Genomic DNA, 72,089 nt, shown 5'->3' with positions numbered 1-72,089 from the left:
TAGGTTTCAAGATAAGGTCAGTCCATACCCAGATTGCCATTGTCTGTGGACTGCAAACAATGGTCAATCAGCATAATAATACAGCATCACAACTGACTAACTGATTCCACATAAGTAATCTCCATTGAAGGAGGAAAGCTCTTACCCTCAGGGGAACCTCTCAGTTCCTGTACTGTGTCTCCAACAGCTTCAAAGTTGGTCAATGAGTTCAATTATTATACCAATCCCTCTTCATTTCTAAGTACACAGTAAAAGTCAGAAAGTTCAACAGACACTCATTAACTGCTCTATTTTTCTTTCTAACTGACTAGTGAAGGACAAACCTGGAAGGAGTTGCAGGACTCTCGTCCCAGAACTGGGCAGCAGAGGCAGAATTAGGTGTTCAAAATAATTCTCAATTTTTTTTTTTCGAGACAGGGTTTTTCTGTAGATTTGGTGACTGTCCTGGAACTAGCTCTTGTAGACCAGGCTGGCCTCGAAGTACCAGAGATCCACCTGCCTCTGCCTCCCGAGGGCTGGGATTAAAGGTTTGCGCCACCACAGCCCGGCAAAATAATTCTCAATTACACAGCATGAGGCAGGCCTAAAGTATAGGAGACATTGATCTACATAGAAATCAACTTAACTTGAAAGGAATGAAATGAAACTATTAATTACTTAGAAACATTGCATAGGGGTTGGAGAGATGGCTCAGTGGTTAAGAGCATTGCCTTCTCTTCCAAAGGTCCTGAGTTCAATTCCTAGCAACCACATGGTGTCTCACAACCATCTGTAATAAGGCCTGCAGACATACACAGACAGAATATTGTATACATAATAAATAAATATTTAAAAAAGAAAGAAAGAAACATTGGATAACAGAAAACAATAGAGATAAGAGCAGCAATACACTTAAAGAAAGTATTTGAACCAGCGGTGGTGGCCTTTAATCCCAGCATTCAGGAGGCAGAGGCAGGCGGATGTCTGTGAGTCTAAGGCTAGCCTGGTCTACAAGAGCTAGTACCAGGACAGGAACCAAAAGTTACGGAGATCCCGAATTTCCTGAGAAACCGAAACACTGACTGATGAAGAAAGTATGGAATATATACACACTAGAGTACTACGCTCGGCAAAAAACAATGACTTCTCGAATTTTGCATGCAAATGGATGGAAATAGAAAACACTATCCTGAGCGAAGTATCCCAGACCCAAAAAGATGAACATGGGATGTACTCACTCATAAATGGTTTCTAGCCATAAATAGGGATCACGGAGTCTACAATAGGTGAACCTAATGAAGCTAAGTAAGAAGAACCTTCATCTGGTGATGGATGGAGATAGAGACAAGGACCCAAACTGGAGCACTGGACTGAGCTCCCAAGGTCCCAATGAGGAGCAGAAGGAGGGAGAACATGAGCAAAGAAGTCGGGACCACGAGGGGTGCACCCACCCACTGATACAGTGGAGCTGATCTACTGGGAGCTCACCAAGGCCAGCTGGACTGTGACCGAAGAAGCATGGGATAAAACTGGACTCTCTGAACATGGCGAACAATGAGGGCTGATGAGACCCCAAGGACAATGGCACACGGTTTTGAACCTATGCAATGTGCTGGCTTGGTGGGAGCCTAGCCAGTTTGGATGTTCACCTTCCTAGATATGGACAGAGGGGGGGGGGAGGACCTAGGACTTACCACAGGGCAGGGAACCCTGACTGCTCTTTGGACTGGAGAGGGAGGGGGAGAGGAGTGGGGAGAAGGGGAGAGGGGTGGGAGGAGGGGGAGAGGAGTGGGAGGAGGGGGAGGGAAATGGGAGGCTGTGGAAATTTGTTTTTTTTTTTATTCTCCTTTTACCAATAAAAAAAAATTTACGGAGAAACCCTGTCTCGAAAATCCAAAAGAAAAAAAAAGAAAAAAAGAAAAAGAAAAACAAAAAAAGAAAAAAGAAAGTATTTGAAACTGATACAAAAAAGTGATTTTTAAAGTGATGATAATAATGCACTTTTAAATGGGCAGTGTGACTCAGGCCTCTAATCCCAGCACTCAGGAGGCAGAAGCAGGCAGATCATTGTTAGTTTGAGGCCAACCTGGTCTACAAGAGCTAGATCTAGGACAGGCTCCAAAACTACAAGGAAAACCTTTCTCAAAAGACCAAAAAAAGGTGCACTTTTAAGATTAAATAAAATTTTCTATATTGACTTTAAAAAAGAGTACTCCCTTCCCGCGGAGAGGGGATGTCATTAACAAGAGATAGGTTGATGGTGCCAATATACATATGTTGACTTCTGAGATCTGTAACCTGACACATAGAGTTAGGAAATGGCCTGTTTCTCAAATCTCCAAGTCGACATAACTCTGTCAAGCAAGATTGATCATATATCTAACCAAATTGAATTTCTTACCAAATTACAGATTGAATACAATGCTCATCAAAATCCCAGAAAAATTCTTCAAAGACTTCAAAAGAATGGTATTCAAATTCATATAAAAAAAAACAAAAAAAAACAGGAAAGCCAAAACAATCCTATACAATAAAAGAACTTCTGGAAGCATCACAATCCCTGACTTCAATCATTACTATAGAGCTACAATACTGAAAACAGCCTGGTATTGGCGTAAGAACAAACAGGAGGAACAATGGAATTGAATAGAAGACACGGATATCAATCCACACATCTTCGAACACCTGTTTTTTGTCAGGGAACCAAAAAAATATCAAATGGAAAAAAAAAGAAAGCATATTTAACAAGTGGTGCTGGCATAACTCAATATCAACATGTAGAAAAATGAAAATAGACCCATATCTATTACCATGCACAAAACTCAAGTCCAAATGGATCAAAGAACTCAACATGAAGCCAGCCATACTGAAACTTATAGAAGAGAAAGTGGGAAGTACACTTGAAGGCATTGGCACAGGCAACCACTTCCTAAATATAACCCCAGCAGCACAGACACTGAGAGAAACAATTAAATGGGACCTCTTGAAACTGAAAAGCTTCTGTAAAGCAAAGGACATGGTCAACAAGACAAAATGACAGCCTACAGAATAGGAAAAGATCATCACTAACCCCACATCAGACAGAGGTCTAATCTTTAAAATATACAAGGAACTCAAGAAATTGGACATCAAAAGAACACATCATTCAATAAAAATGGAGTAAAGACCTAAACAGAGAACTCAACAGAGGAATCTAAAATGGCTGAAAGACACTTAAGGAAATATTCAATATCCTTAGTCATCAGATAAATGCAAATCAAAACAACTCTGAGATTATAACTGACACCTGAATATATGGCCAAGATCAAAAATACTGATGACAACTTATGCTGGAGAGGTTGTGGGGAAAAGGGAACATTTCTGCATTGCTGGTATGAATGCAAGCTGATAAAGCCCCTTTACATGTCAGTGTGGCAATTTCTCAGAAAATTAGGAAACTACCTTTCTCAAAACCCAGTAATACCATTTTGGGGTATATATCCAAAGGATGCTCAATCGTGCCACAAGGACATGTGCTCAACTATGTTCATAGCAGCTTTGTTTGTCCTAGCCACAACCTGGAAACAACCTAAATGCTGCTCAACTGAAGAATGGATAAGAAAAATGTGGTACATTTACACCATGGAGTGCTACACAGCAGAAAAAATGATGACATCTTGAATTTTGCAGGGAAATTGATAGAACTTGCAAACATTATTTTGCATGAGGTAACCCAAACCCAAAAAGACAATTATCTCATGTACTCACTCATAAGTGGTTTTAAAGCACAAAGCAAAGAAAGCCAGCCTACAGACCACAAATCCTAGATCTTAGACAAAAATGAGGATGCTAAGAGAGACTTACAGAGCTCTAATCTACATGGGAAGTATAAAGTATAAAAAGACAAGATATCCTGAGTAATATGGGTGCATGCAGACCATGGGAGAGGGTTGAATAGGGGAGTGGAAGGCAGGGAGTGAAGAAAAGAAAATTGTAGAGCTCAATAAATACCAATAAACAAAGATCGATCATATCTGCAGAGGATAGTTGTCTAATTGCAAATTCAATGTTCCTTCAGTCAAGATAACCTTCCTAATCTGGACACCCACACAATCTGCTCTGTGTTCATTCACATGACATTAATTTACACATGCTGGGCAATTACAAACCACTCCTGCTACCACAGTCAGGCCCTTTTTCATAGTGGTGGCTGCAACAGCTGATTGCCTATGCTGTGCCCCCTGCAGTGCACACAATAATCTATTCTTCCTATTGTGGTCTGAGGACAGAAGAAATGCTCCATATGCAAATCCTTTTCCTGGGACTGCATTGGGCAGTCAACTACATGCCTCAAATGTATTATTGTATTTTATTTTATTGGTTTTTCTTTGAGACAAGGTATCTCTGTAGCTTTGGTGACTGTCCTGGAACTGGCTCTTGTAGACCAGCCTGGCTTCAAACTCACAGAGATCTGCATGCATCTGCCTCCCGAGTGCTTGGATTAAAGTCATGCATCATCACTGCCCAGCAAATACATAATTTTAATACTGTGAAATGATACAGTCACTTAAGAACTTTGAGGGTGTAATATAGAGGACACTCAGGGATGCCTAGGAAAGCAACAAACAGGGACCAAGGCCACCTGAGTCAACATAACAGAAGTTGTCTCAGAAGCAATATTTCTATCAGGACAGAAATGCAGCTCTTCTAGAATTAATATGCCTTCCCTCTGAGAAATCACATCACACACTTAGGAGATTAATAAAGAAAAGTATGTTTAATGATGTTATGCATTGATCTCTATCCAATGCTCAAGGGACCAAGGTTAGATAGATTTTTGCATTCATTATATGCTGTTAGTCATAAGTATCCCTTAGGATAATGGTACAGGCAACTTGCCAGTCTAAATATATAGGCAAAAATATTCTCAGGATATTTTCTTAAGTATGCCCGTGACCTTTTACAGCAGGTCATTCTTCACTGACAGGATTCTAAGGTGAAGATCAGAACGGAAGAGAAAGACTGGACTGGACAAGTCAAAGATAAAAACGATAGGGTGGAGAGGTGTTGCGGAAGATATGTCCAGCCTAGTAAGCTTCCTAAGAAAAATAGCATCTTAGCTGAGCAATGGTGGGACGTGCCTTTAATCCCAGCCAGCAGATCTCTGTGAGTTCAAGGCCAGCCTAGTCTATAAAAGCTTATTCCAGTACTGGCTTAAAAGCTACAGGGAAATTTGAAAAACCAAAAAAAAAAAAAAAGAGAAAAGAAAAATAGCATCTTGCCAGGTGGTGGTGGTTTATACCTTTAAACCCAAGACACAGGGAGAAGAACCCTGTGCCTCTCCGTGAGTTCAAAGCCAGCCTGGTCTGTTACTTCCTAGGGGGAAATGAAATAATTACATGAAGTCAGCAGAAACTATGATGCAATGAGACAAATTTAGGGAGAGGCTAGTCCAACAATTCTACACAAAGGGTATACAGGGTATTTTGAAATCTTTGCTACGTCCAGAATGGCCTTGGTACTGAGAACCATAGCTCCATATGGTGGGAAAGGTGGAGTTGTCAAGAACTGAATCAACCCCTCCAAAAAGGCCTGGGCACCAGACCATTATGGGCTCTCCAATGCACAGTGCTGGTTTTAGAAAGAGCTCTCTTTTAGCATCAATACTTCAGGTCCTTACGGAAACTCACAGGCTTATGTCCCAGGCTGTTACTAGGTCAGCAAGAATGTCCCTCCTCCCTGCCTGAGGTCCTAAAGGAAAGCCTTGATTGATCAGGCGAGTCATTCACACAACAGTGTTTTACATTTCAAATATACGTAACCGGTAATATTGCTCTTCTGACAGAACTATGCCTCTCTCAAAAAGAAAACTGGAACTTTATGGCATGCCAGGTCTTAAGGTTGGTTGTGACGTGTAATGTCTCCTTGAGCAGCTTGTTAACAGGTCTATTCTTTGATATTTGGGTGGGTCTAGTGATATTTTTTTTTTATTTTTCAAGACAGGGTTAATCTGACTTTGGAGCCTGTTCTGGAACTAGCTCTTATAGATCAGGCTGGCCTTGAGCTCACAGAAAGCCACTGGCCTCTGCCTCAAGAGTATTGGAATTAAAGGTGTGCACCACAACCACCCAGCAGTGACTTTTTATTTTTAACTCAGTGGTGGCTTCTTTGAAATGGTTTGGAGTCAAATATCTGGACAATCCTGATAAACAATGTATACCTGGGCATTCTAATCTCTACCAGCCCTCATTAGCATAGACTCACAGTTTGGCTGTTTAGACGCATTTCTCCCTCTGATAAATTCTACTTTGTGAGACTTAATTATTTTTTAAGCGTTGGTCAATCTATTGTATCACCAATTCTACTCTTCTACATTATGACAAGTAGTGGAGAGCTACACGACATGTGAGATGCCTTTGATAACGTCCACAAATTTAAATATAAATTCCGATTATATTTAAAGCTTAAATGCAAAGTGCTCGATATTGAGAAGATACTGGAGAAACGAGGGTTCTCTGAGTTTGGCAACTTGTTTCCGTGAATGCAGGAACCCTGTTGAAGGTGACTAGGAAAGTGTTTGTACACGCAGCTTCCTGCTCCCAATACTCTAAGCAGATGAAGCCACAGAGCAAAGTTATTCAGAGGCCTGCCCCTAGGTCCAGGAGTTAGCAGGGACCATGAGGGACTTCACAATACAGGGAATATGGCGGCGGGTTCCCACCCAGACCCATGGAGGTAACAACACAGTGTTTTCCGCACCTCGCCCTCTGCTCCTCCCCATCAGGAGACAGCGTTCCCTCACTCACCATGTTGTGCTTCTTCATTTTCCCAAAGTTTTCAGCTCATCATCTCCTTGCAACAGCAACTGCACCCTAGAACAGGAATCCACTAGCGCCAGCTCCTCTTCAAAGCCAAGACTGAAGGTGGCTGGCCGGAAGAGACCTGCACTGCTTCTGACTGGCAGGTCATCTGGAGTGCTGATTGGCTAGTGAGTCCTGAGTCACTAGACCACCACCCATAGGGGTACAGTGTGCTTAAAGAGACAGAATACTGGCTCCTGTCCATTCCACTCACCCCAACAGAGAACTTCTCCAGATCTGAGAATACATGTATTTTAATAGCACTGGCCCCTGGCTACTAAAGCAATCAATGTCATCTTCTTGCACTCCTAGGAACTTCCCTTTTTTTTCCAGCACACTGCGTGACTTGTAGGGTGCACTGCGCTAGGCGGATGGAGGAATTTCCTGTCCCACAGATATAAGGATGCCTAGAATACTAACAACTAAACAGTGTTTTAAAGTTACAAAATGAAATATTTGTTCTGTGCCTCATGCTGAGGTCAGATGAACTGAATGTACTTTTTACATGGCTTTCACAGGGATTTTACACAACAGGAAACTGCCTGGTGTATGCACACAGGGGTTGACATGGCTCCATCATATGCAGATGATGGGGCTCATGGAAGCGGGCAAGGGTTTAGCTGACTCACACGTGGATCATGCAGGAGAGCACCTTTAACATCCTCAGGTGACTGAGGGCTTGTCCGCCCCTGCATGACCGTTAGAACCTAGAAATACCAACCATATGTGGCTTTAATCATTACATTCACCACCTTACCAGGTGATGTGAAATGCCCATCATGAGCTGGGTATTTCTGGATCTATCAAGTTATAAAGTAGGACATTTACACCTGCAACCTGTTATCAAATGGAAGTGGTATATTAGAGATCAGGACCACGTAGGTCCTGAAGACACAAGGAAGATACATGAAGAAATGGCCAACTTCCAATAGTTTCTACTCCTGTTACTATGCCTACTGCTGTCAAGCATACACCTATAGTCTATTCCCTATGGTTGGTTGAATGAGGAAGAGATGACTAGGCCCTGGCTGATGGTTCAATACATCATGCACAAACCACCCAGAATTAGGCAGCTGCAGGATTACAATCCCTGGCTGGGACAACCCTGAAAGATGCTTGTGAAAGGCAATGTTCACAGTGGGCAGAAAAATCAAACAATACACATTTGAATGTGGTTTATTTGGAAGGAGAAATAATCTAATTAACAACTAACAATGCACTGATTGATAAACTTTATCCAGCAGTTTGACTGGATGCTGAGGGATTAGTAAAGAGCATGATTAGAAAATTGGTGAGAGAAGACATCTGAAAAAGGAGGTGTGAATAATCTCTGTAAATGGGAAAGGGGGATAAAGATCCATGTATTCCATGTAAATGCTGATCAAAAGGTGAATGCAGCTGAGGAGGAGTTCCATCCTCAAGTAGACAGGATGACTCTTCCGTGTACAGTCAGCCTCTTTTTCCAGATAGTCATGTCAGTGTCCAATGGGCCCATGACCAAAGTGGCCATATTGACAAAATGGGAGACAGGCATGGGCTCAACAACATGGACTTGCACTCATCATGGCTGACTTGGCTACAGCTTTTGCTGAGTTGCCATATCACACATCAGCAGACACCAAAACTTAGCCCCATTTATGACACCATTACTAGAGTGACCAGTCACCAACCTGCTGGCAGGTTGACTACACTGAGAAACTTCCTCTGTGAAGAGGACATTTGGGGTTCAAATGCTCTTGAACCAACAGAATAAAGAAAGAATAACAACTTTAGGCAGGGTGATATATCCAGATTATCATGGGGAAATTGGATTGTCTCTTCACAGTAGAGATAAGAAGGATAATATGTCCAGAATGCAGGAGATCTTGTAGGGCATCTCCTTGTGATACCAGGACTTGTCATTAAGATAAATCAGAAACAAAAACAGTGTAATCTAATAAGTATGACAAACGTCACATATCCATCAGGAATGAAGGCATCGGTCACTTCTCTAGGAAAAGACCCAAGACCTTGTGAAGTGCTTGCAGAGGTTGGGAGAAATACAGAATGGGCAGCAGAGTATGGCAGTTCTAAATACATCTAAAGTCACGTGACTATTCCAGCAATGAGAACTTTAACTGATATGAGTGTTTCTGTTGTATTTTGCTGATAATGAATTTGTAAAGTTATTTCTGTCCTTTAAATTTCCTTATCATATGTTACAACATCAATTAAGAGAATATTTGTGGTTATCAGAAGTTTGAGATACTAGAAAGATATTCTCCAAGAGACATTGCCACTATTCTAAATATATAATTATTTGTATTTGAAATAATTATGTTATGTTTAGTCATAATTACAACCGAGTTATTGATTTTCATTTGAAAATTAATGAGGTGATATGATTGTATGTCATGTTGACAATGGATTGATTATGAAAATTTTTCTTGGTTTTCAACATTATTATATCAGGAATGAACTACAATTCAAAACTGGAGGGCACAGTTGTGATCTGTACCTTAAGGGAGGAGGACAACAGACCAATGATCCAAATAGTAAGGATGAATGACAGTCAACTTTGATCTGGACCTTGAAGCTAGAAGGCACACCTTCAATTTGTGTCCCACCTTCTGCTGGAAGGCCAGTGGAAGAAGAAAGATGGGGTATTATTTCTCTCTACCAGGGAGCCTTGAGTGCCAGCCTCAGTAACCCCAGAGTGCTTAGAATTGGATGTGTACAACAGGCAAGGATCTGAGTGTAAAAGTTAAACTGAAGTACATTACCACTGCATCTTCTTTAGTTTTCATGCAAGGGGAAAGAAATAAAGTGAAGAAGAAGGGGAAAGAAAAGAAGGAGAAGGGGAAGGGACTGAGAGGAAGGAAAAGAAGAAGAAAGGAGAGTAAGGGGAAGAAGTAGAAGTAGTGAGGAGAAGAAGTGTAAGATTAACGGTTGATCTCCATGAGGTTTCTAGTCTTTACAGACATAGTTGGAATATTTCCCAAGCAAGAACAATGACAATAGGCATGTCAGAATGACAAAAACAGGCAGGTAGATCCTGACACAGCAGTACTCCTGAACGCATGACCTGACCCAGGAAAGATCCAGCATTCAAGGGGAAGTGCCAATATTCCAAATCGTTAGATAAGGTTAATAAACAAGCCTGAATCCTGAATCCACCCATTCTCCTTATCTAATCTCTTTGTGATAACCAGTTTTGGGAATGCCCAGATTTGTTTTTTAGCAAAGGTGGGGCATGCTGTCTTACTGCTCAAGGCCTGCCTTCTATAGAAATTTCTATGTGGTCTGTTAGAGGGTAAATTTGTGGGACTGACAAATGTCAATTTGACTGTTGGAAAAAGGAATGAATGTTATCACTCTAAATCCCACTGTAGTGGGGAGGCAAGTTCCCACCATTGCCCAGAGAACTCACACTGCTGAGGTGTTTTTTTGGAACAAATCCCATTTCAAAGGGAAGAATCATGGCTCCACAAATTAACACAGGTACGACAGTGACTTTTCCAAAAGAGAAGTATTCCGACAGCACAGAAAAATGTGTTGCTCCATGTTTGGGTGGATGTATACAATTCCTGTGGATCTGCCTAGTGCTCTGTCACATGTGCATTCCCTGTACAGTCCTGTGGACTCTGACATCGCTGCATTTCCTCACCTTGTCAGCACATGTATTCCTTCATTGTCAGTGAAGTCTACTTTGGGATTCCAGCATATACACAAAACAGCTGAGACACCCAGTCTGGTGGGTCTGAGCTAGATTCTTGAACCTTCCATTCACTGACAGCCATTTTTGGACCACACTCTGAAAGTTATTCCATAAAAATCCCCATATGAACACAGATAGATAGATAGATAGATAGATAGATGGATAGATAGATAGATAGATAGATAGATAGATGGATGGATGGATGGATGGATGGATGGATGGATGGATGGATGGGTGAGTGGGTTGGTGGGTGGGTGGGTGGGTGGGTGGATGGATGGATGGATTGACAGACAGATAGATATGATAGATGAATGGAGAGAGATTTAGTCCATAAGTTCCATGACTCGAGAGAACCCTGACTAATATACTGTGAGTTCCAGTCAATTAAATTTTTAAACTTTTAGTTTCTAATTTTTCTATTTATACTCTAACTACACATCAGAAACATTTTAGCAAAAAGTTTAGTATCACATTATAAACATTTTAAGACAATAACCCTTTATACTGTAATTGTAGAAGTTTAAGACAATTCTGAAGCCATTTCTGACAACTCTCAGTACTTCCCCACCTCCCCTCAGAACCAACATAACAGCTAAGCATTATGAGATGTTACAAGCATGTACTGAGAGGTGTTGGGAACTTTCCATCTCCCTGAATAGGGAGGGGCAAGATAACCCTTAGGTGTTGACTCAGTTACTGACATTTTGACTTTGTCCCTGGGAAGGGGCAAAGTGACCCTCAGAAGTTTCCCTTTAGCTCACCTGATCTGGCAACCACTCTCCAGCCAATTATTGCTATTTGCCCTTTTGAATAAGCCAATCATAATAGTTAAAGAACAACCCCCAGACACCCCTTCCTTCTATGGTTTTCCCCTTTTAAAATAGCCTGTTCCAGACTTTCAGGGTCTTCTGGCCTCCTGACTGCTGGAAGACCCTGTCATAATTGAATTAATAAAATCCTCATGCTTTTACATCAGCTGTCATGAGAGATGGTCTCTTGGGGTAACTTCTCCTTCTCCTCCTCGTCCTCCTCCTCGTCCTCCTCCTCCTCCTACTCAGTGATTGGACACTAGGGTCCAACATAATAAGGTAAAAAAGTCAAAAGTGAAGCAAAGGATTGAGTGCTATTTCTAAGAAAAAAAAAAGTATAAAACAGTATGAGGCATTAGATCCATGCAAGATTTGGTTATTTGTTTTAATCAAGTTGAGAGGTACTTGTTAGTGGAAAGTGATTTACCTATTAGTTTATTTTTACATTCATGTGTCTATTAAAATAGAAAAGTCAAGTAAATTGACACTTACAAGGAAAATCAAAGCTTGTACCACCAAAGCATGGGAAAGTAAACTCTGTCTCCTGTTCTAAAGCCACATTTAGAATTGTACTTGAATGATGGCAATGGAGAGATGGTACTGTGGTTAAGAGCACTCACTGCCTGCTCTACTAGAGGAACTCGGCTCAGTTCTCAGCAACCACATGGAAGCTCACAACTGTCTATAGTCCCCGTTCTAGAGGACATGACACTACCGCACAGACATCCATGAATGCAAAGCATGATGCACATAACATAAAATAAATACATTTAACATACAGAATGAAATTCACCATTACTTTCTAAATGGAGGTCTCATCTAGTGTCATCTATACTTAATGGATTTTCAGAGGTGTGTGTGCATGCTTCAGTAGCTAAACCTGAAGGGATAAAATTGGAATAAAACACTCTAAAACTAAGTGTTAATAATGAGGTCGACTCTAAAAAACAATATACCTAAGAAACTTTTGTGGGATTTTTGAAAGTAAATGGTTTGATGAAATTTATTTTACATATCACTCTAGTACAACATTTAATTGTTCTTTATTATAAAAAGACAGAGTCAGATATTGGAATAAATTCTGAAAGATCAGAGAAGGTGTCAAAGATCTTTTATGTCTACTGAATCCTCAGACCAAAGTGGGCAAGATTGTGTCTCCATGAATACTCAGATTGAATGCTGTGGGCTCCTGTCCCCTCCCACAACATATTCCTCACTCTACCAAGTCAATTTGAGCAGTATAGGTGTTAACTCTTCTTTGAAGTTCTGGTAGAATTTTTCTCTGAACTCATCCAGCCCTGGGGTTTCTTTTGGGGTGGCTGGGAATGAGACTCTGATCTTCTTTTGTCCTTTTCCTTTTTCAAGACATAGTTTCTCTGTATTGCATTGCTGCCTGTCCTGGAACTAGATTTTGTAGACGAGGCTGGCCTTGAACTCACAGAGATCTGCCTGCCTTTGCCCCCAAGTGTTGGAATTAAAGACATGTGCCACTACCGCCCAGCTGGAGAATCTGATTTTCTTTCTTTTTTTCTTTTTTTTTTTTTTTTTTTTGGTTTTTTGAGACAGGGTTTCCCTGTGGCTTTGGAGCCTGTCCTAGAACTAGCTCTGTAGAACAGGCTGGTCTCGAACTCACCTGCCTCTGCCTCCCGAGTCCTGGGATTAAAGGCGTGCGCCATCATCGCCTGGCGAGAATCTGATTTTCAAGTCACAATAAGACATGTGTATCTTTAGTAGGTAGAGCCCAGTTACTATAAATTTTACATAAATCACAGATCTTGCTTAGAGTATGTGTTGAATTAATTCATGTAATGGAATATGATTTTAAGATGTGTCAAATGCATTTATGCTGTGGAATATTTGTTTAATGATGCAAAGATGTATTGCATTCATTTTTTTCATTTGTTTAACTCTATAAAGCTGTGTTAATGTGCCTGCCTAAAACACCTGATTAATCAAATATAGACCTTAATAGCCAATGGCTAGACAAGAGAGAGAAATATGTAGGGCTTGTGGGAAGAGACAATAAAGAGGAAGAGATATCTAAAAATGCAAAAATATGAGAAATGAAGAAGAGTAAGAGTCCATGAGCAAGCTACCCAGTCACCTGGTCAGCTACAGAGTCAGAAGGAAAGAGATATATAAAAAGCAAAAGAAAAAAAATCTCAGAGGTAAAATGTAGTTAAGGAGAAATGGGATAATTTCTTGGTGATAGCGCATTGTATCACGTGGGCTCTGTTTGCTAGAGGCAGAGTAAGGTTTCCATTAAGAGAGGGTTCCTGATATAGCATTAAAGAACCTTGTAGTTCTTTTAGGAAGATCTACCATGAAATATTTAAATTGTATTTATAAGCAGTCGGCTGCAGGCTTCTTGGTGTCTTCATGGACCTAGAAACTCCAGAGTTGTGATAATAAACCTGTCTCTCTTCAGTACCTCCTCAGTGAAGCTAGACTCTCAGCAATCTATGGAATGCAGTGCAGCCAGCCAACAAAGATGCAGCTTTAATCCTAGCCACGCTGCTAAACAGATTAAAAACTCATTTGCAGACCTCAGAAGAACTTTAAAGCACAGGCTGAGAGGACACACAGCGGAACAAGAGGTGTGTGAGCACACACCCCACTAGGCACCCACTCTCCAGGCCCTTGGCTCCACGCAAAACCCTGGGCCCTCCCCCACCTGCATCAGTTTCTCTAGTCAGCCAGGTGATAAGATTCCTATAGTAACTTGCAAGCACAGGCTGCTACTGCACACAGCAGACAAAGAGGTGAGTGAACACCCACCCAGCTTGATACCCCACCCTCTAAGCCCTCAGTACAGTAAGGTTCTGGTCATCCAGCCGGTCAGCAGACAAGCTTCCAGCAGTTTGGCTGCTCCAAATCTCTCAGAGTAGGAGGCTTCAAGCTACAAGTCCTCCTCTGGCCCCAAAACCTCTATCCTGCATGGCCTCAGAGGAACTCTGAAACAGAGACTGTTACTGCACAGAGAATACCAAGAGAGCAGACCAAGACAGGAACTATCAATCACTGGTTATTAATATCTCCATATATTATTGGACTCAATTCACCTATAAAAAGACACACACAGGCTAAGAGAATGGATATGAAAGCAGAATATATCCTCCTGCTGTATATAAGAAACACACCTCAACCTCAAGGACAGACAATGCCTCAGAGTAAAAGGTCGGGAAAAGATTTTAAGCCTGGCAGTGGTGGCACACTCCTTTAATCCCAGCACTCCGGAGGCAGAGGCAGGCGGATCTCTGTGAGTTCGAGACCAGCCTGGTCTACAAGAGCTAGTTCCAGGACAGGCTCCAAAACCACAGAAAAACCCTGTCTAGAAAAACCAAAAAAAGCCGGGTGGTGGTGGCGCACACCTTTAATCCCAGCACTGGGGAGGCAGAGGCGGATCTCTGTGAGTTCGAGACCAGCCTGGTCTAGAAGAGCTAGTTCCAGGACAGGCTCCAAAATCACAGAGAAACCCTGTCTCAAAAAAAAAGTACAAACATATCCATTTTATGATGTTACAGTTACCCTGATACTAATCCCACACAAAGTATCAAAAAGGAGAATTACATATCAGTCTCCATCATGATCATTAATGCAAAAATATCCAGTGAAATACTGACAAACTGAATCTATGAATACACCAAAAATATAGTCACCATGATGAAATTGGCTTCATCCTAGAGATGCAGAATGCTTTAATATATGAAAGTCTGGCAATGTAACACCATATAAATAAATTGAAAGAAAAAATATAATCATCTCATTAGATGCTGAGAAGCATTTGACAAAACCCAACACCCCTTCATGATAAAGGTCTTAGAGAGATCAGGAATAAAAGGAAGGTATCTTTTTTTTTTTGAATTTTCAAGACAGGGTTTCTCCGTAGCTTTTTGGTTCCTGTCCTGGAACTAGCTCTTGTAGATCAGGCTGGCCTCGAACTCACAGAGATCCACCTGCCTCTGCCTCCCGAGTGCTGGGATTAAAAGCGTGCACCACCGCCGCCCGGCCAAGGAAGGTATCTTAACATAATGAAAGGAATGGACAGAAAGCCTACAGCAAACATCAAAAAATGGGGAGAAACTCAAAATGATCCCACTAAGCTCAGGAACAATACAACACTGTCCTCTCTCACCATACCTAGTAAACTTAGTCTTGAAGCTCTAGCTAGTCAAAGAGAAAACACAAGAAGATCATGGGAATCCAAATTGAAAAGGAATAAGTCAAGCTTTTGCTATTTGCAGATGATATGATAGTATAAATAAGTGACCCCAAGAACTTATCAAGAAACTCCTACAACCCATAAACACCTTCAGTAAGGTATCAGGATACAAGATCAGCTCAAAAAATCAGTGGCCCTCCTATATACAAATAATAATAAAGCTGAGAAAGAAATCAGAGGAGCATTGCCATTTACAATAACCACAAATAATTTAAAACATCCCAACATGATTCTTCACAGACCTTGAAAGCACACTACTCAAATTAATATCAGAAAAAAACAGTAGAGGGGTTGGAGAGATGGCTCAGTGGTTAAGAGCATTGCCTGCTCTTCCAAAGGTCCTGAGTTCAATTTCCAGCAACCACATGGTGGCTCAAAACCATCTGTAATGAGGTCCAGTGTCCTCTTCTGGCCTGCAAGCATACACACAGAAAGAATATTGTATACAAAATAAATAATAAATAAATATTTTTTTTTTGGTTTTTTGAGGCAGGGTTTCTATGTGGTTTTGGAGCCTGTCCTGGAACTAGCTCTTGTTGTTCTGGCCTCGAACTCACAGAGATCCGCGTGCCTCTGCCTCCCAAGTGCTGGGATTAAAGGCGTGTGCCACCACTGCCCGGCTAAATAAATATTTTTAAAAAAGAAAAAAAAAACAGTGAAAAACAAAACACCCAGGATAGCCAAAGTATCCTGTACAGTAATGGAACTTCTGGAGGTATCCCCATGCCTAACATAAACCTGGATTATAGAGCTACAGTAATGAAAATAGATTGGTATTGGCATAAATGTAGACAGGTTGACCAAAGAATCAAAACAAAAACTCAGATATGAATCCATAGACCTATCAACACCTAATTTTTGACAAAGAAGCTAAAATTATACAATGGAAAAATGAACGCATCTTGAGCAAATTGTGCTGGCATAACTGGAAATCAAAATGAAGAGAAATGCAAGTAGATCCATATCTATCACCATGCACAAACCCAAGTCCAAATGGATTAAATACCTCAATACAAATCTGGCCACATTGAACATAGTAGAGGCAAAGTGGAAAGTAGCCTTCAGTGCATGGGCATAGGAAACTGCTCCCTAAATATAACTTCAGTAGCACAGATACTGAGAGCACTGATAAATAAATGAGACCTTCTGAAACTGAGAAGATTCTGTAAAGCAAAGGACTCAGTCAATGAGATAAAAAGGCATCCCACTGAATGGGTAAAGATCTTCATAACCCCAGATCAGACAAAGGACTGATCTCCAAAATACATAAACTACTCAAGATAATAGACATCAAATTCCAAATATTCCAAATAAAAGTGGGATACAGATCTCGATAGAGAAATTTGAACAGAATCTAAAATGTCTAAGGTCACTTAAGGAAATGTTCAACATTCTTAGTAATCATGAAAATGTAAATCAAAGTGACTCTGAGACAGCATCTTACAATAGTCAGAATGGCTAAGATTAAAAGCACCAATGAAGCCGGGCGGTGGTGGCGCACGCCTTTAATCCCAGCACTCGGGAGGCAGAGGCAGGCGGATCTCTGTGAGTTCGAGACCAGCCTGGTCTACAAGAGCTAGTTCCAGGACAGGCTCCAAAGCCACAGAGAAACCCTGTCTTGAAAAACCAAAAAAAAAAAAAAAAAAAAAAAAAAAAAAAAAAAAAATTAAAAGCACCAATGATAACTTATGTTCCTACACGACTTTGAGGTAAAAATGCCCCTAAATATCTCTGTTTTTACCTTGTGATATTGTTTCAGAAGTGGATTTGTTAACTGAGCATGCTTTAAAAAGTAGAAGATACATGAGCATGTTCAGATTCCCTAATAAAATCCCCATGCTTCCTTTGTTGAGGAGAAACACTGTTTTGAAAATAACTCCCATGCACTTTGTGCCTCCTGCAGGCAAGTATTTCTTATTTCTTCTCTCTTGACTGTTGAGATGTTGATTTTGGGTAGTCATACTACCTCTGGGATTACCTAAAAATTGATTATGCCTGAGAGAGATTTTACTTAAAGGGTTTTAAATGGGAAAAAACCTCCATTAATCTATAATTTGAGATGATAGGACCACCTTTAACTGCTTGGTGGCAGTGCACACTTTTAACACCATGACAATCATCTTTTTTTGTTACCTTAATATTCTCTTTAGCTGTTAATATTCTGGACATCTTTTTCCCTCTGGGACAGGAAATCACTGCACCCACCTAGATAAGCACAGTGCACAGTACAAGCCAGCTAGCCACAGAGTGTCCTGGAAGAAAAAGCGGAAGTTCCTGTGGAGTACGAGATCTTGACTGTGTCTGCTTTTGTTGCCAAGGGCAAGTGCTATTAAAATGCTCACCTTGGCCTATCTAGAAAAGATCTTTGAATGGGGTGGGAGAAATGGTCGGGAACCACGCTGCTGAGTATTTAAGCACATTACAGCCCTGTGGACAGTGTGCTTGTCACTCAGACTGCCCGAGCCAATCAGGCCCTCCAGGTGACCTGCCAGTCATAAGGAGTGCAGGGCTCTTCCGGGCAGCCTCCTTCAGATTTGGCTTTGCTGAGACGCAGTTTTCAGTTGTTTCCTCTGCTGTGGTGAAGTTGCTGCTGCAGGAAGTTGATGAACTGAGAGCTTTGGCGAGCTGAGAAACCACAACATGGTGAGCGGGGCAATGCTGTCTCCAGATGGGGAGGAGCCGAGGGTGAAGTGCGGGAGACAGCATGGTGCGTCCTCCCGGGATCCGTGTGGGAACCTGCCGCCAGATTCCCTGTGCTGTGAAGTCCCACGTGGTCCTGTTAATTCCTAGACCTAGGGACAGACCTCTGAATAAATTTGTGCAGTGGCCTTAATCTGCTTAGAGGATTGGGAGCAGGGTGCTGTGTGTACAAACATTTTTCTTGTCAACTTTAATATGCCATACTCAGAGAGGCCTAGTTTCTCCAGTATCTTCTTGAAATTGAGCACTTTGCATGTAAGCTTTGCACACAGTCTCCATTTGTGTTTAACTAGGTGGACGGTATCAAGGCATCTCACCTGTTGGGTAGCGCTGCACTTCTAAGCCGCAATGTAGAAGAGGAGAATTGCTGATATAAATGATTTTCCAATGCCTTGGAAATAGTTCAGTCAAACAAAGTAGAATTAGCTGAGGGAGGGCTGCCTCTAAATCACCCAGAAGATAAATGTGTTTTAATCAGGGCTGTTAGAATTTAGGATGTTGGGGCACACTTGTTCAATTGCATTGTCCAGATATTTATTTCCAAACTACTACAGAGAAGTCACCACTGATTTAAAACCAGACACCAGGCACATCCCCATACCAAAAAAAACAACAAGCTTTTAAAGGAGGCTTTCCAGGTTTCTAACCTACTTTAAGGCCTGGTGTGGTTTAAAGTTCCAGTTTCCTTTTGAGAAAATCACAGTTCTTCCAGATGGGCAATAGGACACCAGGTGATACTTAATTGAAATGCAAAACAGTGTTGTGTGGAGGAGTTACCCGATCAATCAATGCTTTTGTTTTTTTATTAAAATTTATTTATTATGTATACATATTCTGTTTGTGTGTATGCCTGCAGGCCAGAAGAGGGCACCAGACCTCATTGTAGATGGTTGTGAGCCACCCTGTGGTTGCTGGGAATTGAACTCAGGACCTTTGGAAGAGCAGGCAATGCTCTTAACCACTGAGTCACCTCTCCAGCGCAATCAATGCTTTTCTTTTATGCCCTCTTCAGGAAGAAGGAACAATCATGAGAGACCTAGTAACAGCCTAGGGCTTAAGCCTTGTGAGTTTCCCTAAGGACCTGATGTATTGATAATAAAACAGAGCTCCTTCTCTAAAACCAGGAATATGCTTTGGGGAGCTGCTAATGGTCTGGTGCCAAGGCCTTTCTGGAGGGGTTGCTTCATATTCTAAGAATCCAATTCTTCCCAAAATATGGGGCTATAGTTATCAGTCCCATGGCCACTCTGCTCTTAGTAAAGTTCTTGAGATACCCTGTGTTCTCCTTGTATAGAATTGTTTGAGTAGCCTCCTCCTAAATTCATGTGATAGTTTGTACTGACTTCTTATAATTCTCCCATTTCTCTCCATTTCTCCTCTGGAAGATGCTATTCTTCTCCTTTTTTGTTTTTTTGAGACAGGGTTTCTCTGTAGCTTTGGTGCCTGTCCCGGAACTAGCTCTTGTAGACCAGGCTGGCCTCAAACTCCCAGAGATCCGCCAGCCTCTTCCTCCCAAGTGCTGGGATTAAAGGCAAGCACCACCACCACCCGGCCTAAACTGTACTCTTTTTTTTTAATATTTATTTTTATTTATTATGCCTGCGTGTATGCCTACAGACCAGAAGAGGGCACCAGACCTCATTACAGATGGTGTGAGCCATCATGTGGTTGCTTGGGACCTTTGGAAGATGAGACAATTTTCTTAACACCTGAGCCATCTCTCTAGCTTCTCTTCTCCTTTTTTAAAAATTTTTTTTGAGAAAAAGTTTCTCCATAGGAGTGTCCTGACAATTCTGGAACTCGCTGGATAGATCAGGCTGTCCTTGAACTCACAGAGATCACTTGGCTCAGCAAGGGTGTGTGCCACCAATGCCCAGCAAGATGCTTACTAGAAATCTGTAAGACCTTCCCACCCTAGCTTTTTATCTTTTTTTGTTTTTGTTTTTTTGTTTTTAAAGACAGGGTTTCTCTGTGGTTTTGGAGACTGTCCTGGAACCAGCTCTTGTAGATCAGGCTGGTCTCGAACTCACATATATTTGCCAGCCTCTGCCTCCCAAATGCTGGGATTAAAGGCCTGTGCCACCGCCGCCCAGCTTTTTTTTTTTTTTTTTTTTTTTTTTTTGATTTTCGAGACAGCGTTTTTCCACAGCTTTTTGGTTCCTGTCCTGGAACTAGCTCTTGTAGACCAGGCTGGCCTCAAACTTGCAGAGATCTGCCTGTCTCTGCCCCCCTAGTGCTGGGATTAAAGGCGTGCGCCACCACTGCCCCGCAATTTTTATCTTTTTTACATTTTAGTTTTCCTATCTTTCTCATCCCCTGTGACCTTCACCTCAGGACCCTGTCACTGAAGCATGACCTGCTGATTCCTGTTACCAGTGTAATGAAGAAATTACCCTGGGAATACCTTTGCTCTGTAACTCCGCTATCTGCCTAAATGTCTAGCCTGGCAAGGTGCCTGTTTCTATTTCAATTGTTCAAAGTGTAACCTAGAGCCTAAACCTAAAGGAGGCTTAAGGACAACAGCAAATGTGGAATCTGTCTAGCTGGCTCCTCTTTGAGCTCTAGCCAGAGATTGATGTCTACCATCTTTAAAGAGGTTTTTCTTTATTAATCTCTTAGGTGTGTGAATTGATTTCTCAATGGAAAGGCATATTAATTCTAGAACAGCTCCATCTCTATCCTGTTAGAAAAATAGTTTCTGAGACAAGTGCTCTTATTTTGACCCAGGTGGCCTTGGTCTTCTGCTGTCCAGGGCAATGGCCTTGCTGTCCTGGACATTAGACTTTCAAAATTCCTAAAAAAAATACTGTACCACCTCACAGTTTTAAAATTATGCATTTGATGGCCGGGCGGTGGTGCATGCCTTTAATCCCAGCACTTGGGAGGCAGAGGCAGGCGGATCTCTGTGAGTTCGAGACTAGCCTGGTCTACAGGGCTAGTTCCAGTACAGGCTCCAAAGCCACAGAGAAACCCTGTCTCTAAAAACCAAAAAGAAAATAATAATAATAATAAATAAAATAAAATTATGCATTTGAGTCATGTAGTTGACTATGCATTGCAGTTGCAGGGAAAGGATTTGTATATTGAGCATTCCTTCTGTCTTCAGACCACAGCAGGAGGAATAGTTTATTGTGTACACTGCAGGGGCAAGAGTGGAGGCAATCAACTATTAGAGCCACCATTATGAAAAAGTTCCTGGCTGGCAGAGGTGGCACAGGCCTTTAATCCCAGCACTAGGGAGGCAAAGGCTGGCTATTCGTTCAAGGCCAGCCTGGTCCACAAAAGCTAGTTAAGGATAGGCAATTAGGCAATAATTCTATGCAAATATGGTTGATCTTGCCAGGTGATGGTGGCACACGCCTTTAATCCCAGCACTGTGGAGGCAGAGGCAGGCGGATCTCTGTGAGTTCGAGGCCAGCCTGGTCTACAAGAGCTAGTTCCAGGACAGGAACCAAAAAGCTATGGAGAAAACCTGTCTCGAAAAAAATCCAAATATATGTATATATGTATATATAGTTGATCTTGCTTGACACAGTTATGTCTGCTTAGAGATTTGAGAAACAGACCATTGACTAACTTTATGTGTCAGGTTACTGACCTCAGTAGCCAACATATGTATATGGAAACCATTAATCTATCTCTTATTAATGACATCCCCTCTTTTATAGAAAGGCCTACTCTGTTTCAAAGTCAATATAGAAAATTTTATTTAATCTCAAGAGTGCAGTATGTTTATCATTTGAAAGTCACTTATTGGTGTCATTTTCAGATATTTTTGTGTATCTGCTCTTATTTCTGTTTTTGTTCTCCAATGTCTCAAAGTTATTAATAGTGGCATTTTATTTCTCTCAGGTGATGTTGATTTTGACTTCTGTGTAGAACATTGTCTCCTAATGTTTAGGCTTGCCTCATGCTATATAATTGAGAATCATTTTGAACACCTAATCTTGCCTCTGCTGCCCAGTGCTGAGAAAACAGTTCTGCAACTTCTCACAGGTTTGGCCTTGACTTGTCAATGAAGAAGAAATGTAGAGTAGTTGTGGCCCTGCTTAACAGGAGGACTGTTACATTTCTTCATTAAGATGTTCATCTTTAGAGAAAATATATGAGAAATCTTTAACATGCTCTAATACAAAACCCTAGTCTCTGGAGCACATGGCCATAAAGTCTATTTCAAGTTTTCAAAATAATTTTTGAGATGATATCCACATTATATTTACATTCTCCAAACCCAAATATGCCCGGATTGTTTTCTAATTCATGGTGTGTTTTTCTTTAACAACAGTTACAAAGTAACCACAGTTACACAGTAACAGGAGTTACTTTATGAATGTGACTGTTGTATGTCTGTAGGATTTCCCATCTCTGATGCAATGGGATGGATGCACTGGAAAGTGAGTGTGCAATGGAATGTGCACACAAAGGATCCTCTACTTTGGATGAGGAAGAGGATGTACTGTAGGGGAATGGAATAATGTGTGCTAAATACAACCTTTGTAAACTGGGGCCCTGTCTGCTGGGCTGAAAGAACGGACATGGAAGAACTATGCTGTCTGAGTAATTTGATCTCTGATCCTCCAGTAGAGGATCTGCTAATATTGTGAGTCCCAGCTGGGTGGCCCTGGCCACTGAGGGATTCTGGGAAACCTTAGCAATCAAGAGTACTAGTGGGAGAAAAGCGTTAACGTGGCTTATATTGTCATATTTTTGTTCAGTATTAAAGGATGTCAGCAAAGGAACTTAAAGAGGGCAGGATTCTTTTTTTTTGTTTTTTTGTTGTTGTTTTTGATTTTCTTTTTTTTTTTTTTTTTTTGGTTTTTCGAGACAGGGTTTCTCTGTGGCTTTGGAGCCTGTCCTGGAACTAGCTCTGTAGACTAGGCTGGTCTTGAACTCACAGAGATCCGCCTGCCTCTGCCTCCTGAATGCTGGGATTAAAGGCGTTCGCCACCATCGCCTGGCTTGTGCCACCATCGCCTGGCTGAGGGCAGGATTCTTAATGGATTTTTGTATTTTGAACAATTTTTGCATCTCTGAGATGAAGCTGACTTCATCATGGTAGAGGATTTTTTGCTGTGTTCTTGGGTTTTATTTGCTAGTATTTTTTCTTAAAAATTTATTTATTTATTATGTATACAACATTCTGTCTGTGTGTATGCCTGAAGGCCAGAAGAGGGCACCAGACCTCTTTACAGATGGTTGTGAACCACCATGTGGTTGCTGGGAATTGAACTCAGGACCTTTGGAAGAGCAGGCAATGCTCTTAACCACTGAGCCATCTCTCCAGCCCTATTTGCTAGTATTTTATTGAGTATTTTTGCATCTATATTCATCAGTGAGATGGGTCTGTAATTCTCATTCTTGGTTGTATCTTTGCATGATTTTGGTATTGGGGTAACTGTATCATCATAAAAGGGGTTTGGCATTGTTCCTTCTGTTTTTATTATGTGGACCCCCTTGAGGAGTATTGTTATTAGGTCTTAGTTCTGATGGAATTCTACACTGACACTCTCTGGCCCTGGGCTTTTTTTTGGTTGAATGGCTTCTCTTTCCTTGCAGGTTATAGGTTGATTTAAATTATTCACCTGGTCTTGATTTAATTTTGGTATGTGATACCTATTCAGAATATTGTTCATTTCTTTTTTTGAAAATCATTGATTTACTATAATACGCATGAGGAAACCTTAACATTGAAACACAAAGATAACAATATTGACCAAAGAATTTCTTCTTTACTACACAAAACATGACCCAGCAGTAAAAACAAGCCATTTTCCTTTTTTTCCAATAAAACAAATGATATGGTTTTGGTAATAAAATAATTTTGAATATAGCCCAACTATATTTACCTATTATCCAGTCAGAAAGTTTTATCATAATTTAGTGTATTGGTTGTATCTCCACTAACAAAATATTTAACCCCTAAAGCTGTAGTCATTTATAGCAACTGTGGTACCAACATCAAAGGGGAAAACTGGTTTTAAAAATGGTGCAAAAGCCATTCTGGACTGTAGAACAACATATCACAGAAGAGAATGAATACAAGTTTTGTGATTTTATATATACGTACTTCAAGAAGTTTGTCAGTACTCAAATTATTTTTAGTACAATGGATTTTTTTGGGATATATTCTCAAGAGCCACATAAAAATAGATTCAAGGAACAGATTAAATTGATGTCCTAGATTAAATGTTTCATTTAAAGAATTTTCTACAGCAAATTTCCTGTTTATGTATGAAAAGTTATCTTACCTTATATGAATATGTCATGAAGTATTTTTCTACACTATACTAAATGTATTTCCCAAGAGGGAAAAAGTAAAATATCTAAAATATACTAGATTAAGTTTACAAAACCATAATAGATATTATGAACATGCATCTGTTTACAGAATTAACTGTATACAAAATGTATTTTTCATTAGAGATCATAAAGAATTGAGTTGGTGACAACCATCCTTTACACCACATTATCAACTCACTTTAACCACAAGTGTGTCCGTGGCATGTGAGTAAAAGAAACAGGTTCATTCCCTCCTCATTAAATCATCCACAGATTTACTTAGAAGATAAAGGTACAGAAATGTGAAATATGTTACCTATATTTTTTTTCTTTTAAACAACATCCCAAGCATGGCGTAGCACCCTGAAATTACAAAATACTTAACTGGGGTTTAGTTATCTATACAGACTGCTTGAATGTGAATTAAGTTTCCAAATTAGCACATCAAATAACAAAACCAGCCATAAAGCAGGCTGAAAGCATTAAATATTTCATATGAGTTTTTTTTAAATATCTATTTATTTATTATGTATTACAGTATTTTGTCTGCCTGTATGCCTGCAGGCCAGAAGAAGGCACCAGATCTCATTACAGATGGTTGTGAGCCACCATGTGGTTGCTGGGAATTGAACTCAGGACCCCTGGAAGAGCAGGCAGTGCTCCCAACCACTGAGCCATCTCTCCAGCCCCTCATATGAGTTTTAAATCATTTAATTTCTATAGAACAATTTTATACACAATATAATGTGACAGAAATTGCTACAGGAATGATATACTGATTCAACAAGGCTGCATGTAGCAGCAGCTTTGCGTTTTTATTTTTTTTATTTTTATTTATTTATTATTTTTTTTTTTTTTGGTTTCTCGAGACAGGGTTTCTCTGTAGCTTTGGAGCCTGTCCTGGAACTCCCTTTGTAGACCAGGCTGGCCTTGAACACACAGAGAACCGCCTGCGTCTGCCTCCTGAGTGCTGGGATTAAAGGCGTGCACCACCACCGCCCAGCTAGCTTTGCATTTTTATAACTATTATTTGTTTATAAAAATTAGGCCTCTCCAGTCATGCTTCCCACATTTTTAGGTTTGCAGTGTAAGTTAACAGGGAATACCAAATAATTCAAAGAGAAAATGTCTTGTCATTTTGAATATGGATTATCTGTATGAAACATGAAATATACTACTAAACCCTGAACTGTGCATGTCTAGGATACCTATCTTAGTGTGTTGCTTAGGTCCATGTGATTTGAAAACCTTTTCCCAACACTTTAGTCTTAGGCAATGTTTGTCTTTGAGGTTTAGGTTTGTTTCTTTTATAAAGCAAAAGGATGGATCCTGCTTTTGGATTCATTGTCTAAGCTTGTGCCTTTTTATAGGCAAATTGTGTCTGTTGATAGTAAGAGATATAAATGATCAGTGATTGCTAGTTCCTGTTTTGTTTCGGAAGTAGTGATGTTTGTTTCTCTTCTTTGGTGTTTGCAGATGTCAGGTTATCTGTTTTCTGTGTTTATAGTTAGCTTCCTTGGGTTGGAGTTTCCCCTCTAGTACTTCCTGCATGACTGGATTTGTGTGGACAAGTATTGTTTAAATATTGTTTTGTCATGGAATACCTTGTTTTCTCCATTGATGGTACCTTCATTCTTGTACCTTCATAGGTATATCCTTCTTTGGGTTGGAAAAGTTTTCTTCTATGATATTTTTTTGTTGAATATATTTTCTGTGCCTTTGAGTTGGTGTTCTTCTCTTTCTTCTATCCCTATTATTCTTAGATTTGGATTTTTTCATGGTGTCCCAGATATCCAGGATATTTTGTGTAAGGAATTTGTTGGAGTTATTGTTTTCCTTGACCAATAAATCTATTTCCTATATAGTATCTTCAGCACCTGAGATTCTCTCTTCTATCTCTTGTATTATGTTGGTTACACTTCCTGCTATACTTCCCATTTGTTTAACCAGATTTTCCATATACAGAATTCCCTTCATTTGTGTTTTCTTTATTGCCTCTGTTTTAGTCTTCAAGTCTTTTTTTTTATTTTGATTTTTTAAGACAGGGTTTCTCTGTAGCACTGAAGCCTGTCTTAGAACTAGCTCTTGAAGACCAGGCTGTACTTGAATTCACAGAGATCCACCTCCCTCTACCTCCCAAGTGCTGGGATTAAAGGCATGTGCACCACCACTGCCCACCCCAGTCTTCAAGTCTTAAGTTGTTCGCTTCACCTGGTTGATTGTTTTTTTTTCTTGGTTTCTTGGGTTTCTTTGATAGATTTATTGATGTCTTCCAAGTTTTTGTTTATGTTTTCATCAATTTCTTTAAGGGAATTTTAATTTCCTCATCATACTCACAAAGTTACATTGAAAATCATTTTCTTTTACTTCTTCTGGGTTAGGATGATCAAATCTTCTTGTTGTATGACCACTGGGTTCTGGTGTTACCATGTTGCTTTCTATGTTGTTGGACGAAATCTTGCATTGGTGCCTACCCATCTCATCCTTCAATTGGTGCCAGCAGTGTCTTCGCCTCTTGGCCCAATCCTTAAAGTAGCTGTTTTTGTTTTTGAGACCTGTTTTTGGCCTACTTGTGTTTGAGAGAGCAACACCTCTGAAGACTATCTTTGCCCTCCCTCTTGGCCTGCTTTTTTGGTCTGCTCTCCTGGGTCACTTTCTTTTGTTCAGTCTGTGCAGTTCATTGAATGAACAACCTCCCAGAAAAGATCATGTTTCTCTCCTTGGTGGCCTTTCAATTTCCTATGAATCTTCAGTAAAAAAGGCTTTCAAGATGAAATTCCTCATTGTATGTGATGAGTATCAATATCGTTAACTAATTTTCTGACTTTTATGTCTACTGTGTTGTGGTTGGAATTAATCAGCCAACTTCCCACTTACACTGAAATGCTTTTATCATCGTTATAGGCTTGATCTGTAAATCACAGAAAATATAGAAGAAACAGTTGCTGTTCAGGGCTAAGGAGTTTGTAGCCTGTAGTTTTAATTGTTTTGTTTGCTTGTCTGAATAACCTTTGATGTGTGGCTCCAAATTCCTCAAAGTAAAGTGAGGGGGGCTTCATTCATGGTTTTGTTTTTATGTTGTTGGATGATGACCCTGAATGTAGGCTTTTAACATATCAAGCATATGCAGCTTCACACATACCTTGAATTTTAAATTCTGATTCCCAGGATGCCATTTATTCATGACATTAATACTACCTGAGAAATCTGAGTCTTTTTTGGTTTTTCGAGACAGGGTTTCTCTGTGGCTTTGGAGCCTGTCCTGGAACTAGCTCTTGTAAACCAGGCTGGTCTCGAACTCACAGTGATCCACCTGCCTCTCCCTCCCAAGTGCTGGGATTAAAGGCATGCGCCACCACCGCCCGGCCGCAATCTGAGTCATTGAATTGCAGGTGCATGAACTTCTTTCTGCTTGATTAGCTTGCTTTTATTTTTTCACTCAATTTGCCTATTTTATGGGTCTGCATGGATATATACCTTATGGGTACTTGGTCATCAGAGTGATCAAAGCTTCTCAGAAATCCTGAACTTAGAATAATAAATAGTTGTGATCCCCATGTAAGTACTGGCATTTGTGCCCACCTCTTTCAAGACCAGGAAGAGCTCAGTAGTACTCAGCCCTATTTCCAGACCTGTGTTAATTTGTTATGACCAACATTTATATTGCTAATGTTTTTGATCTGTCCATTTGTAATTATTTTAAACATAAAGTACCTTTTTATAAAATGTTTTTGGGATTGTAGTATAAAATAGAACACTTCAGCTGTCTGGGAGATGAACACAGAACTGGAGTGAATGCATAATTCTCTGTAGGAACTTCAGTAAACAGCTCTGAATTTTTTTCTATCTGCTTTGTTTGTTTCACTGATTTTTACTATGGAGACTGGGGCTTAATGTGTACTTCTACCTGTCATGGACTGATTTTATAGATTTGGTTGGCATTCAACTCAGAGACAAATATACACACCTGTGCTTTCTGAGTGCTGTGCTTAAAGGGATGAGTCAATACACCTAGTTTGTCCACTGGGTTTTTCTATTTTGTAATTAGTATTTCTTTATACAATTTTCTCAGTGTACTATGTCCGGTTGATCTGTTTCCTTGGCTGTCTCTATTAATAGTTCGGCTGTAAGGTGGTATCCCATTCAAAAGGTACAGAAATGACAGGGGTGACTCTCATATTCAGTTTCCTTCATGACTGTCTGTGTCATGAAATGTTAGTGTTGAACACCAGAATTTTATGACTATACTGTTAAAGAAGTATACATTTACAATATTGTCACCATCATACTTCTATTATACACATGAATGAAATATTTTAGACGGCAGTGACCTATGATGATGTGCATATCAGCTTCACTCGGGAAGAGTGGGATTTGCTGGATCTGTCCCAGAAGAATCTCTACAAAGATGTGATGCTGGAAACCTACAGGAACCTTGCTACTATAGGTAAAAGTAAATTTCCTTCATGATTCAAAATAAGGGGGGCAGTCGGGTGGTGGTGGCACACGCCTTTAATCCCAGCACTCAGGAGGCAGAGGCAGGTGGATCTCTGTGAGTTTGACGCCAGCCTGGTCTACAAGAGCTAGTTCCAGAACAGGCTCCAAAGCCACAGAGAAACCCTGTCTCGAAAAAAAAGGGGGGGGGAACAACTTTTTCTTGGTTAATGATGGTCTTCTGTAATTTGATTTAAAAATAATAAGAATGGGTTGAATAAAGCAGTCATAGTTCTAAGCGTCCCTTAAGATAACACCTTAACTACTGCACAATTTTCAATAATATAACATACATTTTCTGGTATTATATTTTAGGATGCATTTGGGAAGACCATAATACTACAGAACACTCTCCATTTTCTAGAAGAAATGAAAGGTAATTTTCATGTGCAAGCTGATAAATATGTGCCTCTGATGAAACTTTTGTGTCCTGAAAGTTTTGGTCTAAAGCAAAATAGATAAGCACAGTTTTAAGTGCACTAATGGTTATCAAATTTTTACAAATCCATATTTCATATATGTGAGTTGCATTTGAATGACATTCTTTTAAGGAAGAAGTCAAGAAAGCAATGACTAGTAAGATATCACCTTGTGAGGCATAGTACCATGAGAGCTTTGTTGTAGATCTGCAAATAAATTTCTTTCTTGCTACTCATAATACAAAAGGTATATGAAGAGATGATAAGTATATCTGCAAAACTTTGTACTAAACCAATAACCCATAGTAAATCTTGTATTACTCATACACTTCTTGTGACTGTAATAAGTTTAGTGAGAGAAGCAGTTAGAGTTGAGTCAAGTGGCAGTTGTTCTACAGAAACCTTGATATCTATACCACAAGTCTGTGAGGAACAGCAAGAAAATGCTGAGAATTCAATGTGGAAATCTTTTATTTGTTATTCTTCTTTACTATGTATACCATATATTATTCTTGATATAAGTGTATTAGCATATGGATATAGACAGATATAACATACCACTCTCTAAGAACAATTAGGTAACCAGTAGTCCCCAAGTTGAGTAAATTTGTAGAATTTGATTCAAGTATACAAATATTTGGTTTTCCACCATCATTGTTAATACATGAACAAACTCAGACTGCAAAAAAGATCAATGAGTTCTAGAACTGTGCAAATAATTCTGGGTGTCCTAGTTCACATAGCATATGCAATATGATTCACAGTAAAGGAGAATTCATGTATGTTAAAGCTCTGAGTTTATCCAGTTCTCTTCACACATGTATCAAACATCATATAGAAAAAAGTTTCTGGCCGGGCGGTGGTGGCGCACGCCTTTAATCCCAGCACTCGGGAGGCAGAGGCAGGTGGATCTCTGTGAGTTCGAGGCCAGCCTGGTCTACAAGAGCTAGTGCCAGGACAGGCTCCAAAGCTACAGAGAAACCCTGTCTCGAAAAAACTAAAAAAAAAAAAAAAAAAAGAAAGAAAAAAGTTTCTGTGAAGGTAAAAAGGTAAGCCATAAAAGAAAGGAATTGACCATTGGAGGTATCTTCTAAGTGGCAAAACAGTGCCTAATTAAAGAGCAAAACATGAGTTTACACACAGCTATAAAAACTTAGTATCTGATTCCTCTTTATAATTGGAACATATTATAAAATTAATTCATACAAACGTATAGGCACAACAGTGTATTAAATGTGGTAAAGCTTTTAAATGTGTCAATTATTCTTTCAGGATTGAAAAAATTCAAACTGGAGAGAAACTTTCAATATATATTCAATGTGGTAAACTCTTGACATATGACTGTCACCTAAAAGGGAATGAAAGAACACATACTGGAGAGAAGCTCTATAAATGTAATCAGTGTGGAAAGGCCTTTGCAGCTCAGAGTCACCTTCAAATTCATAAAAGAACACATACTGGAGAGAAACCCTATGGATGTAATCAGTGTGGTAAGGCCTTTGCATCTTCTGGTAAGCTCCAAACGCATAAAAGAACACATAGTGGAGAGAAACCATATGATTGTGATCAGTGTGGTAAGGCCTTTACAACTCATAGTATTCTTCAAAACCATAAAAGAGTACATACTGGAGAGAAACCCTATAAATGTAATCACTGCGGTAAGGCCTTTTCAGTTCATAGTATTCTTCAAACCCATAAAAGAATACATACTGGAGAGAAACCCTACGGATGTAATCAGTGTGGTAAGGCCTTTTCACAGTATTGTGCTCTTCAATACCATAAAAGAACACACACTGGAGAAAAACCATATGAGTGTAATCAGTGTGGTAAGGCCTTTGCATCTTCTAGTAATCTCCAAATGCATAAAAGATCACATAGTGGAGAGAAACCATATGATTGTGATCAGTGTGGTAAGGCCTTTACAACTCATAGTAATCTTCAAAAGCATAAAAGAGTACATACTGGAGAGAAACCCTATAAATGTAATCACTGTGGTAAGGCCTTTTCAGTTCATAGTATTCTTCAAACCCATAAAAGAATACATACTGGTGAGAAACCCTACGGATGTAATCAGTGTGGTAAGGCCTTTTCATTGTATTATGCTCTTCAATGCCATAAAAGAACACATACTGGAGAGAAAGCCTATGAATGTAATCAGTGTGCTAAGGCCTTTGCTGACGACAGTGCTCTTCAAAGACATAAAAGAACACATACTGGAGAGAAACACTATGAATGTAATCACTGTGGTAAGGCCTTTACTCGAAGCAGTACTCTTCAAAATCATAAAAGAACACATACTGGAGAAAAACCCTATGAATGTAATCAGTGTGGTAAGGCCTTTGCAGCTCAGAGTCATCTTCAAATTCATAAAAGAACACATACTGGAGAGAAACCCTATGGATGTAATCAGTGTGGTAAGGCCTTTGCACAGAATGGTGCTCTTCAATGCCATAAAAGAACACATACTGGAGAAAAACCATATGAGTGTAATCAGTGTGGTAAGGCCTTTGCATCTTCTGGTAATCTCCAAACACATAAAAGATCACATAGTGGAGAGAAACCATATGATTGTGATCAGTGTGGTAAGGCCTTTACAACTCATAGTAATCTTCAAAAGCATAAAAGAGTACATACTGGAGAGAAACCCTATAAATGTATTGCATTTGCAACTTCTGGTAATCATAAAGTGCATAAAAGATCTCACCAGAGATAGAACTTCTTTTTTTTAAAGATTTATTTATTATGTATACAGTATTCTCAGTATTCTGTCTGCACGTATGCCTGCAGGCCAGATGAGGGCACCAGATCTTATTACAGATGGTTGTGAGCCACCATGTGGTTGCTGGAAATTGAACTCAGGACCTTTGGAAGAGCAGGCAGTGCTCTTAACCAATGAGCCACCTCTCCAGCCCTAGATAGAACTTCTTTGAATGTAATCAGTGTGGTATGAGGTTTGCACAGCACAGTGATCTTCAAATGCATAAAAGAACAGAGAAACCCCATGGATGTATTCAGTGTGGTAAAGCCTTTGAAGATCACAGTAATCTTCAAAGGCTTAAAAACAGTATGAATGAAGTCAGTGTGATAAAACCTTTCATGTCTTATTCATCTTCAAGTGCATAAATGTACACATATAAGAGAAAAACATGGATAGAATCTATGCAGTAAATCCTTTGTCACAAAAATTTACAAGTATATTAAATAAACCATCAAGGAAGGAAACTAAATTTAATAAAAGTAGTCTTCAAAAGCATGACAAAAATTATACTGCAGTGAAAGTCTATTTATGAAGACCTATGGGCAGGAGAAAGAGCCGGTCAAAGAATCCCACCCTATTACTGAAATGAGATCCAAAGGAAAACGCTTTGTCCCTGAATCTAGACACAACCTCACCCTGAAGACAGAGCTAAAAGCCAGTGAAGAAAAAACACTTTGGCTCTCAAACTAGAGCCAAAGAAACACATTCTACCCTTGTTCAACTGAGCACAAAACCAACCAATCTCTGAGCACAAAATCCAGCCCATGCCTCAGCTTGTTCAACTCAGCGATTGAGATCTGACCAGTTTCCACCTTCAAAATCTCCTTGGAAGAAATCTGGTTTTAAGAAGCCCTGTATGTGCCATATGCTCATTCAATTGGCAGCTGCCCCTTTCCACCGTGGCAGAGGCAGTCACTCTCTTCCCTCCCAAATAAATCTCTTGATTGAGATTTCTGTGAAGACCTTCTTGCACTGGAATGGATCAGAAACTCCCTAGTGCAGTTGAATTGAGACATAATTGATACTTCTACTTGGAAAGTCATTTAACCCAAGGGATCACAGCAGCAATGGACACCTCTTATGGGACAATCTATTAGGGGAGTGGAGCAGATCAGTAACAGACATTTCTGCTGGGAAACTCTCTTAGAAGAATGGAGCGGATCCCAGCTGTGATGGCTCTCTCTCAGAGAGGAACATTATTGCCTCCACTAGTGTGGCACCCTTCTCTTCACAACTGTAGGTGTTTCCTGACTTCAGACAGTAAGGGTACCATTCCCTCTTGCACTATGAATTTGAATGATAATGAAACCCTATTAGATTTTATACTTCTCTTCAATTGCAAGGCATAAGTAATTCAGGTATAAATATTTAAGGATGTGTACTCACTCCTTTTGTTGTGACATCATCTTTATTTCAAATTATAAATGCATTTTATTTAGCCCTTGGTCCTAGAAGATAAGAGAATTACCATGAAAGTTCCATGGCAAAAATTGTCAGACATGGCACCTGAAGCAGGAGCTTAAGAACTCACGTCCTTAATCTCCCACATGAAGCAGAGAATGGAATTGGAACTGGTGTGTGGATGTAAATTCTCATAACCTACACTTAGTGACATATTTCCTTCAGCAGGACAGCATGTCCTAAATCTTCCCAAATGATACCACCATTTAGAAGGACTAGTTTTTTTGTTTTTTTTTTTTTGTTTTTTTGGTTTTTTCGAGACAGGGTTTCTCTGTGGTTTTGGAGCCTGTCCTGGAACTAGCTCTGTAGACCAGGCTGGTCTCGAACTCACAGAGATCCACCTGCCTCTGCCTCTCGAGTGCTGGGATTAAAGGCATGTGCCACCATCGCCCGGCAGGACTAGTTATTCTTGCTTCAAGCTTAAACTTGCTTTCTCTTTCATGAACCAATTCATGAAGAAAAACTCTGTAAGTGAGCTGTAAAATGCCCCAACTCCTCATTTAGTGTAATGCATGCTTACAGGAGAAATATGTTTATGAGTGAAAAACTGATTAAAAAGTTGTTTTAATTGTAATTATGTGGTGTTGTGTGTGTGTGTCTATTTGAATGTGCAATCTGTATCTTGAGAAAATTAACACTTCTTGTAGCAGGACTTACAGGAAGCTGTTAAAATTTTGATTTTAGTCATGGGAATGAACATTTCTTAGTCACCTTTCCATGACTCTAGTGCTATAAATGTTTTAAATTCTACTTGGGTCACTTTTCAGTCTGCAATAGGAACAAACTCATAAAGAAGACATTCCTATTCATGAAAAAATTTTGTTAATAACATTAAACATCACAGATTTCTTTAGCTTCAAGAATAATTATTTTTCATCGTAGCATTTAAGGAAGTAAATTACATACCATATTCAGTCAAGTCTGATGGATATTATTGTATTGTGGTTTCTATTTTAAAATATTTGAGGGAGTCACTAAAGTGTGCTGTATACAAATCCATTTAGTGAAGTTTATTTTGTAGATCTTGTATTTCTTCGATGACTTTTGTTTATCTTCTGTCTGTACCTAGTGATAGGTATTATTCTACTGTAATGTATATAATGGAACCTCCATCATATAATTTTCCCATTGGTTATTGAAATATCAGGCCATGTTTGATGATGCTTTACACATAGGGTGGTGGTTTGTGCTTCTGGTTTTGATTTTCATCTTTTCACAAATTCCCTTGAGATTTTGTTATTTGTTATTCGTCTTACCTTGGATGTCAGTAGTGATTCAGGGATACATTTGAACCCATGATGCTCGTTTGTCTTACTCTTGAGTACTAGTCCAAGGGTAGATGATGAACTTCCAGTGTGCTGGGTTTTCAAGAGAATTTAACAATGTAAACGTTAAAATGACTAATAAATGAGATTATAAGAAACATTAAATAATTCATGTGTGTATTTAAAGATTTTCATTTATATGATATGGATGTAATAATGTATGAGAATCAGCAAACATCTGTGTATCTAATACCACAGCTTGATGTTCTATAGAAATTGAAGATAAGTTTCTAGTCTTACACACAACAGTCCTTTCCCCCTGAGCTAATACATTGGTGCTCAAACTCAATTTGAAGAAATATTACAACAGGAAAATTTGTTCACTTTGAGGACTATGCATTTATTTATAACACTTTCTTAGGACCAAAATTATACACCAGAAAATTGCCTCATTTAGTAGAGTTCATTGCTGCTAAGTCGGACCTGGGTTTTATCTCTGGGTTATGCACCATACTTCTACAATTTTTCTCATATTTTCTCACGTCACAAGAAGTGCCATTGAGGTCATTTGCAGTCAAATAACTCCAAAGGTTTAATCACTAGAACTCACAAAGCAGAAGTAGATCATAGACCCCTGTCGGTTTTCCTGTCAGTGCTACATACACATCATGGCACAGGTGTATTCGCACAGTCACGCTTCAATATTTTTAAACAGATGGAATTAACAATGCAAAGCGAATAACCCATTCTTGAAAACATATGAAATGTTTTGGCCATTTAAAGTATAGAATTTCAAGAACCATTACTCTTCATCAAAACAGTAATGCTCCATTTTAAATTTTATTATTATTTTTTCTCTGATTCAATGATAAGTCCTTTAAAAACACATATTTCAACTGGACTTACAGATGTATCGCTATAAATACAGCACATGAGAGTGTGGGTGGTCCTGATCTTAGTGAGACCAGCTTTCCCATAATAAATTCATGGCATCCATGGCTATGACAGAGTATCCTGTCTCAGAAATTCTAACAGAGTCTATGTAAAATTATGTAACTTTTTGTGAATAAGATCTGGCTGGACTCAGATTGATTTCAACCAACTTTTTGTTATCTTTACTCACACAAGAAAAACTGTGATAACAATAACATAAGCATTATAGATGTTCCATTCACATTCAAGCCGTTGAATTTTTTGGCAACCATCTAGAGGGCATTTATGTGCTAAGAGACAGAAGGAACAGTGGAACACCTTCACCTTCCACATTATAATGACATGTGTGGGAACTGGAGAGTTGTCTCAAAGTACTGCTTCTCTTGGGTACCCGAGTTTGGTTTATAGCCCCACAACCCAGGTACCAGTGGTGATAAAAAGATGGTGTCTAATGCTCTTTGTCTGGAGTTACAGACTGCTGTGGGTACGTAGTATCAATGTTAGGCCCTGTGGATGAGTATCCAGTCTTCTAAGTGCTGAGTCCTCAGCCTCATGAGGATGTCATTAATAATAGTGAGGTGGGAAAGGCTGATATAATAAGTTTACCTTTTCCTCACCCTTCATGACCCAGAAGAACCAAAGATTGACAGCACCAGAATCTAACTTAGACTTGGTTCTTTTAGAATTTCTGATCATTATGCATGATCAAAAAGATAGTTTTGCTCTGTAAATCACCATCTGCCTAAGTGGTTAGATGTGCCTTTTTCTTTGTTGTTGTTAGTTTTTTGTTTTGTTTTGTTTTTCAAGACAGGATTTCTCTGTAGCTTTAAATCCTCTCCTGAAACTAGCTCTTATAGACCAGGCTGGCCTTGAAGTCACAGAGATCCACCTGCCTCTGCTTCCAAAGTGCTGGGAGTAAAGGCATATGCAACCACTGTCTAAGTTCTCATGTTCCTTTTTAAATTGTTCACAGTATAACCTTGGGCCTGAACACAAAAGAGACTTAAAAATGACATTTTATATGGTATGCAAAATTTTTTTCCAGTCTGGCTCGCTCCTCTTTTAAAATTTTACCAGTTTGCCGGGTGGTGGTGGCGCATGCCTTTAATCCCAGCACTCGGGAGGCAGAGGCAGGCGGATCTCTGTGAGTTCGAGACCAGCCTGGTCTACAGAGCTAGTTCCAGGACAGGCTCCAAAGCCACAGAGAAACCCTGTCTCGAAAAACCAAAAAAAAAAAAAAAAATTAACCAGTTTTTAAAGAGATTTTTTTATTAAACTTAATTTTGTGGAATAATTTATCCAGAGGAAGGCATATTAATTCTAGAACATCAGTATCTCCAATTTATAAAAAAATGTTTCTGAATCAAAAGTTCTCATTTTGGATCAAGTACCCTTGATGCCACTCCATTGTTCCCCAGGGAAATGACCTTGCTCTCATGGTTAAACCAACTAAATTTCAGATTAACTCAATCACCACTCAGTCATAAAATGACCTTTTGTATTGCCATACATTAAAGAATACAAAACCATGAAGCACAGCGTGAGTGTTATTTCTGATGAAAAATTTATTAAACAGTAAGAACCATTAGATCCTTGACAAGATTTGGTTAATTGTTTTGATCAAGGTAATTGGTACTTGTTGTTGGAAAGCTATTTACCTATTAATTTAATCTTGCAGCCATTTGTTCAAGTCTATTAAAATTTAAAATTAAGCAAATCGATGCTTAAAAGGGAAATACCACCATTAAAGCTCCAACCACCTAGGAATGAGAAAGTAACTTCTGTCCCCATTTCCAAAGCCACATTTAGAATTGTAGTTGATTGATGGAGCTGGAGAGATGACGCTGTGTGTAAGAATACTGACTGTTGGGCTGCAGAGATGGCTCAGTGGTTAAGAGCATTGCCTGCTCTTCCAAAGGTTCTAGTTCAATTCCCGGCAACCACATGGTGGCTCACAGCCATCTGTAATGAGGTCTGGTCCCCTCTTCTGGCCTGCAGACATACACACAGACAGAATATTGTATACATAATAAATAAATAAATATTAAAAAAAAAAGAATACTGACTGCTCTTCTAGAGGACCCAAGTTCAATTGTCAGCACCCACATGGAACCTCACAACTGTGTTTAGCTCCAGGTCTAGGGGACATGACACCATCACACAGACAAACATGCACATGTAACACGAATGCACATAAAATAAAAATAAATCAACTGGCCGGGCGGTGGTGGTGCACGCCTTTAATCCCAGCACTCGGAAGGCAGAAACAGGCAGATCTCTGTGATTTCGAGACCAGCCTGGTCTACAAGAGCTAGTTCCAGGACAGGCTCCAAAACCACAGAGAAACCCTGTCTCGAAAAACCAAAATAAATAAATAAGTAAACTGAATAAACATACTGAATGGAAATCAACATCACTTGCTAAATGCAAGTATCTTATTCTAGTATCATCTCAACTAAGGTGATTTTTAGAGGTATGTGTGTATGCTTTAGTTGCTAAAGCTGAAGATAAAATTAGAACCAGAGTTGACCATAGGAGGTACCAAAGATCTTCCAATCAGATTTTAGGGCGTGTTTCTATCAGATATCCAAATAATTCAGCAATAACAGTTGTCTCAATTTCCCCTTTAATAAAGAAAGCTGTCTTGGTAGATTAAAAAAAAAAAAAGCTTTTGCCGGGCGATGGTGGCGCACGTCTTTAATCCCAGCATTTTGAGGGCAGAGGCAGGCAGATCTCTGTGAGTTTGAGACCAGCCTGGTCTACAGAGCTAGTTCCAGGACAGGCTCCAAAGCCACAGAGAAACCCTGTCTTGAAAAATCAAAAAAAAAAAAAAAGCGTTTAAAGGATGGGATAATAATGATGTTAGACTCTAAAAAACAACAAGAACAAGAGAGTTTTGTTGGCTTTTTGGAAGTTAATGGATTGATAAAATTTTAATCAAAATTTAATAAAATTTATTTTACATATCACTGTAGCACAAATTCCAATTGTTCCCCAAAATAAAAAGCCATAGTCAGATATTGAGAAAGATGAGAGAAATAAAGGAGCCAATCACTATAAAGCTCTTTTACCTCTATAGAACTCTTAGATTCAAATGCAAAAGACCTGTCTCCATGAATCCTGAGACTGAATGCTGTGGGTTCCATTTCCCTCCCACTTTAATAATATATAATCCATTGGACACCAAAAACCACCTGCCCCACTATAAACAGCACTGCACTTTCAATTTCCGGACACCTATGACTGAATAATCACAGTGACTATATTAATTTCAACACAGTTTGGTCAATAACTCAGGCATATTTCTGTTAACTCTCACATCTTAAATTAGCCCATTTCTATTAGTCTATGTATAGTCATATAGCCATCGCAATACCTCATTTTCTTATTTTTTTAAGATTTATTTATTATGTGTACAGCATTCCTTCCATGTGTGCCCGCAGGCCAGAAGGGGGCGCCAGGTCTCATTATAGATGGCTGTGAGCCACCATGTGGTTGCTGGGAATTGAACTCAGGACCTCTGGAAGAGCAGTTAGTGCTCTTAACCACTGAGCCATTTCTCCAGCCCCAATACCTCATTTTCTACATGTCTTTTTTCCTTGGCACCTGACTGGTGTCCGCTTGACCCGACCTACTGTCTCTCTATATTTCTGTTCAGATTTCCTGCCTGGTTTTACTCTGCTCAACCATTGGCTAAAAGAGCAGTATTCATCAACTAATTAAAGCAACACATATACAAAAGAACATTCCACATCACTCATCTACTTGGGAATGTGACTGTTTTGTTCTTAAATGTTTATTTCCTGCTGCCTGGGGGTGATGGCATTTTCATGGGATCCTTAAAAATGTGGGTTAATCATCACATTTTAAGAGTGGTAGCTACATCACTGTATGTCCAGTCTCTGTGTAAGGGGACAGTGTAGGAATTGTCTCAAGCCCTAGCTAAAGTAGCCTGAGAGGCTGGGTCACCTCAGCTAGGTACCTCAAAATCTTCCTGAGCAGTTTATATTCCAAATAAGATCTTTAGGTGGTGTTTTTCAGCTTTGTGCTGTTATCATAGTCCTGGTGGAATCTTCCTTATGGGGAGTCATCATTCTTTTGAAGACTTCAAAGGCTGCTGTTAGGCATAGACATGGTTCACTAGAGAAAAGAGATAGAGACTCAAACTCCAGGAAGGTGTGCATCCAAACAGACTAGGCTCCCACAAAGCCCATCCATGTAGTAGAATCAAAACCCAGTGCCATTGTCCTTGGCTTCTCAGTGAGCCTCCACCATCAGCCACATTCAGAGAGTCCAGTTTGATTACATGCTCCATCAGTTCCATTCCAACTGGCCTTGGTGATCTCCCATTAGATCAGTCCCACCGTCTCAGTGGGTGGGTGCACCCCTCACAGCCCTGACTTCTTTGCTCATGTTCTCCCTCCTGCTCCTCATTTGGACCTTGGGAGCTCAGTCCAGTGCTCCAATGTGGGTCTCTGTCTCTATGTCCATCCATTGCCAGATGAAGGTTCTATGATAATACGCAAGATATTCATTAGTGTGGCTATAAGACAAGGCCAATTCAGGCACCCTCTCCTCTGCTGCCCCAGGAACAAGTTGGGGACATCTCCTTGGATACATGGGAACCCCTCTAGAGTCAAGTCCCTTGCCAACCCTAAAATTGCTTCCTTTATTAAAATATCTACTTCCCTGCTCCCACATCCACCCCTCCTCCATCCCAACCATCCCATTCCCTCAAGCTCTTCCCATCCTTCCCTTCTCCCTTCTTTCTCCTCATCTCCCCTTATCCCCACCCCACCCCCACCCCTGTGCTTCCAACCCCTGCCCAGAAATCTTGTCCACTTCCAATATCCAGGAGGATAACTATATGTTTTTCCTTGGGTTCACCTTCTTATTTAACTTCTCTAGGATCATGAATTATAGGCTCAATGTCCTGTATTTATTGCTAGAATCCACTTATGAGTGATTTTCCTCTTTTTGGGTCTGGGTTACCTCACTCAGTAAAGTGTTTTGTATTTCCATCCATTTGCATGCAAAATTCAAGATGCACTGACAGGGTTTTAATGTGAAGATCACAATGGATGAGAAAGACAGGACAAGTAAAAAGTAAAAAGATAGGGTGGGGAAGTATTGCAGAAGATACATCCCACCCCTATTAACCTTCTTAAGAAAAATAGCATCTTGCTTGGCATTGGTGGCGCACACATTTAATCTCAAGACTCAGGGTGAAGAACCATGTGGTTGTCAGTGAGTTCAAGGCCCAGCTGGTACACAGAGTGAGTTACAGGATAGTCAGGACTGTCCCAGAGAAAAGTTATCTTGAAAAAACAAAAATGAAGAAGAAGAAGAAGAAGAAGAAGAAGAAGAAGAAGAAGAAGAAGAGAGAAGAAAAGAAGGAAAGAAAGAAAATATTATCATTTTTGCATACTACTTCCAAGAAGGAAATGGAAGAATTATATGAATTATATGAAGTCAATAGAAACTATCACACAATGAGACAAGTTTAGGAGGAGGCTAGTTCAACAACTCTACACAAGAGGTACACAGGGTATTTTTAAATATTTACTAAGTGCATAGTTGCCTTGAGCTGATAACCATAGCTCCATATAGGGGAAAGAACTGTTTTCTCAAGATCTGAAGCAACTCCTCCACAAAGGACTTGACACCAGAACATTACCAGCTCTCCAAAGTATATTCCTAGTTTTACTGAAGGAGCTCAGTTTTATTATCAATACATCAGGTCCTTCCTGAAACTCACAAGGCTTAGGTTCCAAATTATACTAGGTCTCCCAAGATTATACCTCTTCCCTGCCTGAGGTCCAAAATAAAATTTTTGATTGATCAGGCCAGTCCTTCACACAACAGTGTTTTACATTTCAAACACATGTCACCTGCTGTCATATTGTCCATCTGGCAGAACTATGTTTTTCTCAAAAAGAAAACTGGAACTTTACGGCTAATCGGCCTTAAGATTGGTTGTGACCCTGTAATGCCTCATTGAGCAGCTTGTTAGAGGTCTATTCTTTGATATGGGGGTGGGCAAAGTGACTGGTTTTAAATCAGTGATGGCTTCTTTATAATGGTTTGTAGCCACTGGACAATCCTGGTAAACAATGTGTACCCAAGCATTCTTATCTCTAACAGCCCTGATTAACATATTCTTATCTTTTGAGTGTTCAGATGCAGTCGATTCTGAGCTCTATTCTACCTTATGACACTTAACTCTTTCCTAAGCATTGGTAAATTTTTTATATCACTAATCCTACAGTTCTACATTATTGTTAAGTTGGGAGTGTCATCCTAGCCCCTGACATTAATCCCAGATCCATGGCCTGGGAGTTGCATTGGTCTGGACTCCAAATCCCAGCATGCCAGGTTCTGACCCCTCCAACAGGGTATTTAAGGGGGTTTCTAGGGAGGAACAAGTGATCCTGGCTTTACATGTGCTCCCCCATTTTCTGTCTCCTCTGCCATGCCCTCAGCCACCCGAGAGCATTGCACTTAATAAACCATGGACATTTTCATTTGATATAATCTGTTTTATTTGTACTTTTGTGTGACAGCAAAGTGAGTGGCTTGTCTTAGAATTTTTCCTAACATGGAGGTACCACCAAGGAGGTTCAGTTTTTCCTGTGGACTCAGGTCCCAGGACAATGCTGGAAAATGCCCTTCTTTTTTTTTTATTTATTTATCATGTATACAATATTCTGTCTCTGTGTGTGTCTGCAGGCCAGAAGAGGGCACCAGAACTCATTACAGATGGTTGTGAGCCACCATGTGGTTGCTGGGAATTGAACTCAGGACCTTTGGAAGAGCAGGGAATGCTCTTAACCACTGAGCCATCTCCCCAGCCTGAAAATGCCCTTCCTGTGCACGTACTCCACCAAGCACGTTGCCTTTACTTGGTGAGTTCCCCTTTTGAAACTGCATGCAGGTAGAGATTTGGGGTGACCCATTCACTTTTCAGGCTTTTGCTGAAGACTCAGACATGCCAAAAGCCTGGCACACACATGCGGCAGAGGCAGGCCTCTTGCTGAGATGCGATTTGGGAAGGAGATGTCCCTGGCCAATTTCTCATGTACCCCTGTTTCCTGACTCAACGCCAGTCCAGTGGATGCACGGCAATGGCCTTGAGTCACAGGCCTGCATTTAAAGTGGGTTTCTTGTGATCCCTAGCCAATTTCAAAAATGCCGTTAAGCAGGCATTTGCAGATTTTTTTTTGAGACTATCCAACTTAAAGGAATTTCGCCCAAAATGCAAGTTTTTCTAAGTGCACCCTCATTCTTACCCCCCCCTTCTGCTTTTCTTTCTCTGTTTATTTGCTACCATGCAACCAAGCAGTTGGCCCCACCCCTATTTCTGCCTTTCTTTGTCTGCTCATTCCCAGAAGACTCTCTTGTCCTATGTTCGGGTGCTCAGGCTCTGTGTTTGGCCTTGTCTGTAAACAGTTCTCTCATCCTGTCTCCACTTCCATCTCTCTCCGTGTGCTTAGTCAAGGTCAGATCTCTTGTTGTGCCCTAACTTCCATTTAGCACCCTCCCACTTGGCTGCCTCCTCGCAGTTGGGACCTGGTTCTCCAGTGCCTTTCTGTCCTGCCCCAACTTCTGTTTCCCCTCCTGCTTGTTCACAGACAGCACTCTCATGCCACCCCATAAGCCCAGCAGATGGGCTCTGACATGACTCTGATGATGCGCCCTGTCCCTAAGCCACAGCATAGGCCAGACACTCAGCCTTGTCAGCCACAGCTGTGGCATGAATAACAAGGACTCAAAACATAAGTTTTATGTACATGTGCGCTTCCAAATTATAACAGCTCTAAACATTTAGCTTATATGCCCAGTTTAAAATACCTGGCTCGGGGGCTGGAGAGATGGCTCAGAGGTTAAGAGCATTGCCTACTCTTCCAAAGGTCCTGGGTTCGATTCCCGGCAACCACATAGTGGCTCACAACCATCTGTGATGGGGTCTGGTGCCCTCTTCTGGCCTGCGGCCATACACACAGACAGAATATTGTATACATAATAAATAAATGTTTAAAAAAAAATAAAATACCTGGCTCTCAAGTGTCTTTAGAGATCTGAGATTATGGCATTTGAACAACAAGAGCTTCTCACACACAGACATGCCAGATTTTGTAGCACCCTATGGCTTCTTCAAGAAGACAGAAGACCTGCTGTCTCCAGACTTGCTCAGGGTGTGGCAAAATCACGCACACAGAAGCAAAAAGAGACATTTTACCACTCCAGCCTCCTGGATGCTTCACCCAGGGAATTGATCCCCTCATCTTAGCAAGACAGTTAGATTAAATCTTCTCCCTCGCAGGAAAAACTTTGGGCCTCTCACACACAGCAGCTAATAGCAAGCATGCTTCTAAGACTAATGTTCTCCAAGGACAAGGAGAAGATTTGCGATTGCCTGATAGCAAAAAGCTGTTTTATTTTTGCTCATTAATTTTTCCCAGATCTGTCTAAAGGCATTTGACAACTCAATGTACTCTTTTTTTTGGGGGGGGGGTGGTTTTTCGAGACAGGGTTTCTCTGTGGTTTTGGAGCCTGTCCTGGAACTAGCTCTTGTAGACCAGGCTGGTCTCGAACTCACAGGGATCCCGTGCTCTTCTTTAACAGGCTTCAGAGTCCAGGTTTAACAGGCTTCAATCTTCAGAGGTTCATAGTTCCCAATTTCCTTTAATTGCCTTCTAACTGGAAGCACTAGTCTGTTGCTATTACACCAAGACATAAAATCTGTTCCAGTTTTCTTACAGGTTCCTGGAAAGATTCTATTGCTACATCAGAATAATGTCTGGTAAAATCCAGGGTTTTTAATTTTTAATTGTTTTACTGTTACACTAACCCCAGCCAGTTTTAAGCATATTTTGTAGGTAATTCCTGCTACCTAACTAGAAACCAACCTACACGGCATTCTGAGGGCAATGCCAAAAGCAACTATACCAGATCCTAGGACTTTACCATTGGTACCAGCTTTCTTAGATCAAGGACACCTACAATTCCTCTGGATTAAGAACACCTGCCAACTAAAATCTGGTTTCACCTGCTATTGTGTCAAATCCCATGGATAGCTCCATTTTATAGGGCCAGGAATAACAATATTTTTTTCTCCTAGACACTTGCCTCCTTACCTCCCTCAAGAAGCTGGTGCCTGTCATTTCCGGGATGATAGTGAACAGAATGCCTTTCTATACCCACCAGCTTTCAACTCTGCCCCGCCCATGCCATCCCATGCCCAGAGGAATTAGCCAGACTTGAGTTCATACCCTTTTTTCCAAAGAGATCCTAAATTATCATCTCAACTTTCTGTCACCCCTATATCCAAAGAGTCTGGAATGTTAAGTTGGGAGCATCACCCTAGCCCCTGGCATCCAACACAGACAACAGCTTGGGAGTTTCATTGGTTTGGACTCCAAATCCCAGCATGCCAGGTCCTGAACTCTCCTAAAGGGAGGGTCAAAACCACTCCAACAGGGTATTTAAGTGAGCTTCTGGAGGAAGCACCCATAGTCCTAGGTTGGCATGTGTACCCAGGTTTTCTGTCTCAGCCACTCAAGAGTGCTGTGCTTAATAAAACATAGGCATTTTAATTGGTTTAATTATAGTTACAATATTTAGTCAATTTACATTTGGAAAATTAATGTATATCATCTATCCATCATCTATCCTACCTTTGTGAGTCTCAACTTTTATATCTAATTTACACACACCATAACTAAAGAAAACTATAACTATATATAGTTTTGAAGTCAATCAAAGAACCCAGAAGGACATAATATTAACCTGGAAAGTCTGTGGCAACAAAAGCAGAATCTTCAATTTTCTTTTTTTTAAATATTTTTTTGCCTTTCTTTTTTTCTTTCTTTTTCTTTCTTTCTTTCTTTCTTTCTTTCTTTCTTTCTTTCTTTCTTTCTTATGTATACAATATTCTGTCTGCGTGTATGTCTGCAGGCCAGAAGAGGGCAGCAGACATACACTCAGACAGAACTCAGAGCCTTTGGAAGAGCAGGCAATGCTCTTAACCACTGAGCCATCTCTCCAGCCCAGAATCTTCAATTTTCTGTTGCAAAATATGTGTGGATTATTTTTAAGCAGATGTCATAAATCAGTTTGCCTTAACATGAGGAGTTATTTTATTCAGCTACATAATTAAGCAAAGTTCCATATTTCTGATATTCATTTATGACTATCACTTTGGATAATTCACCCATGATTTTCTGTGTAGCAAGGATTTTTTAACTGTTTTTTGCAACTATATATTTTTCCACTACTCTCCTTTCCTCTCCACTCTCCTTCTCCCATGATCCACATTCTCCATCTTTACTCAGATATTGTTTTTCTCTATGTCCTATGTAGAATAGATCTATGTATGTATTTCTTATTTTCCTTTTTGTTGTCTATGTTCTCTGGCATTGTGAATTGTAAGATGTTTGTCCTTTGCTTTATATTTAAAAGCCACTTAGGAGTGAGAACATATTTTGTCTTTCTGGGTCTGGGTTAACTCACTCTCATATGATTTCTGATCCAGTAATTTGCCCATAAATTTCAAGATTCATTATTCTTACCCACTGTGTAGTACTCCATTTTGTAAATGTACCATAATTTCTTTATCAACTCTTCAGTGGAGGGGTTGTTTTCAGGTTCTGGCTGTGACAAATAATGATGCTGTGAACATAGTTGAGCACTTGTCCTTGTAGTATGGTTGAGCATCTGAGCATCCATTGGGTCCATACCCAAAACTGGTACTGCCGTGTTTTGAGATAGGTTGGTACCTTATTTTCTGTCTTTTTTTGTTGTTGTTGTTGTTTTAGGACACGATTTCTCTGTAGCTTTGGAGCTTGTCCTGGAACTAAGTCTTGTAAACCAGGCTGGCTTCAAAATCACAGAGATCTGCCTGTCTCTGCCTCCCAAGTGCAGGGATTAAAGGCATGCCCCATCACCAGGTGGTTTGCTTCCAAATCACCATACTAATATCCAAAGTGGCTGTACAAGTTTGCACTCCCATAAGCAATGCAGGAGTGTTCCCTTAACCCCTACATCCTCTCTAGCTTAAGTTGTCATCAGTGTTTTTGATCTTGGCTATTGTTAACAGATGTAAGATGGAATCTCAGAGTTGTTTCAATGTTCATTTCTCTAATGGCTAGGGATGTTGGAAATTTCCCTATGTGTCTCTCAGGCAATTTAGATTCATGCATTGAGAGTTCTTAGTTTAGGTCTGTACCCCATTTTTTATTGCATTATTTTTTCTTTTGGTGACCTTTTTTTTTTAGTTCTTTGTATGTTTTGGAGATCAGTCCTCCCTCTGTCCAGTGGGGGGTAGGTGAAGATCTTTTCCCATTTTATAGGCTGCCTTTTTTGTATTATTGATCATGTCCTTTGGTTCACAGAAATTTCTCAGTATCAGGAGGGCCCATTTATTAATTATTACTCTCTTTGTCTGTGCTACTGGGGTTATATTTAGAAAATAGTCTCCTGTGCGAATGAACTCAAAATACTTCCCACATTCTCTTATTTTATGATTCACTGTGGTTGGATTTATGCTGTGGGTTTTTTGCTTTTCTATATGAAGGTGAGTATTTTTTTAAGGTCTGTGAAAAATTTTGTTGAGATTTACATGGGAATGGTATTGAACCAGTTGAATTGCTTTTGGAAAGATTTTCATTTTTACTACATTAATTTCAACCTACCAAAGGGCATGAGAGATATTCCCATTCTCTGGTCTCTCTATCCATTTTCTTTCTTCCAAAGTGTAAAGTTCTTATCATACACGCCTTCCATTTTTAGAGTTATTCCACAATATTTTATATTATTTGTGGCTATTGTTAAGTGTGTTGCTTCCATGATATATTAGTTGTAACCATCTTTCTATTTCAAAAAAATATTCCTTGTAACCACCTTCTATCTACCTTCCTGATGACCACTCACAATCTTTTGCTAGCCATAATTATACCACCAACTTCTAAGGGAAATTTTAAGCAAAACATACAAGTGAACACATGAGAGATTTGACTCTTCATGCCTGTCATATTTCACTTCATGGTAAAAACATTGTTAACACTTTTAGGTTTTCATCTTTTATAACATGTTTCAGTATTATTTTATGATTGTTATTCTGGCCGGGCGGTGGTGGCGCACGCCTTTAATCCCAGCACTTGGGAGGCAGAGACAGGTGGATCTCTGTGAGTTCGAGACCAGCCTGGTCTAAAGAGCTAGTTCCAGTACAGGCTCCAAAACCACAGAGAAACCCTGTCTCGAAAAAACAAAATTTGGTGTATTTTCTCCCATTCCTTTTCTGATTCTAAGAACATGACTCTTATTTTCTCAAAGTTTAGGATTTGATTACCATTTTCTAAAGAATCATATTATGACTTTATTGAATTTCTCATTCATTTTCTGTATTATATCATTAGTTTCTGTGCCCATCTTTTTCCTTCCTGTTGTAGAACCATCCATGGCAGGTCCAGCCAGAAGCAGAGGTGTTATACTTGCTTCCTCCATACTTTTCCACATTAATAAATTCAAAATACCTCATGAGTTCCATGTCACTAGATTTATAAATCACCCCTGCATCCGATCCAATTCTCTTTCCTGTCATTGCAATAAAATGAGTTCCTAGCTCCATCTTCATGTCTTTTTTTTTTGAGACAGGGATTCTCTGATCTCGAAATCACAGAGATCCACCTGCCTCTGCCTCCCGAGTGCTTGGATTAAAGGCGTGCACCACCACCACCCGGCCAGTTGATTTATTTTTATTTTATGTGCATTCGTGTTACATTTGCATGTATGTCTGTGTGATGGTGTCATGTCCCCTAGACCTGGAGCTAAACACAGTTGTGAGGTTCCATGTAGGTGCTGAAAATTGAACTTCGGTCCTCTAGAAGAACAGTCAGTATTCTTACCCACAGCGTCATCTCTCCAGCCCCATCAATCAACCACAATTCTAAATGTGGCTTTAGAAATGGGGACAGAAGTTACTTTCTCATTCCTAGGTGGTTGGAGCTTTAATGGTGGTATTTCCCTTATAAGCATCGATTTGCTTAATTTTAAATTTTAATAGACTTGAACAAATGGCTGCAAGATTAAATTAATAGGTAAATAGCTTTCCAACAACAAGTACCAAATACCTTGATCAAAACAATTAACCAAATCTTGTCAAGGATCTAATGGTTCTTACTGTTTAATAAATTTTTCATCAGAAATAACACTCATGCTATGCTTCGTGGTTTCCTGTATTCTTTAACGTATTGCAATACAAAAGGTCATTTTACGACTGAGTGGTGATTGAGTTAATCTGAAATTTAGTTGGTTTAATCATGAGAGCAAGGTCATTTCCCTGGGTAACAATGGAGTGGGATCAAGGGTACTTGATCCAAAATGAGAACTTTTGATTCAGAAACATTTTTTTATAAATTGGAGATACTGATGTTCTAGAATTAATATGCCTTCCTCTGGATAAATTATTCCACAAAATTAAGTTTAATAAAAACAATCTCTTTAAAAACTGCATGCATCTGGGGTGGTTAATTTTTAAAAGAGGAGCCAGCCTGGAAAAAATTTTTGCATAACATATAAAATGTCATTTTTAAGTCTCTTTTGTGTTCAGGCCCAAGGTTATACTGTGAACAATTTAAAAAGGAACATGAGAACTTAGACAGTGGTTGCATATGCCTTTACTCCCAGCACTTTGGAAGCAGAGGCAGGTGGATCTCTGTGACTTCAAGGCCAGCCTGGTCTATAAGAGCTAGTTTCAGGAGAGGATTTAAAGCTACAGAGAAATCCTGTCTTGAAAAACAAAACAAAACAAAAAACTAACAACAACAAAGAAAAAGGCACATCTAACCACTTAGGCAGATGGTGATTTACAGAGCAAAACTATCTTTTTGATCATGCATAATGATCAGAAATTCTAAAAGAACCAAGTCTAAGTTAGATTCTGGTGCTGTCAATCTTTGGTTCTTCTGGGTCATGAAGGGTGAGGAAAAGGTAAACTTATTATATCAGCCTTTCCCACCTCACTATTATTAATGACATCCTCATGAGGCTGAGGACTCAGCACTTAGAAGACTGGATACTCATCCACAGGGCCTAACATTGATACTACGTACCCACAGCAGTCTGTAACTCCAGACAAAGAGCATTAGACACCATCTTTTTATCACCACTGGCACCTGGGTTGTGGGGCTATAAACCAAACTCGGGTACCCAAGAGAAGCAGTACTTTGAGACAACTCTCCAGTTCCCACATATGTCACTATAATGTGGAAGGTGAAGGTGTCCCACTGTTCCTTCTGTCTCTTAGCACATAAATGCCCTCTAGATGGTTGTCAAAAGATTCAACGGATTGAATGTGAATGCAATATCTATAATGCTTATGTTATTGTTATCATTTTTTTATGTGAGTAAAGATACTAAAAGGTTGGTTGAAATCAATCTGAGTCCAGCCAGATTTTATTAGCAAAAGGTTACATTATTTGAGATAGGCTCTTTCTTTTAGAATTTTTTAGACAGGATACTTTCTCATAGCCATGTATGCCATGAATTTCTTATGGGGAAGAAGCTGGCCTCACTATGATCCGGCCCACCCACACTCTGGTGTGCTATAATTATAGCCATACACCTGTAAGTCCAGTTGAAATATGTGTTTCTAAAGGACTTATCATTGAGTCAGAGAAAAAAAATAATAAAATAAGATTTAAAAAGGTGCATCATTGTTTTGATGGATAGTAACTTTTCACAAAACTCCATAATTTAAATGACTGGATCATTTTATATGTTCTCAGTAATCGGTTATTTTCTTTGCATTGTTAATTCCACCCATTTATAAATGTTTGAAGTGTGACTGTGTGAATACACCTGTGCCATGATGTGTATGTAGCACTGACAGGAAAACCGACAGGGGTCTATGATCTACTTCTGCTGTGTGAGTTCTAGTGATTAAACCTTTGGAGTTATTTGACTGCAAATGACCTCAATGGCACTTCTTGTGAAGTGAAGAAATATGAGAAAATATGTAGAAGTATGGTATATAACCCAGAGATAGAACCCAGGTCAGACATAGCAGCAAAGAACTTTACTAAATGTGGCAATTTTCTGGTGCATAATTTTGGTTCTAAGAAAGTGTTATATATAAATGTGTAGTCCTCAAAATGAACAAATTTTCCTATTGTAATGTTTCTTCAAATTGAAATTGAGCACCACTGAAATGGCTCAGGGGGAAAGGGCTGTTGTTTGTAAGACTAGAAACCTATCCTCAATTTTCTATAAAATGTCAAGCTGTGGTTGATTACATACACAGTTGTTTGCTGGTTCTCATACATTATTACATCCATATCATATAAATGAAAATCTTTGAATACACACATGAATTATTTAATGTTTCTTATAATCTCTTTTATTAGTCATTTTAACGTTTACATTGTTAAATTCTCTTGAAAACCCAGCACATTGGAAGTTCGTCATCTACCCTTGGACTTGTACTCAAGAGTAAGACAAACGAGCATCATGAGTTCAAATGTATCCCTGAATCACTACTGACATCCAAGGTAAGATGAATAACAAATAACAAAATCTCAAGGGAACTTGTGAAAAGATGAAAATCAAAACCAGAAGCACAAACCACCACCCTTATGAGTAAAGCATCATCAAACATGGCCTGATATTTCAATAACCAATGGGAAAATTATATGATGGAGGTTCCATTATATACATTACAGTAGAATAATACCTATCACTAGGTACAGACAGAATAGAAGATAAACTAAAGTCATAGAAGTAATATAAGGTCACAAAATTAACTTCACTAAATGGATTTGCCACTTATACAGCACACTTTAGTGACTCCCTCAAATACTTTAAAATAGAAACCACAATACAATGATCTCCTCCATCAGTATGATTTTTGTAATGTTTTTGAAGTCTACATTCATCAAATTCACAGTTTCTATCCTGGATGGTTTAATGTATTTGGAGATTATTGTGACAAACGATTTACCACACAGATTCAATTCATAGTTATTCTTCTATATGTGTACATTCCTGCATTTGAAGATGAATAAACTTCACACTGATTTCATTATTACTATTTCTTATACTTTTAAGCATTTGAAGATTACTGCAAAGGCTTTACTACACTGAATACATCCATGGAGTTTCTCTCTTTTGTATATTTGTTTATGTTTTTGAAGATCACTGTGCTGTGCAAAGCTCTAACCCCACTGATTACATTCAAAGAGTTCCTACCTAGGGTGAGATCTTTTATGCCTTTTAAGATTACTTAAAGCTGAAAATGCCTTACCACACTGACTACATTCATATGGTTTCTCTCCAGAATGTGTTCTTTTATGTTTTTGAAGACTACTGTGTTGGGCAAAGGCCTTACCACACTGACTACATTTACAGGGTTTCTCTCCAGTATGTGTTCTTCCATGGGATTTAAGAGTATTGTACCGAGCAAAGGTCTTACCACACTGATTACATTCATAGGGTTTCTCTCCAGTATGTGTTCTTTTATGGTTTTGAAGATTACTCTGATCTACAAAAGTCTTACCACATTGATTACATTCATATGGTTTCTCTCCAGTATGTGATCTTTTATGTGTTTGAAGATTACTGTGTTGAGCAAAGGCCTTACCACACTGATTACATTTAAGGGGTTTCTCTCCAGTATGTGTTCTTTCATGGTATTGAAGAGCAGTGTGCCATGCAAAGGCTTTACCACACTGATTACATTCATAGGGTTTCTCTCCAGTGTGTGTTCTTCCATGGTATTGAAGACCAGTGTACCATGCAAAGGCCTTACCACACTGATTACATTGATAGGGTTTCTCTCCAGTATGTGTTCTTTTATGGATTTCAACATAACTCTGAACTGCAAAGGCCTTACCACACTGATTACATTCATAGGGTTTCTCTCCAGTGTGTGTTCTTTTATGGTTTTGAAGATGACTCTGAGCTGCAAAGGCCTTCCCACACTGAATACATTCATGGGGTTTCTCTCCAGTATGTGTTCTTTCATTCCATTTAAGGTGACTGGCATGTGTGAAGGCTTCAGAACATTGAATATCTACTGAAAGTTTTTCTCCAGCTTCAATTCTTTCAACCCTGCAAGGATAATTGGCACATATAAAAACTTCACCATATTCAATACACTGTTGTGGCTACACATTTGTATGAATTAATTTTATAATATGTTCCAATTATAAAGAGGAATCAGATACTAAGTTTTTATAACTGTGTCTAAACTCATGTTTTGCTCTTTAATTAGGCACTGTTTTGCCACGTGGAAGATACCTCCAATGGTCAATTCCTTTCTTTCATGGCTTACCTTTTTACCTTCACAGAATCTTTTTTCTATATGATAATATATATATATATATATATATATATATATATATATATATATATGAATAGAACTGGATAAACCCAGAGCTTTTATATTCATAACTTCTCCTATACTGTGAATCATATTGCATATGCTATGTAAACTAGAACACTCAGAATTATTTGCACATTTCTAGAACTTATAGGGCTTTTTTGCAGTGTGATTTTGTTCATGTATTAACAATGAGGGCGGAAAACCAGTTACTTGTATACTTCAATCCAATTCAACAAGTATACTCAACATGGGGTCTACTGGTTATCTAATTGTTCTTAGAGAGTGGTATGCTACATCTCTCCATATCCCTATGCTCATACACTTGTATCAAGAGCAATGTATGGTATACATAGTAAAGAAGAATAACAAATAAGAGATTTCCACATTGAATTCTCATGGTTTGACTTGCTCTTCCTCATAGTCTTGTGGTATAGATATCAAGGTTTCTCAAAAACAACTGCCACTTGACTCAACTCTAACTGCTTCTTTCACTAAACATAGCACAGTCACAAGAAGTGTACGAGGAATACAAGATTTACTATGGGCTATTGGTTTAGTACAAAGTTTTGCAGATATAATCTCTTCAATGTGTATTCTTTTGTATTATCAGTAGCAAGAAAGAAATTTATTTGCAAATCTACTACAAAGCTCTCATGGTGCTATGCCTCAAAAGATTATATCTTTTTAGCCATTGTTTTCTTGACTTCTTTCTTAAAAGAATGTCATTCAAATGCACTTCACATATATAAAATAGGGATTTGTGAGAATTGGATAAAACTTTACATATTATCAGTATTGCTTTAAACTAAAACTTTTAAGACACATAAAAATTTCATGAGAGGCACATTGTTATCAGCCTGTATATGAAAATTACCTTTCAGGTCTTCTAGAAAATTGACAATGCTCTTCACTATTATGGTCTTCCCAAATGCATCCTAAAATATAATGCCAGTAAATGTATGTTATATTATTGACAATTGTGCAGTATTTAAGCTGTTATATGAAGGGACCCTTAGAATTATGTCTGCTCTATTCAACTAATTCTTATTCTTTCTAAATAAAATTACAGAACATCATTAACCAAGAAAAACTTGTCCCCTTATTTTGAATCATGAAGGAAATTCAATTTCACCTATAGTAGCGAGGTTCCTGTAGGTCTCCAGCATCACATCTTTGTAGAGATTCTTCTGGGAAGGATCCAGCAAATTCCACTCTTCCTGACTGAAGCTGATATGCACATCATCATAGGTCACGGCCCTCTAAAATATTTCATTCACGTGTATAAGAGAAGCATGATGGTGACAGCATTGTAAATGCATAGTTTTTAACAGTATAGTCATCAAATTCTGGTGTTCCCCACTATTATTCCATGACAGAGACAGACACTTTTTTAAAAAAAAAATATTTATTTATTTATTATGTATACAACATTCTGTCTATCTGTATGCCTGCAGGCCAGAAGAAGGCACCAGACCTCATTACAGATGGTTGTGATCCACCATGTTGTTGCTGGGAATTGAACTCAGTACCTTTTGGAAGAACAGGCAATGCTCTTAACCTCTGAGCCATCTCTCCAGCTCTGAGACAGACACTTTAGAAGGAAATTGAATAGAAGAGTCACGTCTCTTATTTTTGTACCCTTTGAATGGGATATCACCAACAAAAGAACTGTCTATTAATAAAGATAGCCAAGGAAACGGATCAACAGGACATAGTACACTCAGAAAATTGTATGAAGAAACACTAATTACAAAATAGAAAAAATATGGTGGACAAACTGGGTATGTTTACTCATGCCTTTAAGCAAAACACTCATAAAGCAGAGGTGTGTAGATTTGTCTCTGAGATGAGTGCCAGTCAAGTCTATGGAATCATGTCCGGGATAGGTGAAAGTACACATTCACCTATCTCCATTGCAAAAATCAGTGAAACAGGGCTGTAAAGATGGCTTGGAAGTTTGGAGCACTGATCCTTCTTGCAGAGGTCCTGGGTTCAGTTCCCAGCAACCATATGGTGGCTCACAACCATCTGCAATGAGATCTGGTGCCCTCTTCTGGCCTGCAGGCAGGCATATAGGCAGAACATTGTATATATAATAATTAAATAAACCTTAAAAAATCAGTGAAATAAACAAATCACACAGAAAGAATTCAGAGCTGTGTACTGAAGTTCCTAAAAAGAATTATACATTCACTCCAGTTCTGTGTTCATCTTCCAGACAGCTGAAGTGTCCTATTTTATACTACAATCTCACAAACATTTTATGAAAAGGTACTTCATGTTTAAAATAATTATAAATGGACAGATGAAAACATTAGCAATATAAATGTTGGTCATAACAAATTAACACAGGTCTGGAAATGTGGCTGAGTACTACTGAGCTCTTCCTGGTCTTGAAAGAGGTGGGCACAATTGTCAGTACTTACATGAAGATCACAATTATTTATTATTCTAAGTTTAGGATTTCTGAGAAGCTTTGATCACTCTGATGACCAAGTACCCATATGGTACATATCCATGCAGACCCATAAAATAGTCAAATTGAGTGAAAAATTAAAAGCAAGCTAATCAAGCAGGAAGAAGTTCATGCACCGGCAATTCAATGACTCAGGATGCTCAGGCAGTATTAATGTCATGAATACATGGCATCCTGGGAATCAGAATGAAACCCTCTGTCAAATTTAAAATTCAAGATATGTGTGAAGCTGAGCACAGCAGCATATGCTTGACAGGTAAAAAGCCTACATTCCAGGGTCATCATCCAACAACATAAAAACAAAGCCATGAATGAAGCCCCCCCTCACTTTACTTTGAGGAATTTGGAGCCACACATCAAAGGTTACTCAGACAAGCAAACAAAACAATTAAAACTACAGGCTACAAAACTCCTTAGCCCTGAACAGCAACTGTTTCTTCTATATTTTCTGTGATTTACAGATCAAGCTTATAACGATGATAAAAGCATTTCAGTGTAAGTGGGAAGTTGGCTGATTAATTCCAACCACAACACAGTAGACATAAAAGTCAGAAAATTAGTTAAGGATATTGAGACTCATCACATACAATGAGAAATTTCATCTTGAAAGCCTTTTTTACTGAAGGTTCATAGAAAATTGAAAGGCCAGCAAGGAGAGAAACATGATCTTTTATAGGAAATTGTTCATTAAATTAAATGCACAGACTGGACCAAGAGAGTGACCCAGGAGAGCAGACCAAAAGAGCAGGCCAAGACAGAGGGCAAAGACACACCTCAGAGGTGTGGCTTTCTGAAACCCAGAGTAGGTCAAGAACAGGTCACAAAAACAAGCCGGGTGGTGGTGGCACACGCCTTTAATCCCAGGCAGAGGCAGGCGGACCTCTGTGAGTTCAAGGCCAGCCTGATCTACAAGAGCTAGTTCCTGGACAGGCTCCAAAACCACAGAGAAACCCTGTCTTGAAAAACCAAAAAAAAAGAAAAGAAAAGAAAAAAAGAAAATGATTTCCAATGTAACTTTGTGAGGATGATGAGGAAATGAAAATTCCCTTAAAGAAATTGAGGAAAACATAAGCAAAAGAATGGAAGACATCAATAAATTTCTCAAAAAAACACAAGAAACCAAGAAAAAAAACAATATTTGATTGAAACAAGCAAATCTAGACTTGAAGACAGAAATAGAAGCAATAAAGAAACCACAGACAAAGGGAATGCTGTATATGGAAAATCTGGGTAAACAAATGGGATCCACAGCGGGAAGTGTAACCAACAGAATACAAGAGATAGAAGAGAGAATCTCAAGTGCTGAAGATTCTATAGAAGAAATCGAATCATTGGTCAAAGAAAACAATAAATCCAAAAATTCCTTACACAAAACATTATTTATGGTACACCATGAAAAATCCAAACCTAAGAATAATAGAAATAGAAGAAAGAGAAGAACACTAACTCCAAAGCACAGAAAATACATTTAACAACAACAAAAAAATCATAGAAGGAAATGTTTCCTACCCAAAAAAAGGATATACCTATGATGGTATAAGAAGCTTAGGGAATACCAGATAGACTGGACAAAAAAAGTACCCCTAACATATAATGATCAAAATGCAAAACAGAAAATGAAGAAAGACTATTAAGAGCTGCAAAGGATTATGGTCAAGTACAATATAAAGCAGACATATCAGAATAACACCGAAATTCTTCATGGAAACTTTGAAAGCATGAAGGCCCTGGACAGATGTGCTGAAGACACTAAGAGACCATGAACACTACTCTACCCACCAAAGCTTCCAACCAGACTACTATACCCAGCAAAGCTTTCAACCGCCATCAATGGAGAAAACAAGGTATTCCATGACAAACCCAGATTTAAACAATACTTATTCCCACAAGTCCAGTCATACAGAAAGTACTAGAGGGAGAACGCCAACCCAAGGAAGCTAACTGTAAACACAGGCAACAGATAACCTGACTTCTGCAAACACCAAAGAAGGCAAACATACAAACACTACTACTGAAACATAGCAGGAACTAGCAAGCACTGGTTATTTACATCTCTTACTATCAATAGACCCAATTTGACTATAAAATGGCACAAGCTGGGCTGGAGAGTTGGGTCAGAGGGTAAGAGCATTGCCTGCTCTTCCAAAGGTCCTGAGTTCAATTCCCAGCAACCACAGGGTGGCTCACAACCATCTACAATGAGGTCTGGTGCCCTTTTCAAGCCTGCAGGCATACACACAGACAGATTATTGTATACATAATAAATAAATAAATATTTTTTTTAAAAAGGCACAAGCTTAGAGAATGGATCCAAAAGCAGGATCCATCCCTTTGCTTTATAAAGAAAACAAACCTAACCCTCAAGGACAAACATTGCCTAAGAGTAAAGTGTTGAAAAAGTTTTTCAAATCATATGGACATAAGCAACACACAAGTATAGGTATCATAATAGTGAACAAAACAGACTGCAAAGTAAAGTCAATCAGAAAGATGAACACTTCATATTCATAACAGGAACCATCCATTAAGATGAAGTCTCAATCCTGAACATCGATGCCCCAAATATAAAAACACCCACACATGTAAAAGAAACATTCCTAAAGCTTAAAATCACATCAAATGCCACATATTACTAGTAGGAGACTTCAACACCCTACTCTCCCCAATGAACAGGTCAATTAGACAGAAACATAACAGAAAAATGAGACAACTAACAGATTTCTTGTCTTAAATGGACCCAACAGACATCTACAGAATATTCCACCCAAGTGCAAACTATAACTTCTTCTTAGCACCTTGTAGTATCTTCTCTAAAATGGACCACAAACATGGTAACAAGGCAACCCTTGACACACACACACAAAATTGGAATAACCCCCTGTGTTTTATCAGATCACTATGTTTTAATGTTACAGTTTAACAACAACACCAATCACAAAATTGAATAGTGGAAATTGAACAGTACTCTATTAAACTACTACTGGGTCAAGGAAGAAATAAAGACATTCTACAAAAAAAAAGCTGTTCTCCACAAAATTGAAAAGGTTAAACACATTTGGACAGGGTTAGTCAGCAAAATAAAAATCAACCTAATGACAGCAGACAACTTATCCATCTGCTTTTGGCCAACTTTGATGAGACCTGATTTTGAAAATCGGGAGTTTCTGTCTACCACTATAATCCATCATTCTGTCCTTGAAACATTCATTCAACAGTGTCAGTTTTTCTTTTACAATGGAGAAGTTGTAGAAACCATGAACACTGCGGCTCCTCCCCCACTCACAAATCCAGGACAATTGGTGGAGTCAATGGTACCACTTCAGTTGCCACCACCATTGCAACCGAAGCTCATTCAACCACAACTGTGACAGATCCTCTTGCTATTATATAAACAGAATGTGATTGCAAACGGCCTGAAACTGGACAAAAGCAAATCTAGACATGCATGTTTCAGGGTTTAGTGGTATATTTCATTTTTCATAGAGATAATTCACATTCAAAATTATGAGACATTTTCTCTTTGAACTATGTGTTATTTCCTGTTAACTTACACTGCAAACCTAAACATGTGGGAAGCATGACTGGAGAGGCTAAATTATTATAAACAAAAAATGTTATAAAAATGCAAAGCTGCTGCTGCATGCAATACTATTGCAATCAGTATATCATTCCTGTGGTGATTTCTGTCATATTATATTGTGAATAAAATTGTTCTATAGAAATTAAATGATTTAAAACTCATATATAAAACGTTTAATGCTTTAAGCCTGCTTTATGGCTGCTTTGTTATTTGATGTGCTAATTTGGGAACTTAATTCACATTCATGCAGTCTGTATAGATAACTAAAGCCCAGTTAAGTATTTTGTAATTTCAGGCCCCTATGCCATGCTTGGGATGTGGTTTGAAAGAAAGAAAAAAAATACATGTAACATATTTCACATTTCTGCACTTTCACCTTCTACATAAATCTGTGGAAGATTTGATGAGGAGGGAATGAACCTGTTTCTTTTACTCACATGCCAAGACACACTTGTGGTTGAAGTGAGTTGATAATGTGGTGTACAGAATGGTTGTCACCAACCCATTTCTTTATGATCTCTAATGAAAAATACATTTTATATACGGTTAACTCTGTAAACAGATGCATGTTTATAAGATCTATAATGGTCTTGTAATCTTAATCTAGTATATTTTACTTATTTTTTAAAAATATTTATTTATTTATTTGTTATGTTTACAATAGTCTATCTGTGTGTATGCCTGCAGGCCAGACGACGACACCAGACCTTAGTACAGATGGTTGTGAGCCACCATGTGGTTGCTGGGAATTGAACTCAGGACCTTTGGAAGAGCAGGAAATGCTCTTAACCACTGAGCCATCTCTCCAGCCCAATCTAGTATATTTTAGATATTTTAATTTTTCTCTCTTGGGAAATACATTTAGTATAGTGTAGAAAAATACTTCATGATATTTTCATATTAGGTTAGATAACTTTTCATACATAAACATGAAATTTGTTGTAGATAATTCTTTAAATGAAACATTTAATCTAGAAATCCAATTTAATATATTCCCCGAATCTATTTTTATATGGCCATTGAGAATATATCCCCAAAAATTCATTGCTAATCCAGCAATAAAAATATTTGAGTACTGATAAACTTCTTGGAGTACGTATATATAAAATCACATAACTTGTATTCATTCTCTTCTGTGATATGTTGTTCTATAATCCAGAATGGCTTTTGCACCATTTTTTTAAACCAGTTTTCCCCTTTGATGTTGGTACCACAGTTGCTATAAATGACTGCTGCTTTAGGGGTTAAATATTTTGTTAGTGGAGATACAACCAATACACTAAATTATGAAAAAACTTTCTGACTGGATAATAGGTATATGTCTCCTGGTGGCATATTGCAAATATGGAAAAACTGAGTTTTCCTCAAATAGAAAACTGGAATGATAAGCGACATCAGGCCTTAAAGTAGGTTAGGAACCTGTGAAGCCTCCTTGAAAAGCTTGTTAGAGGTTTTTTTTTTTTTTTTCCCCATATGGGGATGTGCCTGGTGTCTGGTTTTAGATCAGTGGTGGCTTCTCTGTTGTAGTTTGGAGCTAAATATCTGGACAATCCAGTTGAACAAAGTGTGCCCTAGCATCCTAATCTCTAACAGCCCTGATTAAAACACATTTATCTTCTGGGTGATTTAGAAGCAGTCCTCCCTCAGGTAATTCTACTTTGTGAGACTGAACTATTTCCAAGGCATTGGAAACTCATTTACATCACCAATTCAACTCTTCTATGCGGCTTAGAAGTGCAGCGCTACCCAACAGGTGAGATGCCTTGATACCGTCCACCTAGTTAAACACAAATGGAGACTGTGTGCAAAGGTTAAAGGCAAAGTGCTCAATTTCGAGAAGATACTGGAGAAACTAGGCCTCTCTAAGTATGACATATTGAAGTTGACAAGAAAAACGTTTGTACACACAGTGCCCTGCTCCCAATTCTCTAAACAAATTAAGCCCAAGGAGCAAAGTTATTCAGAGTTCTGTCCCTAGGTCTAAGAATTAACAAAGACCGCATGGGACTTCACAGCACAGGGAATCTGGCGGCAGGTTCCCACACGGATCCCGGGAGGGCGCACCATGCAGTCTCCCGCACCTCACCCTCGGCTCCTCCCCATCTGGAGACAGCATTCCCTCGCTCACCATGTTGTGGTTCCTCAGGTCGCCAAAGCTCTCAGCTCATCAATTTTCAGCACAGGAAACCACTGAAAACAGCGCCTCTGCGAAGCCGAGTCGGAACTTGGCTTCCAGGAAGAACCCTGCACTCTTGCTGACTGGCAGGTCACCTGGAGGGCCTGATTGGCTGGTGCAGTCTGAGTGACAAGAACACTGTCCACAGGGCTATAGTGTGCATAAAGACACAGCACAGTGGTTCCTGACCATTCCTCTCACCCCATTCAAAGATCTTTTCTAGATAGGCCAAGGTAAGCATTTCAATAGCACTAGCCCTTGGCTACAAAAGCAGACAATGTCACAATCTTATTTTTTTTTTTTCAAGACAGGGTTTCTCTGTGGCTTTGGAGCCTGTCCTGGAACTAGCTCTTGTAGACCAGGCTGGTCTCGAACTCTCGGAGATCCACCTGCCTCTGCTTCCCGAGTGCTGGGATTAAAGGCATGCGCCACCATCGCCTGGCTGACAATGTCACAATCGTGCACTCCATAGGAACTTTCCCTTTTTCCTCCAGGACTCAATGTGGCTAGCTGGCTTGTACTGTGCACTGTGCTTATCTAGGTGGGTGGAGTGATTTCCTGTCCCAGAGGGAAAAATATTAACAGCTGAAGAGTATTTTAAGGTCACAAAAGAAGATGATTGTCATCGTGTTAAAAGTGAGCACTGCCACAAAGCAGCTAAAGGTGGTCCTATCATCTCAAATTATACAGATTAATGGAGGTTTTTCCCATTTAAAACCCTTTAAGTAAAATCTCTCTCAGGCATAATCAATTTTTAGGTAATCCCAGAGGTAGTCAGTTTTACTACCCAAAATCACGATCTCAACAGCCAAGAGAGAAGAAATGAGAAAAAATACTTGCCTGCAGGAGGCACAAAGTGCATGGGAGTTATTTTCAAAACAGTGTTTCTCCTCAACAAAGGAAGCATGGGGATTTTATTAGGGAGTCTGAACATGCTCATGTAATGTTCTCTCTTTCTTTAAGCATGCTCAGTTAACAAATCCACTTCTGAACATGATCACATTGTAAAAACAGAGATATTTGGGGGGCATTCTTACCTCAAAGTCATGTATGAACACAAGTTATCACTAGTGCTTTAAATCTTAGCCATTCTGACTATTGTAAGATGCTATCTCAGAGTCATTTTGATTTACATTTTCATAATTACTAAGGATGTGGAACATTTCCTTAAGTGTCTCTTAGACTCTTGAGATTCTGCTGTTGAAATTTCTCTATTTAGATTTGTATCCTACTTTTATTTGGAATATTTGGAATTTGATGTCTAATATCTTGAGTAGTTTATATATTTTGGAGATCAGTCTTTTGTCTGCTCTGGGGTTGGGAAGATCTTTACCCATTCATTGTGATGCCTTTTTATCTTATTGATTGTGTCCTTTGCATTACAGAATTTTCTCAGTTTCAGAAGGTCCCATTTATTTATTGGTACTCTCAGTGTCTGTGCAATTGATGCTATATTTAGGTAGTAGTTTCCTATGCCCATGCTCTGAAGGCTACTTCTTGCCAGAAGCAAAGGCCTGTATTTTGAGATCTGCGTTTTTGTTACAGCCATCTTAAGCTCACAAATTAAGAAAAATATCTACCTCTATCCCCTCTGCAGGGTCCAGGAAATCAACCTGGTATCTTATCTCCTAGCAGAGACCCAAAGGCACCAAGCTCTGGAACCTATTAGCATTTTCCTTGGTTAGTCAACAATCACAGACCCTCAGTATATACTTATCAGCTAGGGATGTCTCCAGACTTGAATTCCACTAGACCTGAGTTTCCTGACACCCTTCCCTTCCTCCTCTGCCTGTTTGCTATATAATTGCTTCTGAGAAAGAATAAACGGACAGCTTGATCAAAAATCCTGACTTGATGTCATTTCTCTCTCTCTCTCTCTCTCTTTTTTTTTGTTCTTTTGAGACAGGGTTTCTCTGTGGTTTTGGAGCCTGTCCTGGAACTAGCTCCTGTAGACCAGGCTGGTCTCGAACTCACAGAGATCCGCCTGCCTCTGCCTCCCGAGTGCTGGGATTAAAGGCATGCGCCACCACCGCCCGGCTTGGTGTCATTTCTCATGTCTCTTGTCTCCTTTCATTCCTCTCCACTAAGTTTATCAGGGACCCCCGTTCGTATCCCGCAGGCCGGGATAACTTCCCACTTTCTTCCCTACTGTGTTCACTGTGGCCAGATCCATATTGAGTTTTTTAATCCATTTGGACTTGAGTTTGTGCGTGGGGATAGATATGGATCTACTTGCATTCTTTTTCATTTTGATATCCACTTATTCCAGCACCATTTGTTGAAGATGCTATGATTTTTCCATTGTATAGTTTTAGCTTCTTTGTCAAAAATCAAGTGTTCATAGGTCTGTGGATTCATATCTGAATCTTTGTTTTTATTCCATTGGTCAACCTGTCTACTTCTATGCCAATACAATCTGTTTTCATTACTGTAGCTCTATAATCCAGGTTTATGTTAGGAATGGTGATACTTCCAGAAGTTCCATTACTGTACAGGATATTTTAGTTATCTTGGGTGTTTTATTTTACACTGTTTTGTTTTCTGATTTGAATTTGAGTAGTGTGCTTTGAAGGTCTGTGAAGAATCATGTTGGGATGTTTTAAATTATTTGTGACTATTGTAAATGCTAATGTTCCTCTGTTTTCTTTCTCGGCTTCTTTAATATTTGGTTTTTATTTTGTTGTTGTTGTTTTGTTTTGGTTTTTTGGGTTTTTTTTTGGAGACAGGGTTTCTCTGTGGCTTTGGAGCCTGTCCTGGAACTAGCTCTTGTAGACCAGGCTGGTCTCGAACTCACAGAGATACAGCTGCCTCTGCCTCCTGAGTGCTGGGATTAAAGGTGTGTGCCACCATCGCCCTGCTCTTCTATATTATTTGTACATAGGAGGGCTACTCATTTTTTGAGCTGATCTTGTATCCTGTCACCTTACTTAAGTTATTTATGGGTTGTAGGAATTCCCTGATAGAGTTTGTGGCATCAATTATGTATACTATCATATCATCTGTGAATAGCAAAAGCTCAACGTCTTTCTTTCTAGTTTGGATTCCCATGATCTTCTTTTGTTTTCTTCTGCATATGTAGTAGCACATGCACCCCTGTGTGCATACACTAAGCAGCTTTTTTTTTAAAATTTTTTGAGACAGGGTTTCTCCGTAGCTTTTTGGTTGCTGTCCTGGAATTAGCTCTTTAGACCAGGTTGGCCTCGAACTCACAGAGATACGCCTGTCTCTGCCTCCCGAGTGCTGGGATTAAAGGCGTCCGCCACCACTGCCCAGCTCTAGGCAGCTTTTAAAAGCTGGATGAGCCATCTTCCTCCCTCTCTCTACACACTGACTTCCGAGGCCTGTGCACAGCCCCTCTAATAAACTCCGAAGAGTGTTCGCTGTGTGCTCCGTGTTTCTTTTTTGTTAAGAAAAAACCCAAGAAGGCGCAGCTCTGCCAGCACAAAGAAGTCCAATTAGATGAAATGAAACCAAATCAAAATGCTCATTATTTTATTAAATACAGTGCTCTCCGGGGGCTGAGCACATGTGGGGGAGACAGGACAATGGGGAGCCCATGCAAACCCAGAAACACGTGTTTCTCCACTAGGAACCCACCTAAAGGCACTGTGGGAGTGGTCCTGATCCCTCCCCAGGGACAGGTCAGGACCTGGAATGCTGGGATTTGGAGTCCAGGATAATGCAATTCCCAGACTAGAGGGTCTGGGATGGATGCCAGGGGCTGGAAGCTAAGGTCCAGACTTAACACTTCTCACTTGTACCAAGTAATTTCTGTGACCCACTGTCAAATGTTCAGTTTTTCTCAGTGAACTGAATTAATGGCACGTGCTTGCATATTTTTTATTGATATTTATTGAACTCTACATTTTTCTCTGCTCCTCTTCCTGTCTCTCCTTCCCCCTTTAGTTGTCCTCTAAGGTCCCCATGCTCCTAATTTACTCAGGAGATCTTGTCTTTTTCTACTTTCTAATTTCCATGTATATTAGATCTATGTAAGGCACTCTTAGCATCCATATTGTTGTCTAAGTTCTCTGGGTTTCTAGTTTGTAGGCTGGCTTTCTTTGCTTTATGTTTGAAAACCACCTATGAGTGAGTAACTGTGATAATTGTCTTCCTGTATCTGGGTACGTTATTCAGGTTTCTTCTTTTCCTGGGTTGTGTAATTTTTTTGTTTGTAAACTATGTAGTAGCTCTGGTCTTCTCCTAGTCAGACTGCTCAGAGCAAAAGCAGCTTTCTCTGAGATTAATAGAGATCATCATAACTGTTCCTCCAGAAGCATTGTATATAGGGCTGTTAGGTAACTTTTCCTTGAAGTTTTCTGGTTTTGTGTCCCCTTCTTTTAGGTTTGTGAAAATTATGGTGTTGGTAAAGTTATCTTTTAGAATAAGCATCAAGATTGATAGTCGACTTTTCACAGTGTCATCCTCTTGATTTTCAAGCAAGACCTTAATGGCACAATATGAACATGCCAGAGACATTTCTTTCCATCATTTGTCTAATACACATTTGTTCCTACATAATTTTGAGGTAAGAATATTCCTAAATGTCTCTGCTATTACACTGTGACTATACTTATAAGTGGATTTGTTAACTGAGCATGCTTAAGGAAAGGGAGAACATTGCATGAGCATATTCAGACTCCCTAGTAAAATCTCCATGCTTCCTTTGTTGAGGAAAAACACTGTTTTGAAAACAACTCTCATGCTCTTTGTGCCTTCTGTGGGCAAAGAATTTTTTTCTCATTCTTCTGTCTTGGCTGTTGAAATGGCTGGCTATTTTTGATAGTAAAACTGACTACCTCTGGAATCATCCAATACACAAAGAATTGATTATACCTGGGACATTTTACTTAAAGGTTTTTAAATGGGAAAATCCTCCATTAATCTGTATAATTTGAGATAATAGGACCCATCTTATGCTGCTTGGTGTCTGTGCACACTTTTAACACCATCACTCATGAGCAGAGGTAGTGGGATTTTCTGAGTTTGAGACCAGTCTGGCATACAGAATCAGTTCCACAATTACACAGAAAAATCCGGTCTTGAAATCACCAAAAAAAAAAAAAAAACTGAATCAAACAATAACTATGACCCAACTTCAATCAGCATCTTACATTCTAGCAGCAGTAGTCACATATAAAGTATTTTGAAGAAGAAAAGTCTCTTTTTGCCTCTGTGCTCTGGCTCTGGCTACCAAGCTCATTCCTGTACTAGCATTGGCGCCTACGTCATTGTAATTTTGGTGAATACTTAAAATGAGCTGAGAAGTCAAGCTTTGTGGGCTGAACAACTACTGGATTCTTCACTTGATCTTAGAGAAAAGGCTGAGAAGCAATCTATTGGATTCTTCAATTGCCATTGGTAAGCAGCTGTTCTTAAGTTACCTGGACCACAGCTTGTAAGACATTCTAATAAGCTCACTTTTTACATAATGGTGAGAATCATTCTACCTGTCCTGTTCATGTAGAGAATCTTGAATACTGCAGCTGTATATTTTATTCACCTGACTATGGAGGAAGATGTGCTGGCTGACAATAGTGCTCATGAAGTCATTCTTTCTAGCTCCATTATTCTCTACATATTCAAATTTCCACGAACACTACCCTTTTTAAAATTATTCATTCGCCTGGAGTTTGCTTCGAATTTAAGGAATAAAACCGATAAACAATGGAGTCATCATCCAGCTTTCCGATGGGGGAAAGACCAATCATCTTGAGACCTGGTTCCTGCTTTTCTCCTTCCTGTTGTGTAAAATCCCTGTGAAAACCATGTAAAAAGTTCCTTCAGTTCATCTGACCTCAGAGTGAAGGCATAGAACAAATATTTCATTTTGTAACTTTATTTTTTATTTATTTATTTTTTGTTTTTTCGAGACAGGGTTTCTCTGTGGTTTTGGAGCCTGTCCTGGAACTGGCTCTTTTAGACCAGGCTGGTCTCAAACTCCCAGAGATCCCCCTGTTGAGTGCTGGGATTAAAGGCGTGCACCACCACTGCCCAGCTCATTTTGTAACTTTAAAATTCTCTTCTTGAGGGGCGGGGTGGAGCCGCGGCAGGAAGGCGAGGGGCGGGACCTGCTCTGAGCGAGGCAGGTGCAGCGTGAGCGGGCGCGAGCGAAGGGCCTGCTTTGTGCTCAGGCACGGCGGGCGCGCGCTGCTCGGGTGTGCGGGACGCTGGCTGTTGTGCTCCCGGTTCTGCTCGGTCCCACCTCGGCGGCTGGCTGAGGCCCCAAGCGCTGAGCTGTGGGGCGCGTCCCTTCCTTCCCCGCTTGTCCTCCCCGGGTCCTCTGGCTCTGAGCTGTCTGTGAGACGCCAGACCGGCCTGCCCCAGATATGGCTCGTGGACAGCAGAAGATTCAGTCTCAGCAGAAAAATGCCAAAAAGCAGACTGGACAAAAGAAGAAACAAGAACACGACCAAAAGGCTGCTGCCAAAGCTGCCTTAATATACACCTGCACAGTCTGTAGGACACAAATGCCAGACCTGACTCTTGTACTGTCTCAGACCTAGGTAACAATCCTGCAGCTGCTTTTTTTTCTTTTCTTTTTCTCTCTCTTTTTTTTATTTTTTATTTTTCGAGACAGGGTTTCTCTGTAACTTTTTTTTTTGGGGGGGGGGGTGTTCCTGTCCTGGAACTAGCTTTTGTAGACCAGGCTGGCCTCGAACTCACAGAGATCTGCCTGCCTCTGCCTCCTGAGTGCTGGGATTAAAGACGTGCTCCACCACTGCCCCGCGGCAGCTGCTTTTTTAAACAAACTGTTGATCAGCAAAAATAAAGGGGCTACAGAAACATTCATTTTCATGCTGTTCCCTTTGTGCTTCATGCAAAGACAATTCTGTGTAAGTGTGCAGTCAACTTTGATTTGGAAATCTGAAAAATCACTCCATTCTTGTTATAAAATTTTTTTACAATTGTAATTATATTGATATTCATATTGTGTAAAATAACTCATTTAATAAAGTAGTGCTTTGATTTTACAACATCACAAGAAATAAAAACTCTTTATAGTTGTTAGTGTTCTAGGCATCCTTACCCCTGCTGGACAGTAAATTGCTCGATCCACCTAGTACAGTGCACAGTACAAGCTAGCTAGTCACCATTGCATCCAATAGGAAAAAAGGAAAGTTCCTGTGGAGAACAAGAAGATGACATTGATTGCTTTAGTAGCCAGGGGCCAGTGCTATTGAAATGCATACATTCTCAGATCTGGAGAAGTTCTCTCTTGGGGTGAATGGAATGGACAGGAACCAGTATTCTGTCTCTTTAAGCACACTGTACCCCTATGGGAGGTGCTTTCGCCACTCAGGACTCATTAGCCAATCAGCACTCCAGATGACCTGTCAGTCAGAAGCAGTGCTGGTCTCTTCCGGCCAGCCGCCTTCAGTCTTGGCTTTGAAGAGGAGCTGGCGCCAGTGGATTCCTGTTCTCTGGTGCAGTTGCTGTTGCAGGGAGATGATGAGCTGAGAACTTTGACAAAATGAAGAAGCACAACATGGTGAGTGAGGGAACACTGTCTCCTGATGGGGAGGAGCGGAGGGCGAGGTGCAGAAAACACTATGGTGTGTCCTTCCGTCATCTGCATGGAAACCTGCCGCCATAGTCCCTGTACTGTGAAGTCCCTCATGGTCCCTGCTAAACTCATGGGTCTAGGGGCAGGCCTGTGTATAATTTTGCTCTGACTCAATCAGAGCTAAGGATATGCTAAGCAGGGCTGGTAGAGATTAGAATGCCCAGTTATACATTGTTTACCAGGATTGTCCAGATATTTGACTCCAAACCATTTCAAAGAATCCATCACTGATTTTTTTTTAAAAAAATTGCCGGTGGGCAACCGTGGTGCACACCTTTAATCCCTGTAATCCTGTGGCAGAGGCGGGTGGATCTCTGTGAGTTCAAGGCCAGCCTTGTCTACAAGAGCAAGTTCTAGGACTGGCTTCAAAGCTACAGAGAAACACTGTCTCGGAAAATCAAAAGTAAATAAATAAAAATCACTAGGCTCATCCAAACATCAAAAAACAGACCTCTTATGAAGCTGCTCAAAGAGGCATTACAGAGTCACAGCCAACCATAAGGCCTGGTCTGATTTAAAGTTCCTGTTTTCCTTTTGAGAAAAGCATAGTTCTACCAGATGGTAGAAATATATGACGCCAGGTGACACATATTTGAAATGTAAAACACTGTTGTGTGAAGGACTGGCCTGAACAATCAAGGCTTTCATTTAGGACCTCAGGCAGGGAGGAGGGACATTCTTGGGAGATCTACAAACAGCCTGGGACATAAGTCTTGTGAGTTTCCCTAAGAACCTGATGTATTGATAATAAAACAGAGCTCCTTCTCTAAAACCAGGAATATGCAATGGAGCTGGTAATGGTCTGGTGCCATTTTTGGAGGGGTTGCTTCAGATCTTGACAACCCAACCCTACCCACTAGATGGAGCTCTGCGCTTAGCCAAGATTTCAAAATACCCTGTATATGCTTTGTGTAGAATTGTTGGACTAGCTTCTTCCTAAATTTGTCTCATTGCATGATAGTTTCTGCTGACTTCATATAATTCTTTCATTTCTCCTCAGGAATTAGGATACAAAATGCTAGACATCATCTTCTCTCTCTCTCCCTCTATTCTTTTTCTTAATACAGTGTTTCTCTGGCCTTGAACTCACAGAGAAGCACAGGGCTCTTCTCCTTGTGTCTTGGATTAAAGGCATATGCTACCACCACCTGGCTGTTTTTCATAAGAAGCTTAGTAGCATGGGATGTATCTTCTGCAACACCTCCCCCCTGTCTTTTTTTATTTTTTACTTGTCCAGTATTTCTCATCCCTTGTGACCTTTACCTTAGAACCCTGTCAGTGAAGAATGACCTGCTGTAACAGGTCACTGGCGTACTTAAGAAAATATTCTGGGAATATTTCTTGTCTAAATATCTAGACAGGCATGTTGCGTGTTGCTATCTCAATTGTTCAAAGTATAATCTGGACATGGTGGTGGCGCATGCCTTTAATCCCAGCACTCAGGAGACAGAGGCAGGCAGATCTCTGTGAGTTCAAGACCAGCCTGGTCTACAACAGCTGGTTCCAGGACAGGTTCCAAAAACCACGGAGATACCCTGTCTCAAAAAACCAAAAAAAAAAGGGCTGGAGAGATGGCTCAGTGGTTGAGAGCACCTGCTGCTCTTCCAGAGGTTCTGAGTTCAATTCCCAGCACCCACATGGTGGCTCACAACCATCTGTAATGTGATCTGGCACCCTCTGGTGTTTGGACATACATGGAGGTAGAATGTTGTATACATAATAAATAAATGAATCTTTAAAAAAAAAGTATAATCTGGACCAAGTGCCTAAGAGATACTTAAAAGATAACAGCATATATTGAATGCAAAATCTGTCTAACCTGGTTCCACTTGAGCATTGGACAGAGATTGATGCATACTCTCATTATAGAGATGTTTTTTCATTAATCTCCTAAGTGTGTGATGTGATTTCTCAGTGAAAAGGCATATTAATTCTAGAAGAGTTTCATTTCCATCCTGATAGAAATATTGTTTCTGAGACAGGTTGTGTTATGTTGACTCAGGTGGCCTTGGTCCCTGTCTGCTGCCTTACAAAGCAGTGACCTTGAGTGTCCTCTATATTACACCTTCAAAATTCCTAAATGAATACACCAACTCACAATTTTAAAATTAAGTATTTGCTGGGCAGTGGTGGTGCATGCCTTTAATCCCAGCACTCAGGAGGCAGAGGCAGGCAGGTCTCTGTAAATTCAAGGATAGCCTGGTCTACAAGAACTAGTTTCAGGACAGACACCAAGGCTACAGAAAAACCCTGTCTCAAAAAACAAAACAAAATAAATAAAATAATGCATTTGAGGCATGTAGTTGACTGCCCAATGCAGTCTCAGGAAAAGGATTTGCATATGGAGCATTTCTTTTGTCCTCAGACAACAATAGGAAGAATAGATTATTGTGTGCACTGCAGGGGGCACAGCATAGGCAATCAGCTGTTGCAGCCACCACTATGAAAAAGGGCCTGACTGTGGTAGCAGGAGTGGTTTGTAATTTGCTAGCATATTTAAATTAATGTCATGTGAATGAACACAGACTAGATTGTGTGCTATACATATTGGGAAGGTTGTCTTGAGTCAAGAAATATTGAATTAGCAAATAGGCAACTATCCTCTGCAGATATGATTGATCTTGCTTGACACAGTTATTTCGGCTCAGTGATTTGAAAAACAGGCCATTGACTAACTCTATGTGTCAGGTTACAGATCTCAGCAGCCAACATATGTATATGGGCACTATCAATCTTATTAATGACATCCCCTCCCCTAGGAAGGGCCTTCTCTTTTTTCAAAGTTATTTTAGAAAATTTTATTTAATCTTAAAAGTACATTATTATCAGCACTTCAAAAATCACTTTTTGGTATCAGTTTCAGATACTTTCTTTAAGTGTATTGTTGCTCTTATCTCTATTTGTTTCTTTTTTATTTACTAGCATGAATTCTCAACTTTTAATTTGTAATAACCATTGACAAGTATGAATAAATATTTGTACAGACAAGGACAAAAATATTGAAGTGTTTGTATATCTTATAGAAATTTTCTCATTTAGTATAATTTTCACAAAA

The 72,089-nt window shown here is 39.6% G+C and overlaps 1 protein-coding gene and 1 long non-coding RNA gene across 2 annotated transcripts; one reads left to right on the top strand and one right to left on the bottom strand.

The window, feature by feature from the left end:
• Nucleotides 1-18,250: 18,250 nt before the first annotated feature.
• On the top strand, nucleotides 18,251-32,561 carry LOC142840070 (uncharacterized). The gene is made up of 3 exons (XM_075956548.1): nucleotides 18,251-18,324; nucleotides 30,711-32,089; nucleotides 32,368-32,561. The coding sequence occupies exons 1-3, from the start codon at nucleotides 18,251-18,253 to the stop codon at nucleotides 32,559-32,561; spliced, it is 1,647 nt and encodes a 548-aa protein (XP_075812663.1).
• Nucleotides 32,562-52,898: 20,337 nt separating this feature from the next.
• On the bottom strand, nucleotides 52,899-54,489 carry LOC142839981 (uncharacterized). Its single transcript, XR_012908863.1, has 3 exons — nucleotides 54,368-54,489; nucleotides 54,110-54,170; nucleotides 52,899-52,961 (listed from the first exon to the last, which is right to left on the bottom strand). It is a non-coding gene; the product is annotated as an uncharacterized LOC142839981 (long non-coding RNA).
• Nucleotides 54,490-72,089: the final 17,600 nt, after the last annotated feature.

Source organism: Microtus pennsylvanicus, chromosome 22 (genome assembly GCF_037038515.1).
Source record: "Microtus pennsylvanicus isolate mMicPen1 chromosome 22, mMicPen1.hap1, whole genome shotgun sequence".
Classification (NCBI taxonomy): domain Eukaryota; kingdom Metazoa; phylum Chordata; class Mammalia; order Rodentia; family Cricetidae; genus Microtus; species Microtus pennsylvanicus.
This window is presented reverse-complemented; position numbering and strand designations above follow the sequence as displayed.

Excerpts from the sequence above, each read along its gene's own strand:
- LOC142840070 (XM_075956548.1), top strand. The coding sequence starts at position 18,251 with ATGGTGCGTCCTCCCGGGATCCGTGTGGGAACCTGCCGCCAGATTCCC. Across the intron at positions 18,325-30,710 it reads GTGAAGTCCCACGTGGTCCT|GATTGAAAAAATTCAAACTG; the intron begins GTTAATTCCTAG and ends TTATTCTTTCAG. Across the intron at positions 32,090-32,367 it reads TACTGGAGAGAAACCCTATA|AATGTAATCAGTGTGGTATG; the intron begins AATGTATTGCAT and ends AGAACTTCTTTG.